This window comes from Protomyctophum parallelum (assembly GCF_964188405.1).
Source record: "Protomyctophum parallelum genome assembly, chromosome: 17".
NCBI lineage: Eukaryota > Metazoa > Chordata > Actinopteri > Myctophiformes > Myctophidae > Protomyctophum > Protomyctophum parallelum.
The window spans coordinates 43,719,214-43,791,302 of NC_139719.1; the positions used below are offsets into that span (position 1 = coordinate 43,719,214).

At 43.8% G+C, this 72,089-nt stretch overlaps 2 protein-coding genes across 2 annotated transcripts; both read right to left on the bottom strand.

Annotated features, from left to right (window-relative positions):
• Window positions 1-17,716: 17,716 nt before the first annotated feature.
• Window positions 17,717-38,715, bottom strand: lrrc59 (leucine rich repeat containing 59; the record flags this gene model as incomplete). The annotated part of the gene is made up of 8 exons (XM_083787651.1): window positions 38,677-38,715; window positions 34,782-34,979; window positions 31,459-31,518; window positions 27,271-27,429; window positions 26,090-26,194; window positions 24,886-24,958; window positions 21,028-21,222; window positions 17,717-18,129 (listed from the first exon to the last, which is right to left on the bottom strand). The coding sequence occupies exons 2-8, from the start codon at window positions 34,878-34,880 to the stop codon at window positions 17,717-17,719; spliced, it is 1,104 nt and encodes a 367-aa protein (XP_083643777.1). The 5' UTR covers window positions 34,881-34,979; window positions 38,677-38,715.
• A 2,764-nt stretch (window positions 38,716-41,479) lies between these two features.
• LOC310874788 (uncharacterized protein) lies at window positions 41,480-42,399 on the bottom strand (the record flags this gene model as incomplete). The annotated part of the gene is made up of 2 exons (XM_083787652.1): window positions 42,219-42,399; window positions 41,480-41,910 (listed from the first exon to the last, which is right to left on the bottom strand). Exons 1-2 carry the CDS (start codon window positions 42,394-42,396, stop codon window positions 41,480-41,482), a joined length of 609 nt encoding a protein of 202 aa, XP_083643778.1. The 5' UTR covers window positions 42,397-42,399.
• Window positions 42,400-72,089: the final 29,690 nt, after the last annotated feature.

Genomic DNA, 72,089 nt, shown 5'->3' on the forward strand with positions numbered 1-72,089 from the left:
AGCAAACGGCCTCACATAAATGTTCTAGATCCAACAACTGGAGCCCAAACAGAACAACAATGGGTCACCGAGTGTCCATTAACATAAATGCAACAAATAAACAGTCACCGTGTGACATTAAACATACAACCAGTAACAACAACATTAAATAAACAGCCACCGTGTGACATTAAACATACAACCAGTAACAACAACACTAAATAAACAGTCACCGTGTGACATTAAACATACAACCAGTAACAACAACATTAAATAAACAGTCACTGTGTGACATTAAACATACAACCAGTAACAACAACACTAAATAAACAGTCACCGTGTGACATTAAACATACAACCAGTAACAACAACATTAAATAAACAGTCACCGTGTGATATTAAACATACAACCAGTAACAACAACATTAAATAAACAGTCACCGTGTGACATTAAACATACAACCAGTAACAGGCTGAGTAGAGGAATCTCTGTCTGGATCCAGCCTCTCACTGCAACAAAGAACAACAAGCTCATTAGCTTCCTTATATACACAGCACCTGTGCTTCATTTAATTAATACCATTAGCTTCCTTATAAACACAGCACCTGTCCTTCATTTAATTAATACCATTAGCTTCCTTATATACACAGCACCTGTCCTTCATTTAATTAATACCATTAGCTTCCTTATATACACAGCACCTGTCCTTCATTTAATTAATACCATTAGCTTCCTTATATACACAGCACCTGTCCTTCATTTAATTAATACCATTAGCTTCCTTATATACACAGCACCTGTCCTTCATTTAATTAATACCATTAGCTTCCTTATATACACAGCACCTGTCCTTCATTTAATTAATACCATTAGCTTCCTTATATACACAGCACCTGTCCTTCATTTAATTAATACCATTAGCTTCCTTATATACACAGCACCAATGTTCCCTCTATTTTTTTTTCGGTCTGAGCAAACACTCAAACCTCCTGAGCAGACATCAGCAACTACTGAGCAAACATACGTCACCTTGACACCAACTATCCAAACGTTAGATAATGCGAAGTGAGCGCCCCTCACTTCACACAGGTGTGATTTATTCCCTTTTTTCCAAATGGATTTTGGTATAGGCCTACGAGTGAATCAATGAATAGTTACATAAGGTTACGCAAGTTACAACATTTGTATTTTATATCAAGGCTAGCAATATTAGGAATATTCAGTTAGTCTATATCAGTGGTTCTCAACCTTTTCAGGCTGTGACCCCCCAAAGTAATCGAACTGGGGACCCCCCACCCAGACATGCAACAGAATGGTTCCACAGATAAATGTGAAAATAGACGATCTACAAGCTCGTTGTGAACTTGTAGATCGTCTATTTTCACAATTGTTGCCTATTTCTTTATTATTTAATAATCTGGCCAATGTTTCACCAGTTTTTATAGCATGGTTTGCTGATTACTTTTGATGCAGTAGCCTAATGGTATTTTTCTTTTAGAGCCTTTGAGGTATTATGAAAGTATTAAAAGTCCTTAGATTGTCACTTCACTGTCATCTGGGGTCCCCCACCTCCAAATCATGTGGAGACCAACAGGTTGAGAACGACAGGTATATGAATACTCAATTGCGCTTTACATGGGGGGCATGAGAAAACGTAAAAGCTTTATTGGGACACTCACACACACACACACACACACACTATGACGAGTTTGTTGGTGTGTCTTTGAACTCCTACTTTCTCAGTCTCAGATTGTCAGCAGCCCCTTATGGCCCCTACTAGCTCTACATAGCAGAGGGATTGATTGATTGAAGAAAGATGTATTAACAGATTAGAGAACTACAGAGAGAGAAAGGTTCCATATGGGGCTAGACCCTAGAGATTAGCGTTAGCTTCCACATGTTTCATTCACAAGTACACCGGACTGGAGGCTTGTTGTGTACGGGCACGTTCGGAAATAGCGCACTGAGCCCACTGTGCAATGCAAACTAATAGGCGAGTGTGCTCCGGTCTGGTATTTCCGAACGTGCCCGTAGTGATAACCACGTTAGCTACTAGCTACCGCGAAGCTAACGCGTTAGTCCCCCTCTCGTTGTTGTTGCACACAGCCGTGCTTTTTATCACACTTCCATCCGTTTGACTTTTAAATCTAAACGCACCAACGCACGGGTCCAAGCAACGCGATCTTATCTGGTTCTTGGGTACCGTTTCATTAGCACTGAGCTGAGCACTGACTGCACTGCTGCCTGCTGTCACCGCAGTCAAACACAGGAGGAGAGGAGGAGGAGGGGCGGAGACCTGTCTATCGCCTCGCCTGTGTAGGACCTAATCTAAATAAAGTGTAAAGTAAATAAAAAAATAAAGTGTGGGCAAATATCGACTCGGGAATCGGGATAGGTATTATTACTGTAGTGTAGATGATACTCGGGGACACTTTTTGTTTTTAAAGAAAACTTTTTTTTTTTTTTACACCAGCGTCTGTGTCTGTGCGCGACAGATTTCAGTTGTGCGCGAGAGCATTTGGCCATATGCGCGCGCGCGCACGGGCGCACGTTAGGGGGGACATTGCACAGCACCTGTGCTTCATTTAATTAATACCATTAGCTTCCTTATATACACAGCACCTGTCCTTCATTTAATTAATACCATTAGCTTCCTTATATACACAGCACCTGTCCTTCATTTAATTAATACCATTAGCTTCCTTATATACACAGCACCTGTCCTTCATTTAATTAATACAATGTGCTGCAGTGCCTGCCTGTGAGCTGGCAGAGCCAGACCTGTCACCCTACTCACAGACAGCACCTATAGGCCACGCCCCCTGACACAGGGGGCGGGGAATTTGTATTATTTTCACCATGCTGCATTTGTGGTCTGGAGAGGGCAGTTGTTGTTTTTTCTTTTTTACAGACTTAAGTAAAAGGTCAGGGGCTCAAGCCCCCTTTGATGTCTATGTGTGCACGGTGTCTGATCTCCTTCCTGCCTTGTTGAATCCTGCTCTTCCTGAAGGTGAAGCTGTGAACTCATTTCATTCACTGTTTCTCAGAACAGTCTGCAGCCACTGCCAATGTTTTTTCTTTCTTTTAGCATTCTGGAGCCGTGCCTCCGCTCCATTACGCAGCTGTGTGTGTCCCTTATATGCGTATACGTGTCCGAGCACGGAAAGTTGCAACACGGTAACTTTGCTATTTCCCCGACCGTTTCAGACGCAAGAATTAAGGCTCGCCGGCAGTTGATTCTTCATTCCGGGTTTTGAGTCAAACCGCACGGAACATTGTTTTTATTTTTGGAACAGTTCTTATTTGACGCAATATAAAATAGAGGATGAGAATTCAGAATGGGGTAAAAAAAAAGAGAGAGAAAAAATACCCTTTTTATCATGATGACCATGCACGATGAAGTCACCCGCTTACGTCATTTGCCATTGACGAGGCAATTGACTTTGATGTACAGAAGAATTCCGTCATACAAAGTCCATAGACTTGGCCACACTCATGACATCATACAAAGTCCATAGACTTATGGTGCATTCACACGAGCAGATGAAACTATGCAAATTGTGTTGCGAGTTGATTTGGAGCAGCTACATGCATCGTAGCACCTTTGCAACGTTCATGTCACTGGTAAAAAAGAAATCAGGCCTGTCTGAAGTGAGTGGTACTGTACTGTACTGTACTGTACTGTACTGTACTGTACTGTACAAGCTCTCCTCCCTGGCCTGTGTGTCTGTGTGTTAGGCTGTGCAACAGTGACAATTGGTGGTCAACAAATGCTATAACGCTATTTTCGTGCTCCAGCCAACCAGGGCTGGCTGGCTTTTAATCATGATGATCATGCATGATGAAGTCACCCACTTAGATAATTTGCCATTGACTTTGATGTACAGAATAATTTCGGTCATACAAAGTCCATAGACTTAGCAAGTATCGCCAAGCAAATGACATCAAAAGGCCGGACACACAAAGCCAGGCATAGGAGGGGCTAGCGACCCTCTGAAAAAAAACATGTGTAGATTACATCATACTTTGGCGCTCTATTCAAGTGCAATCTTTGTCCAGTACAAATGAAACATTTATTTTATTGAGAAAGTTAAAGGGACACTTCACCCTTTTTGCAAAAAAATATATGTTAATGACGTTTAGAAGCTTTAGAACACTTTCCTGGGGGTATTTATGTGTGTAATATGTTGTTTTAGATATTTTAGATTGTAGCAGTGAGCCTGTTGTCTCTGATGTCATGGACACTGGGCTCACTTCCTTCCTGGACTACATGTTGTCTCAGTAAGACAGCTCTCCCCCTATCCACAAGGAGGAGCAGTGCACCAAAGAATTATGGGAATTGTAGTCCAGGACGGTAGTGAGACCAGTGTCCATGACATCAGAGACAACAGGCTCACTGCTACAATCTAAAATATCTAAAACCACATATTACACACATAAATACCCCCAGGAAAGTGATCTAAAGCTTTTAAACGTCATTAACATATATATTTATTTGCAAAAAGGGTGAAGTGTCCCTTTAAGAGGAGACACCCAGCTGAAGGACTGGAGAAAAGACGCAGAACATGACAACCTTGATTTGGGATGAAAACCTTACGCCCAAATACGGAGATGACTGGCGTCACAGTAGTGATATACTGTACATGAGTGACGTGATGTTCTGGCCACATGGGTTCTGCTTTAGTTGACTCAATGTTTTTATGCGTTTCCTTCGTTAAGGTGCGTTCAGACTGGGATGGTCAGTGCCGCCTGATTACATACAAAGTCAACGCAAAGACCAGAAGTTGCGCGAGCGCCGCGAACGGGCGCGCCGCGACCTGGCGCAGCACAAACGGGACGAACTTGTTTGCAGCGAGGACACTGTTGGTTGTCATGGCTACCAGTTCCCACCTGATGTCATGTGGGAGTTCGGTCTGATCCAGATCGTACTGGATAACTGCTAGCTTACATAACGTCTTAAGAGAAGGACTCAGGTCTAAGATGAACAGGTCATCTATGGGTGTGAGACCTCTATGTTTGGAGTATCCTCCAAAGAGGATGATGCGTTCTCCCATCATGCAACAGCACATACCAACCATTGGACCTGGGCCTTTCCCTTTGGGCTCAACCTTCTTCCAGGAGAAGGTCTCTGGGTTGAATTTCCATAGATCATTGAAGGTCTGATTCTGGTTTTCGCCACCAAATATGTACAGCTCTCCATTGTAGTTAAAGGCTGAATGATCAGAGCGTCTTTCTGGTAGAAGTTGTGCAGAAGGTGTGCTCATCCAGAGGTCGGTCTCTGTGTCAAACACTCCGATGGTGTTGTTGTACCGACCCCCCATATAGCCCCCAAATACAAACATCTTTGTCACAATGATGGTAGCAGAGTGACACCATGAAACAGGAGGTGGAGTTCCTCTGGTGTTAATTGAAGACCAGACCATTGTGCTGGTGTCCAACTTGTACATGTCATTAGTGTATCCAGTCAGCTTGTTGTATCCTCCATAGATAAACATGACCTCCCCCAACACACAGGCTGAGTGGCCGCACCTCGCCTCTGGAACAGCTCCAGAAACCCTGCTGGGTTTCAACCACATGTGGGCGTCCACATCAAATGCATAAAGCTCATTGTAGTACTCTCTCCAGCGGCCTCCCCAGATGTATACTGTATCTTTTATCAGCACAGCTGTGTGTCCGCTGCGCCTGGATGGAACCTCAAGGTGACCGTCTCCTCTTCCAGGACTCACTGGAGGTAACTTCTTCCAGCATAAAGATATTGTGTTGAAGACAAGGACATCAAACAACTGATCCTGGTTGTTACCTCCATCATAGCCTCCAAAGGAATACAGTTTGTTCCTCACTGCTACAGCAGCATGATAGCATCTCTTTGGTCCTCCTGTTTTGGAAATGGTCCAACACAACATCACCCTGTCTGTCTGTCTGTCTGTCTGTCTGTCTGTCTGTCTGTCTGTAAAACAGCTCAAAGCTCTATTGCTGATTACTGAGGTTAGAACCCGCTGTAGTGGTGAACTTAAACCAGGATGCTTCGACTTCTGGCTTCTCCCTGAAGCCGACCCTTGTTCTATATTCTCCGACTAGGCTTGTCACGATGACTAAGCCAGTTAGATCTATCCATATATGGTTCTACCACATCTATCTGATGTCAGCACTAGGTCGGCTCGGGCCAAATATAGGGATTGTCATACTGGACATATCATATATCACATAGCCCCAGTGTCCTAGTCGGATATCCCCATATATGGAGACTGTACAGTATATCCAACGAACACTCTCCCAGTCCGGCTAATATGAATGGAAGTGAGTCTTCGTTACAGCCTCCCCAGATTTCACGTTGAAATCTATACCATATCCAGAAGACAATGTTGGATTAATTTTCAATTTATTTTATTCTTTCTTATTTCTTATTTAGTTTTAGTTTTCGATCTGTTATTCCATAATCCTAACGACTCGTCGTCATCGCCCGGTATTTCTTATCTGATGTAACCTCGCTATGCTATCCCCAGCAGCTGAACCAGTGATCTGGTAATCGCTCCACTGGTTCACGGAAGTGTTTTCTCTATGTTGGAGAATAACACAATGCTCCTTTACACCTGACAGGGGGGAGTTTCCCTGGTTGGACGTAGCGCGTGGAAGGAACACGTTATTCCAACCAGTTCCTTTCCCCTCCATCAGGCGCCCCGGCTGGCCAGGGGGAGGCAGTTTAGAGACCAGGATTACTGCATGTTTTTTGTGAGGGTACCTACCCTAGAGCACACGGGGAGAACATGTATGGGTGTATGGGTATGGGCACTGATGACGCGGAGGAGGAAACACGCCGCCAGCACGCACAGCGTAAATGGCTCTGGGTTAAGAGCGTCTGCTAAATGAACTTAAGGGGTAGCTTAATGTAAATGGCTCTGGGTTAAGAGCGTCTGCTAAATGAATCTGATCTCAGGTCAGAATGGGTTAAGAGCGTCTGCTAAATGAATCTGATCTCAGGTCAGAATGGGTTAAGAGCGTCTGCTAAATGAATCTGATCTCAGGTCAGAATGGGTTAAGAGTGTCTGCTAAATGAATCTGATCTCAGGTCAGAATGGGTTAAGAGCGTCTGCTAAATGAATCTGATCTCAGGTCAGAATGGGTTAAGAGCGTCTGCTAAATGAATCTGATCTCAGGTCAGAATGGGTTAAGAGCGTCTGCTAAATGAATCTGATCTCAGGTCAGAATGGGTTAAGAGCGTCTGCTAAATGAATCTGATCTCAGGTCAGAATGGGTTAAGAGCGTCTGCTAAATGAATCTGATCTCAGGTCAGAATGGGTTAAGAGCGTCTGCTAAATGCCTAAATTATAAATTGTAACGGAATGGGATGGGCCATATGAAAATGTCGATATCCAATACAATGAATTGATATTAAGGCCGATATAACCCATATAAACCCATTAACCCGTTATCGCCTCAGTGACTCAGTCTGTATTCAAAATGTAATAATAATAATTTAAAGAATGTAGGGATGCACCGTTATTGAAATGTTGGCCCATATCCACAACATGAACAGCTTGAATGTATTAACTTATTTAAAAATGTTCCAACGATCTACAAGCTCAAAATTGTAACATGAAATTGCACGCAAATCTTACTGTATGTGGGGTTTTTTTAAGCGGGCATTTGTAACTAAAATGTTCACCTTTGGGGGTCCCTGGAACAACGGCCAAATATGTATAATTTTGGGGGTCCATGAAGTGAAAAAGTTTGATACAGAAACGTATGATTATTTAAAAAAAAGGGTCCTTCAATGAAAACAAACACTGTTTTAAATAAAACATGTTCCAATGTGACACAATAGTATCCAACAAACACCTAAAACATTCGGTGTATACACCGGTACATGGTTTTTAATAACCTTATACAAATAGAAATTAAATTGTCAATTACCGTACATTTCCAAATAATAGCCCGGGCTGCCCCACATCGGAGGCCTCGGGGCAATATGTGACTCTTTTTGACAGAGAGAGTCTAGTGTTAGGGCTGGGGGCAATATGTGACTCTTTATGATAGATAGAGTCAAGTGTTAGGGCTGGGGGCAATATGTGACTCTTTATGATAGATATAGTCTAGTGTTAGGGCTGGGGGCAATATGTGACTCTTTTTGATAGATAGAGTCAAGTGTTAGGCCTGGGGGCAATATGTGACTCTTTTTGACAGAGAGAGTCAAGTGTTAGGGCTGGGGGCAATATGTGACTCTTTTTGATAGAGAGAGTCAAGTGTTAGGCCTGGGGGCAATATGTGACTCTTTTTGACAGAGAGAGAGTCAAGTGTTAGGCCTGGGGGCAATATGTGACTCTTTTTGACAGAGAGAGTCAAGTGTTAGGGCTGGGGGCAATATGTGACTCTTTTTGATAGAGAGAGTCAAGTGTTAGGCCTGGGGGCAATATGTGACTCTTTTTGACAGAGAGAGAGTCAAGTGTTAGGCCTGGGGGCAATATGTGACTCTTTTTGATAGAGAGAGTCAAGTGTTAGGCCTGGGGGCAATATGTGACTCTTTTTGATAGAGAGAGAGAGTCTAGTGTTAGGCCTGGGGGCAATATGTGACTCTTTTTGATAGAGAGAGTCAAGTGTTAGGGCTGGGGGCAATATGTGACTCTTTTTGATAGAGAGAGTCAAGTGTTAGGCCTGGGGGCAATATGTGACTCTTTTTGACAGAGAGAGTCTAGTGTTAGGGCTGGGGGCAATATGTGACTCTTTTTGACAGATAGAGTCAAGTGTTAGGCCTGGGGGCAATATGTGACTCTTTTTGATAGAGAGAGTCAAGTGTTAGGGCTGGGGGCAATATGTGACTCTTTTTGATAGAGAGAGTCAAGTGTTAGGCCTGGGGGCAATATGTGACTCTTTTTGATAGAGAGAGTCAAGTGTTAGGCCTGGGGGCAATATGTGACTCTTTTTGATAGAGAGAGTCTAGTGTTAGGGCTGGGGGCAATATGTGACTCTTTTTGACAGAGAGAGTCAAGTGTTAGGGCTGGGGGTAATATGTGACTCTTTTTGACAGATAGAGTCAAGTGTTAGGGCTGGGGGCAATATGTGACTCTTTTTGACAGAGAGAGAGTCAATGTTTTCAAATGGGGGTCCCTGGCATATGTTTTGAGAACATCCCTGAGATGAAAATGTTTGAGAACCACTGGTCTTTTACGGACAAGTAAAAGGACAGGAACTCAAGCCCCCTTTGATGTCTTATGTGTGCACGTGATGCCTCTGATGTCTATGTGTGCACGTGATGTCTTTGATGTCTATGTGTGCACGTGATGTCTTTGATGTCTGTGTGCACGTGCCTGATGAGGTGTCCGGCACCTTGAGGCGCCTTTCAGGGGTTAATATGTCCTACAGAGGTCAGGGGTCACCACCATGTCCTACAGAGGTCAAGGGGTCACCAGCATGTCCTACAGAGGTCAGGGGTCACCAGCATGTCCTACAGAGGTCAAGGGGTCACCAGCATGTCCTACAGAGGTCAGGGGTCACCAACATGTCCTACAGAGGTCAGGGGTCAACAGCATGTCCTACAGAGGTCAGGGGTCACCAACATGTGACTGGTTAAAAAAAAGGGAAAAAAAAGAAAAATCACACTTGTGTGAAGTGAGAGGTGCTAATTATCATGGTGATCATGCATGATGAAGTCATCTTTTAGTGACAGTGAGCACACTGTTGGTTGTCATGGTTACCAGTTCCCACCTGATGTCGTGTGGGAGTTCGGTCTGATCCAGATCGTACTGGATAACTGCTAGCTTACATAACGTCTTAAGAGAAGGACTCAGGTCTAAGATGAACAGGTCATCTATGGGTGTGAGACCTCTAAGTTTGGAGTAACCTCCAAAGAGGATGATACGATCTCCCATCATGCAACAGCACATTCCAACCATTGGACCCGGGCCTTTCCCTTTGGGCTCAACCTTCTTCCAGGAGAAGGAGTCTGGGTTGAATTTCCATAGATTATTGAAGGTCTGATTCAGGTTTTCGCCACCAAATATGTACAGCTCTCCATTGTAGGTAAAGGCTGAATGTTTCCAGCGTCCTTCTGGAAGAGGCTGTGCAGAAGGTGTGCTCATCCAGAGGTCTGTCTCTGTGTCAAACACTCTGATGGTGTTGTGGCACCGACCCCCCCAACCCCCAAATACAAACATCTTTGTCCCAATGATGGTAGCAGAGTGACACGATGAAGCAGGAGGTGGAGTTCCTCTGGTGTTAATTAAGGACCAGACCATTGTGCTGGTGTTCAACTTGTACATGTCATTAGTCCATCTAGTCAGCTTGTTGTATCCTCCATGGATAAACATGACCTTCCCCAACACACAGGCTGAGTGGCCACTCCTCGCCTCTGGAACAGCTCCAGAAACCCTGCTGGGTTTCAACCACATGTGGGCGTCCACATCAAATGCATAAAGCTCATTGTAGTACTCCCCTCCCCAGTGGCCTCCCCAGATGTAGACTGTATCTTCTACCAGCACAGCTGTGTGTTCGTAGCGCATGGATGGAACCTCAAGGTGACCGTCTCCTCTTCCAGGACTCACTGGAGGTAACTTCTTCCAGCATAAAGACATTGTGTTGAAGACATGGACATCCACCTGTTCCACGTTGTTGTAGGTCAATCCTTCATAGTAGCCTCCAAAGGAATAAATCTGGTTCCTCACTGCTACAGCAGCATGATAGCATCGCTTTGGTCCTCCTGCTTTGGAAATGGTCCAACACAACATCTGTCTGTCTGTCTGTCTGTCTGTCTCTCTCTCTCTCTCGACGTGAACAGTCAGTATCAACACAAGTCATCATCTTATATATCCTGGTGTGAAATCACACGCAACACAAACTGTTACCATGCACGCCTAAACAACACCAATTTGCACAGCATTTCTCATCTGCACCCTTTTTTATTCTGGCAATAAAATGGTTTTAAGATCCAATAATAAGTTGTTTGTTTAGGGCAGTTATGATTGTGTTTGCCAACCAAGTCTATGGAATTTAATGTTTGTTATCTACAAGCAGCTTGGAGATCAGCTATTTTCGGGGCGTGACCCGACACCCTTTAGCTACTGAAGATGTTGCGTAGGGCATGGATCTCTACACAGAGGACAAATTCTTTCAACGCTAAATGTCGCGTTGAGGTTCAGGAGAGTTTGAAAAGAGGCAATTCTCCTGCTGCTGGCATGGAAAAGAGGGCATTTGTATTATTTTCACCGTGCTGCATTTGTGGTCTGGAGAGGACAGTTGTTTTTTTAAAGTAAAAGGGCAGGGGCTCAGGCCCCCTTTGATGTCTATGTGTGCACGTGCCTGGTGGGGAGGAGTGGGGAGTGTTCACCTGAGGCGCCTTTGAGGGGTTAATATGCAAAAGGAGGTTTTGTTTTCTTTGGAGATGGACAGGCGGTGCGTCGGCACCAGGGGTCACCAACATGTCCTACAGAGGTCAGGGGTCACCAGCATGTCCCAGAGGTCAGGGGTCACCAGCATATCCCAGAGGTCAGGGGTCACCAGTATGACCTACAGAGGTCAGGGGTCACCAGCATGTCCTACAGAGGTCAGGGGTCACCAGCATGTCCTACAGAGGTCAGGGGTCACCAGCATGTCCTACAGAGGTCAGGGGTCACCAGCATGTCCTACAAAGGTCAAGGGGTCACCAGCATGTCCTACAGAGGTCAAGGGGTCACCAGCATGTCCTACAGAGTTCAGGGGTCACCAGCATGTCCTACAGAGGTCAGGGGTCACCAGCATGTCCTACAGAGGTCAGGGGTCACCAGCATGTCCTACAGAGGTCAAGGGGTCACCAGCATGTCCTACAGAGGTCAGGGATGACCACCATGTCCTACAGAGGTCAAGAGGTCACCAGCATGTCCTACAGAGGTCAAGGGGTCACCAGTATGTCCTACAGAGGTCAGGGGTCACCAGCATGTCCTACAGAGGTCAAGGGGTCACCAGCATGTCCTACAGAGGTCAGGGGTCACCACCATGTACTACAGAGGTCAGGGGTCACCAGCATGTGACTGGGGTAAAAGAAAAAAAGAAAAAAAAAGAAAATCACACTTGTGTGAAGGTCACCCACTTACGTCATTTGCCATTGATTTAGCAATTGACGATGTAGTAGCATTTACGTTTTACAAAGTCCAGAGACTTAGCCACACACATGACATCATACAAAGTCCATAGACTTAGCCACACACATGACGTCACAGGCCGAACACATAATGCCAGGCAAAAAAAAGAAAAAGCAACCCAGGTAGGAGGTGTAAAGAACGTCATAGTTCAGCGCTCTATTTAAGGTCAATCTTTGCTCAGTCCAAATTAAACCCTATATTTTATTGAGCATAATTCAGATGCAGGACATTAATTACAACCTTGATTTGGGCTGCCCAAATATGGAGATGACAGGCGTCATAGTGGTGATGTCATACTGCACATGAGTGACGTCATAGACTGGTCACATGGGGTCTGGTTTAGTTGACTCAATGTTTTCTGTTTTTCCTTCTTTTAGTGACCTTGTTGGCAGTGAGCACACTGTTGGTTGTCATGGCTACCAGTTCCCACCTGATGTCGTGTGGGAGTTCGGTCTGATCCAGATCGTACTGGATAACTGCTAGCTTACATAACGTCTTAAGAGTAGGACTCAGGTCTAAGATGAACAGGTCATCTATGGGTGTGAGATCTCCAAGTTTGGAGTAACCTCCAAAGAGGATGATACGATCTCCCATCATGCAACAGCACATACCAACCATTTGACCTGGGCCTTTCCCTTTGGGCTCAACCTTCTTCCAGGAGAAGGTCTCTGGGTTGAATTTCCATAGATTATTGAAGGACTGATTCTGGTTCCAGCCACCAAATATGTACAGCTCTCCATTGTAGGTAAAGGCTGAATGAACACAGCGTCCTTCTGGAAGAGGCTGTGCAGAAGGTGTGCTCAGCCAGAGGTCGGTCTCTGTGTCAAACACTCTGATGTTGTTGTAGTCCTGACCCCCCATACAGCCCCCAAATACAAACATCTTTGTCCCAATGATGGTAGCAGAGTGACACCATGAAGCAGGAGGTGGAGTTCCTCTGGTGTTAATTAAAGACCAATCCATTGTGCTGGTGTCCAACTTGTACATGTCATTAGTGACTCCAGTCAGCTTGGTGTATCCTCCATAGATAAACATGTCCTTCCCCAACACACAGGCTGAGTGGTTGTACCTCTCCTCTGGAACAGCTCCAGAAACCCTCCTGGGTTTCAACCACATGTGGGCGTCCACATCAAATGCATAAAGCTCATTGTAGTGCTCCCCTAACCAGCCACCTCCCCAGATGTAGACTGTATCTTCTATCAGCACAGCTGTGTGGCCGCAGCGCCTGGATGGAACCTCAAGGTGACCGTCTCCTCTTCCAGGACTCACTGGAGGTAACTTCTTCCAGCATAAGGACATTGTGTTGAAGACAAGGACATCAAACAACTGATCCTGGTTGTTACCTCCATCATAGCCTCCAAAGGAATACAGTTTGTTCCTCACTGCTACAGCAGCATGATAGCATCTCTTTGGTCCTCCTGTTTTGGAAATGGTCCAACACAACATCACCCTGTGTGTGTGTGTGTCTGTCTGTCTGTCTGTCTGTCTGTCTGTCTATAAAACAGCTCAAAGCTCTATTTCTGATTACTGAGGATAGAACCCGCCGTAGTGGTGAACTTAAACCAGGATGCTTCGACTTCTGGCTTCTCCCTGAAGCCGACCCTTGTTCTATATTCTCCGACTAGGCTTGTCACGATGACTAAGCCAGTTAGATCTATCCATATATGGTTCTACCACATCTATCTGATGTCAGCACTAGGTCGGCTCGGGCCAAATATAGGGATTGTCATACTGGACATATCATATATCACATAGCCCCAGTGTCCTAGTCGGATATCCCCATATATGGAGACTGTACAGTATATCCAACGAACACTCTCCCAGTCCGGCTAATATGAATGGAAGTGAGTCTTCGTTACAGCCTCCCCAGATGTCACGTTGAAAACTATACCATATCCAGAAGACTTGAACAATGTTGGATTAATTTTCCAATTCTTTTATTCTTTCTTATTTCTTATTTGTTTTTAGTTTTCGATCCGTTATTCCATAATCCTAACGACTCGTCGTCATCGCCCGGTATTTCTTATCTGATGTAACCTCGCTATGCTATCCCCAGCAGCTTAACCAGTGATCTGGTAATCGCTCCACTGGTTCACGGAAGTGTTTTCTCTATGTTGGAGAATAGCACAATGCTCAAGGAGGATTTTCATGAAGCGGAACGATGATGATTGTGGCGCAGTGGTTCTTCCTCAAAGGTTAGTGAAAATGTACGTATAACGCAGTCGACGTGTTAATGGAGTCGACGTGAATGATCAATGAAAGAACACTTGAGGCCAACATCAGTAGGTTTATCTCCTTTACTTACTTCTTTTCACCTGCATAACGCTAGGAACGGCATGCGGTGACTTCCACACTGTAGGGCTGGGTGATATGGAGAGAAATACTTAGCCTGGTTAATAAACCAGACTAATATCGCACGGACCGCAGGATATTAGTCTGGGGAGGCTCAGCTTCACGGACCGCGGGATATTAGTCTGGGGAGGCTCAGCTTCACGGACCGCAGGATATTAGTCTGGGGAGGCTCAGCTTCACGGACCGCGGGATATTAGTCTGGGGAGGCTCAGCTTCACGGACCGCGGGATATTAGTCTGGGGAGGCTCAGCTTCACGGACCGCAGGATATTAGTCTGGGGAGGCTCAGCTTCACGGACCGCAGGATATTAGTCTGGGGAGGCTCAGCTTCACGGACCGCGGGATATTAGTCTGGGGAGGCTCAGCTTCACGGACCGCGGGATATTAGTCTGGGGAGGCTCAGCTTCACGGACCGCGGGATATTAGTCTGGGGAGGCTCAGCTTGGATTTCATTTCCAGGGAAACATTTTCTCTTTGACGCAATTGGTCAGAGCTACTGTCAGTCAAAGGTCTCAAGCGTTGAAAGTCACTGTACCAAAGCCCGCCAATATTGCATACCGTGTCCCAATTGGCCGCCCACATTCTCTGGTGTAGGAAATGGGCGTACAATTGAGCCTCTCCAGACCGAAATCCGCCGGCAGGCAATTTATTTTTGCCAACGGCTGATTCGGTCTGGTTTATTAACCAGGCTAAGAAATACTGTCCAGACCATACGAATGTATGCCTTTTCAGAGATATCTCATTCATATTAGGGATGCACCGAAAGGGAATTTCTTGGCCGAAACCGAATATAAGAAACAGTTGGCCGAAAAACGAATACCGAATTTCCGAATATGATTAATAATATTATACATCTTTTTTCCTACCATTGCTGTCATGGCCGTACCTTAAGGCTACCCGATTTATGGCAAAATGAATGGTTATGGCAAAACGTAACTTAAATAATAATCACAATTATGGGTCCATAAAACATTTATTCAGCTCTTTTGAATGCATTAATTGCATACACTATTCTGTGATATATTTTCTGCCTATTCGGGCCGAAACCGAATAAGCCGAAAATGCATTTTTAGCCATTTTCTGCCGAATATTTTCTTCGGACGAATATTCGGTGCATCACTAATTCATATATATATATATATATATATATATATATATATATATATATATATATTTAAAAAATAATCATGCTAGAAGGCTTTCTTACCTTTATTTGTAGTCGTTACGTCCCCACCAAAGAGGTCCAGGTGTTATTTTGTGCAAGAGCGCATTATTGGCTATTTCCCCTACCATAAGCCCTCAATGCATTGAATTGAATGGGGCATTGGGGGGGTGTCCTCTCTTCATAACAATAATAAACTTTACTACTTATTTCGATGAGAATAAGCAAATTGGCACAAAAAAAAAACAACATTAGGGGAATATATGGGGAAATAGCCAATAATGCACTTTTGCACAAAATAACACCTGGACCTCTTTGGTGGGGACGTAACAACCACATATAAAATAAAAGGTAAGAAAGCCTTCTAGCATGGAATTCTCATACGAGTAACTTGAAAAATAACCATAAAAACAGCATGAAACAATATCGTGATAGTAATCGTGTATCGTGATAACTACTTGGGGAAAAAAGGATTGTGATATTTATGACGTTTCCATATCGCCCACCCCCTAAAACCTTAGAGTATATATGAATAGAGAAGACACCCGAGTTCTCCTTCCATCCACTTGCATTAAGTTGCTCAAAAAGCGCATGAGGCGATTTCACTCCTCCTTCCGTGTATAGGAACAGAGTGCATTCTGGGATGGATTTGCCCCAAACACATGAACGCGCTGCCGTTGACTATCATTGTGCCGTTTGTGCTGCGTTCACGCATGAAACATTCGTTCACGTGTCATGGCCTCAAACACATGAACGTGCGCAATGATAGTCAACGGAGCAGCGCTGGCTCGAGCTGCAATGACAAATTCGGCCACTATGTCCATTTGGCCTCAGGGTTTCCTCTGGGTGCCTTCTCTATTCATATATACTCTAAGCCTAAAACACGTCTCTCCTCCCAACACATCCACAGAGAGGCACAAGTCGCGTTTCCAGTTCCACACGTTGTCGTTTTTTCCCACTAAAAAGAAGTTCATTCAAAGATGGTATTGTTTTGCAGGCGTTTTTTGCAGACCGACGTTTTCCACGTTGTTTCGTCTTCACTCCTCAGGAGTCAAAAGGAAAAGAAAAACGCAGCGAAAACAAATGAAAGATAAAACAGGCCAGTCGACTCACTGCTCCACTTTATATGAAATGTGGGTCGTCTCTCTCCTGAAGCGCTCAGAGAGGGGAGCAGATCTTCACTGAGGCACGTTTTGGGACATGTTTAAATAAATAGCCAAAACTACATATCGGGGGAGGGGGGGGGGATTGCAAAAAAGAAAAAAACAGTTGGCCCCTCCCCCCTTTCTTTCTAAATTCTAAACGTTTTCAGGACGGTGGGAGAACACTGAGGGCCGATTCATACTCCTATTTTAGAGCCGAATAAAAGTGGGTTCGGCTCTGCAGAGCCTACAATGTGACGTCATTTGAGGTTCGGGGGGGGGGGGGGGGGGTGTAAAAAACCTCCTTACCAATAAAAGTCTTCACCCATGTGTTTGTAAAGGCGTCTGCTAACAACATGCTAAGCTAACATGTGTTTGTAAAGGCGTCTGCTAACAACATGCTAAGCTAACATGTGTTTGTAAAGGCGTCTGCTAACAACATGCTAAGCTAACATGTGTTTGTAAAGGCGTCTGCTAACAACATGCTAAGCTAACATGTGTTTGTAAAGGCGTCTGCTAACAACATGCTAAGCTAACATGTGTTTGTAAAGGCGTCTGCTAACAGAAAAGATATGCCAAGGACCCGCAATAAAGAGAATTTCAACCATCTTTATTTTAACCCGTTCTGACCTGAGATCAGATTCTATAAAAATGTTCTTCTACATCCTGACAGTTTTCTGAAAAAGCTATGTTTCTATGTCAGTCGTTATTCGATTTTTCTAAAAAGGTCAGAATGGGTTAAAGATGTTTATACTGGTTTTATGTTCGTATGCTAAATACGAACATAGCATTACAACATAGCATTAGCATTGTGATGACGACGGCTATATGGAACGTTTGTGTTACCGGACACCTTTACGAACACATCGGTGAAGACACGCATCGGTAAAGAATTCCTTTCCAGATTGGACATCGATCTTTTCCAGACATCCCCCCCCCCCCCCCCCCCCCGACTAGCGTAAAAGTCTTTTTTTTTAGTTCTTGGCCGTCGCCGCCGTGGCCGCCGTCGTCGTGGTCGCGGCCCGCACGGCGCTCTCCATCAGCTCCTTGGCGCGGGACGACAGCTGCTCCGCCAGCCGCCTGACGAGCGCCTCCTGCTCGCGGCACCAGCGGAGGGCGCCGTCCGCAGCCGCGGCCAGCGTCGCCGCCGCGCCGCCGGCGGCCGCGGCCAGCGCCAGCGCGGCGCCGTCCGCGGCCTCGCTCAGCGCCACGCACGCGCCCTCCGTCCGCAGCTCCGTCAGCCGGCAGACCGCCACGGCGCCAGCCAGTCCCAGCAGCGGCAGGAGGAGGAGCTTCAGCAGCAGGCCAATGAGGGAGCGGCAGCGCCCTCTGGTGGTGCTGGGTTTGTTGGGGGCCGCGCCTCCCGCCGCGCCTCCCGCCTTTTTGTCTGGGGGGGGGGGGGGAGAGGATGATGATATGAAGACACATGTTCCGTCAACTGCCTCGTTTCACTGACAAAAAACTACAAATAAAAACTATATAAACTACGATGACTAAATATATGTGACCAGATTTGACCGAGGGGCTCCCATTGGATTTTTGAGGGGCGCGCTAGCCCCTCCTTTTTTTTATATATTTTTTTTATCCCACGATTTTGTAACCCATTTTTCACCCCTGTGTCAATCATCTAATGTGATCCTGGGCTCTACACACCCTCCACCAACCTAGTCCCCATATATGGGGGACAAGGGGAGAGCAACGGACTTGAACTCATGCTTCCTTCATGCCTGAGTGTCCAAGTTGCTCCTTTACACCTGACAGGGGGGAGTTTCCCTGGTTGGACGTAGCGTGTGGAAGGAACACGTTATTCCAACCCCTCCATCAGGCGCCCCGGCTGGCCAGGGGGAGGCAGTTTAGAGACCAGGAGCTAGCCCCTCCTATATACAGCTTTAATGTTTGTCTGTCAACGATGCTTGTTTAAGAAAACACCAGACAATAAAGAGAAATGTAATGTTTGTTTTGAGGACTAAAACCACCGTTAACATGTTGTAATTGATGTTGTGAGATGATAAGAGCGCCCCTCACTTCACACTGGTGTGATTTATTTCATGTCATGTGAAAGCAGGGAATCATAGCTTCAAAATTAACATATTGGTTGTTCAGTTTGACCCACCAGGTTTGGAGACATGGCTTATAGAGTAATGTCTTGCAGAGAAACAGTGAGTTGAGAAAACAGGCTTGAAAAGGTTCACTTCTGTGGACTCCAACATTACACCTAGCTACATGTTTATGCATTTATTTCATATTTACATGTATTCTGTGGTCTCTAACATTACACCTATAGCTACATGTTTATGCATTTATTTAATATTTACATGTCTTCTGTGGTCTCTAACATTACACCTAGCTACATGTTTATGCATTTATTTCATATTTACATGTCTTCTGTGGTCTCTAACATTACACCTAGCTACATGTTTATGCATTTATTTAATATTTACATGTCTTCTGTGGTCTCTAACATTACACCTAGCTACATGTTTATGCATTTATTTCATATTTACATGTCTTCTGTGGTCTCTAACATTACACCTAGCTACATGTTTAAGCATTTATTTCATATTTACATGTCTTCTGTGGTCTCTAACATTACACCTATAGCTACATGTTTATGCATTTATTTAATATTTACATGTCTTCTGTGGTCTCTAACATTACACCTAGCTACATGTTTATGCATTTATGTCATATTTACATGTCTTCTGTGGACTCTAACATTACACCTAGCTACATGTTTATGCATTTATTTCATTTTTACATGTCTTCTGTGGACTCTAACATTACACCTAGCTACATGTTTAAGCATTTATTTCATATTTACATGTCTTCTGTGGACTCTAACATTACACCTAGCTACATGTTTAAGCATTTATTTCATATTTGCATGTCTTCTGTGGACTCTAACATTACACCTAGCTACATGTTTAAGCATTTATTTCATATTTACATGTCTTCTGTGGTCTCTAACATTACACCTAGCTACACGTTTAAGCATTTATTTCATATTTACATTCAGCCCTGACATTTATTTCAGACATGCTCTATAATGTGACCTCATTTGGCTCTGTAGAGCCTACAATGTGACGTCATTTGGCTCTGTAGAGCCTACAATGTGACGTCATTTGGCTCTGTAGAGCCTACAATGTGACGTCATTTGGCTCTGTAGAGCCTACAATGTGACGTCATTTGGCTCTGTAGAGCCTACAATGTGACGTCATTTGGCTCTGTAGAGCCTACAATGTGACGTCATTTGGCTCTGTAGAGCCTACAATGTGACATCATTTGTCTCTGTAGAGCCTACAATGTGACGTCATTTGGCTCTGTAGAGCCTACAATGTGACGTCATTTGGCTCTGTAGAGCCTACAATGTGACGTCATTTGGCTCTGTAGAGCCTACAATGTGACGTCATTTGGCTCTGTAGAGCCTACAATGTGACGTCATTTGGCTCTGTAGAGCCTACAATGTGACGTCATTTGGCTCTGTAGAGCCTACAATGTGACGTCATTTGGCTCTGTAGAGCCTACAATGTGACGTCATTTGGCTCTGTAGAGCCTACAATGTGACGTCATTTGGCTCTGTAGAGCCTACAATGTGACCTCATTTGGCTCTGTAGAGCCTACAATGTGACGTCATTGGGCTCTGTAGAGCCTACAATGTGACGTCATTTGGCTCTGTAGAGCCTACAATGTGACCTCATTTGGCTCTGTAGAGCCTACAATGTGACGTCATTTGGCTCTGTAGAGCCTACAATGTGACGTCATTTGGCTCTGTAGAGCCTACAATGGGGGGGGGGGGGGGTACCGTCATAAAGTCGGCTCTTCGGCACTACAGCGCCGAAACAGCGGTAAAATAGGAGTATGAATCGGCCCCACGACTAAATATATCGACAATTTCGTCATGAAATAAAAACTAGACTAAAATGTTAGGAAGGGACTAGTGGACAAGAGATCCATTATAAGTCATTTTACACTTGGTTGCATGCTGAAAATAGCCGATCTACAAGCTCAGTTGTGAGCTTGTAGATCGGCTATTTTCAGCAAGTGTAAAAACACTCATTACGACGGCATCAAGACCCGCCAAAACACATTTCAGTCGACTAAATCACCTGTAGATTTAGCCGACTAAAATCGCATGACATTTAGTCGACTAAAACTAGACTAAACACTAGAACATTCCAGGTGACTAAAATGTGACTAAAACCAAAACTGAAAACTATTCAGGAGACTAAACGACTAAAACTAAAATAGAAACTTGCTGCCAAAAACAACAACAACAACACTGTACCTGCCGCCTGGCCGTTCCTGTTCTTCTTCTTCTCCTCCCTCCTCTTCCTCTGCGTCTCCTGCGCCACCTGCTGGGCCAGCTGCGCGTGGTACTCCTGCCTCCTCCTCTCCTTCTCCTCCGCCTTGTCCTTCTTACGCGCCTCCCTCTCCCTGGCGTCGCGCTCGCGCTGCTTGGCCTCGCGCTTCTTCTCCTGCTCTGTTGTTATGGGGAGAAAATAGATAAGAGATAAGAGAACTCTTGCTACGGGTGTCCGCTACGAGAATGGCGGACCTATCGGAGCGTAGATCTCGGACAGCTGAACGCGCCCATGTCAATTACTTGGCTGACGGACGTATCGTTCTCGAACTATCGCTCGTTGAAAACGAAACCAATTAACTAGCCAATTAAGAATGCTGGAAACGTATCCATACGCTTTATTAATCTCGAACGCCGTATGCGCGAATCTATACGTTTTATACGTTTTTTTATTGATTACTGTACATCAACTTCCTATGCGCCGGGACAACAAAGAAATTAACACTGATCGTCTCTGGGAAGGTCCGGTATGTGATCCGGGAGTTAAAAGCCCCCCCCTCCTTAAAAGAGGTCTGGTCTATGGCGACTGGCGAGCAAGCTCCCTCCTCCAATGCCTCCATTACGACGTACTGGAGTCTGCACGGCAACGGCATAAACCAACGCAGATGTCGGGATCTAAAATGGAGTTACCCATACTCTAGTGTGTGTGAATACACTCGATTCCCCCTCCCCTCCTGTTTCTACATGGTTTCTCCCGAGGCATCTCTCCATCGCATTACAGTTTCATTCCCCCCCCCACTCACTCACACAGATCCACTGGACACAGCCAGTCTGGCTGTGTGTGTCTCCATTCCAACGACAACTCGCCGGTCTGCCGCCTCGTCGTCTCATTCTCGGAAATATAAACCCGTATATAAACCAAGAATAATCTCCAACGGTCGATCGCCATTTCACGCACACGGACAGGTATACGCGAAACGAATGACGTATTCTCGAAGGACCGCCATAGGAGAAGCAGTATAGATATGATCAAATGTCTTTTTTTCGCCGTCGCGTCAGCCATGTTTGGACAAAGAAGCAGTATACTAGCAGATATCACACCGTGGAACCCCCCCCACACTGCGAGTTGCGATCGATCGCTTTGCAGTTTGCAATGCATCTCTCTCATTCTCGGAAAAAAGATTCTCGGCAGTTGATCACCATAATCGCCATTATCCATAGCGCCTTCGCCAGCAAATTGCAGTGATAAGGCGTCTGGGACGTAATCCACCCGTTTGTAATGGATAACGAATACACATAGTTCATCCTAAACTGCGGAAGCCATCGAGTTGTCTGTCATTTTGTCGAAATCACAGCCAGCCGGGATTATTGTCTCTCGCTTATCGCTCCTGTGGTTCATGTCCAGACATGTCAACCTCTCAAGTCACCGTTATGCTATCGTTCTGAAACGAAACGATCTGTGGAAGGTATCCTACACTGGTAGCCTACACTGATCCAAGTTGATTTTGTTTACTGAGACAATGATCACATATGTGCACATAATCATCATGAAGTTATCATAGCGAGTTATAAAGGTTTAAAGTCACAGAGATTGACAGGCAGATATAAACATAAATAAATTATTATCATATACATACTACACACTGAATGAAAGCCCTAAATGTCTAATTTTAGGAGGAAAACAAATAAAATACACATATCCCATATACAGTTTGTCAGTACTAGGCTATTGAATCCTGTTCAGGTATAAAATTCTCTTTTTCAGAGAGAACTTTAGAGAAAGCATGGACCTATAGAACTATTATTCACAAAATAAGGCATATAGCGACATGTACATACTATATACCGTATGAAACAGAAGACTCTCTGCTTTCATAAGAAAAAAACTAATACTGTAATAATAATAAAAATCACACCCATGTGAAGTGAGCAGTGCAATGTTGTGAAGTGAGCAGTGCAACATTGCACTGCTCACTTCAAAGGGGTGTGATTTTTATTATTATTACAGTAGAAGTATTTTTCTTATGAAAGCAGAGAGTCTTATGTTTCATACGGTATATAGTATGTACATGTCGCTATAGGCCTTATTTTGTGAATATTTAGTTGTCGGGTCCATGTCTTGTCTAAAATACGAGAGGATTTCAGAAAATGCATGGACCTGAACTGCTCAATATTCACAAAATAAGGCCTATAGCGACATATACATACTATATACCGTATGAAACATAAGACTCTCTGCTTTCATAAGAAAAATACTTCTACTGTAATAATAATAAAAATCACACCCATGTGAAGTGAGCAGTGCAATGTTGCACTGGCCTTGATGTCGTTGTAATGACATATTTTACACTTTGGTTGCATGCTGAAAATAGCAGATATACAATCTCACAAAGCGTCGCAGTGCGACGCGTTGTGAGATTGTATATCTGCTATTTTCAGCATGCAACCCAGCATAAAACTGGATCTCTTGTCCACTAGTCCTTTCCTAACATTTTTACTAAATTGTCAGTATATTTAGTCTTAGTTTTAGTCATCATAGATTCGTTTTTATTTAGTTTTAGCCAGTGGAAAAAGGTAGTCGACGAACATTTTTCGTCTTAGTTTTAGTCGACGAAAACAACACTGGGTGGGAGAGGTTGGACAGCAGACGGCTGGACTTTGAATTTCTCTAACTATAAACTTTCATGACAGCAGAACAGCCTAAGTACAAATATAATTTATGAAAAGCTACTACAGTGAAGTCTGTTCACAGAAGTTGTTGTAGGATATGTGGGGATTATCTGACGAGGTACCATTTGAGTGTGCAAAACCTTACATATACTAAATAATACTAAATTGTTTATAGGGTCAATATAAGTAAAATGATATAGCCTTTCTACAGGAGTATCTTTTTATATTTTTCCAAAAAGAATACAAACAGCCAATAGCATATTACAAAGTTATCCCCCTCACTGGTGACAATTCCGGCAGGAAAAACGGGCAAGCACCGGGTCGAGTCTTCCGGTATTCTTTTTATTTATATATATTTTTTTTTCTTGTGTGGCTTTTCTTGCCTTTATTTGGTTAGTATCGAGTGAGGACGAACAGGACTCGCATGGTCTGAAAAAAAAATCATTAACATGGTTGAATCACATCTTGATGATGTCATCAAGATGTGATTCTCCATGTTAATGATTTTTTTCAGACCTCCAGTTCCAGGAAACACAGAATGGGGGGGGGGGGGGGGGGGGGGGCTTGTTTTTATTATTTCCACAACAACAGCTCAAAGGTATATTAAAACCCATTCTGACCCGAGATCAGATTCTAAAAATGTCTTCTACATCCTGACCGTTTTCTGAAAAAAGCTATGTTTCTATGTCAGTCGATCATTCTATGTCATTTTTCAAAAAATAGCAGATCTACAAGCTCGTAGCGCACCACCGAGTGGCGCGCTATGAGCTTGTAGATCTGCTATTTTCCAATAGCTAAAAGCATAACGTAACGCTAACACCAAAAGGGGTTCCCGTGCCCAGAATGGGTTAATGACATAGTGGTACTATGCCCCTTTAATCAGACCAGTGTGTGTCCAGTGGAAACCTCGTATGAATCTGATCTCAGGTCAGAATGGGTTAATCAGACCAGTGTGTGTCCAGTGGAAACCTCGTATGAATCTGATCTCAGGTCAGAATGGGTTAATCAGACCAGTGTGTGTCCAGTGGAAACCTCGTATGAATCTGATCTCAGGTCAGAATGGGTTAATCAGACCAGTGTGTGTCCAGTGGAAACCTCGTATGAATCTGATCTCAGGTCAGAATGGGTTAATGGCTTTCAGGTAACCAGCTGGGGAGGAGAAGAGGAGCTCACCTTTCTCCTTCAGGAGACGTTTCTCCTTGGCCACATCCACCTCTTCCTGGAGGCCCTTCATATGCTGCAGGACCTGGAGACAGAACAGAGAATACAGTTATTACTGTACACATCCACCTCTTCCTGGAGGCCCTTCATATGCTGCAGGACCTGGAGATACAGTACAGAGAATACAGTTATTACTGTACACATCCACCTCTTCCTGGAGGCCCTTCATATGCTGCAGGACCTGGAGACATAACAGAGAATACAGTTATTACTGTACACATCGACCTCTTCCTGGAGGCCCTTCATATGCTGCAGGACCTGGAGATACAGTACAGAGAATACAGTTATTACTGTACACATCCACCTCTTCCTGGAGGCCCTTCATATGCTGCAGGACCTGGAGACATAACAGAGAATACAGTTATTACTGTACACATCCACCTCTTCCTGGAGGCCCTTCATATGCTGCAGGACCTGGAGATACAGTACAGAGAATACAGTTATTACTGTACACATCCACCTCTTCCTGGAGGCCCTTCATATGCTGCAGGACCTGGAGACATAACAGAGAATACAGTTATTACTGTACGATTTATACTGTCTGGAGGCCCTTCATATGCTGCAGGACCTGGAGACAGATGAGACACATGAGTACAGTTATTACTGTACGATTTATACTGTCTGGAGACCGAACAGAGAATACAGTTATTACTGTACGATTTATAATGTCTGGAGGCCCTTCATATGCTGCAGGACCTGGAGACACACAACATGAATACAGTTATTACAGTACGAAGAGAACACCCCACATGAATACAGTTATTACAGTACGAAGAGAACACCCCACATGAATACAGTTATTACAGTACGATTTATAATGTCTGGAGACAGAAGACAACACCCCCACATGAATACAGTTATTACAGTACGAAGAGAACACCCCACATGAATACAGTTATTACAGTACGATTTATAATGTCTAGGGACAGAAGACAACACCCCACATGAATACAGTTATTACAGTACGATTTATAATGTCTAGGGACAGAAGACAACACCCCCACATGAATAGGTTTTGTTGTAGGTCTGCTATTTTTGAAAAAATCGAAGAACGACTGACATTTTTTTAGAATCTGATCTCGGGTCAGAATGGGGTTAATCAGACCAGTGTGTGTCCAGTGGAAACCTCGTATGAATCTGATCTCAGGTCAGTTACCTTGACAGAACACTGTCTGCATTGCTTCTCGTCCAGACAGTCTCCTGCAGCCTTCTCCAGCTCCGCCTCCAGGGGGTTGTCCTTTAGGTCCAGCCACTTCAAGCTCTGCACGCACAAACACACACACACACACACACACACGCACACGCACACGCACACGCACACGCACACGCACACGCACACGCACACGCACGCACGCACGCACGCACGCACGCACGCACGCACGCACACACACGATAATATTTGAGTAATGATGACACCTAGAAAGGCTGTCCTTGACTAGCCAGACCATTATCACAGTGTGGCAAAACTGTCAAATGAAACCATTCCGACCAATGGCTGAGGAGGAGGTCGGTGTTTGAGAAGCCGAGGGAGCGGGTTGAGGATGCCTGATATTGCCCGGTGTGTGTGTGTGTGTGTGTGTGTGTGTGTGTGTGTGAGACTCTAGCTTAGAGGAAGCCTTTATGACCAACGTCATTAAATGCCAGCCACTCCTCCGTACCGTCATCACAGAGCTATAGGTTACAGGTGCAATCTACTGGTGGTTATCTTTGGTCAATCTACTGGTGGTTATCTTTGGTCAATCTACTGGTGGTTATCTTTGGTCAATCTACTGGTGGTTATCTTTGGTCAATCTACTGGTGGTTATCTTTGGTCAATCTACTGGTGTTTATCTTTGGTCAATCTACTGGTGGTTATCTTTGGTCAATCTACTGGTGGTTATCTTTGGTCAATCTACTGGTGGTTATCTTTGGTCAATCTACTGGTGTTTATCTTTGGTCAATCTACTGGTGGTTATCTTTGGTCAATCTACTGGTGGTTATCTTTGGTCAATCTACTGGTGGTTATCTTTGGTCAATCTACTGGTGGTTATCTTTGGTCAATCTACTGGTGGTTATCTTTGGTCAATCTACTGGTGGTTATCTTTGGTCAATCTACTGGTGGTTATCTTTGGTCAATCTACTGGTGGTTATCTTTGGTCAATCTACTGGTGGTTATCTTTGGCAGTCTAGGACACACGTACACATTAAATGCCTACATTGTAAATTGTAAATTGACATAAATACATGATAATTGCATGTGTGTGTGTGTGTGTGTGTGCGCGCGTGCGTGCGTGCGTGCGTGTGCGTGCGTGCACGTGCGTGCATGCGTGCGCGTGCGTGCGTGTGTGTGCGTCTCACCCTCAGCTGGGAGAAGCTGACCGGTAGGACGCTCAGCTTGTTGTCGTACAGGTCCAGGTGCTGCAGGTGGACCAGGTTCCCCAGGTCGTCCGGCAGACAGGCCAGCTGGTTCTTGCTTAGGTCCACTTTGATCAGGTGGGTGAGGAGGCAGAACTCTGGCTGCACACACAGAACCAACAGACATGATCGTTATTATTTGACCCATTTTGGGGCCGGGGAACCCCTTTTGGTGTTATGCTTTTAAGCTATTGAAAAATAGCAGATCTACAAGCTCATAGCGCGCCACCGAGTTTAAATGTTTTTTTAAACTTAACTTAAAAAAAAAACGTAACTTAAAATAAATCTTAAAAGTACGTAAATTTATTCTAATTGTTCGCTTTCCGCGTTCAGCGCGTCTTACTTGTGCCAACTAGTGCTCTACCGACTGAGCCACGCAGACACTAGTACTAACTAGTGCTCTACCGACTGAGCCACGCAGACACTAGTGCTAACTAGTGCTCTACCGACTGAGCCACGCAGACACTAGTGCTAATTAGTGCTCTACCGACTGAGCCACGCAGACACTAGCACTAACTAGTGCTCTACCGACTGAGCCACGCAGACACTAGCACTAACTAGTGCTCTACCGACTGAGCCACGCAGACACTAGTGCTAATTAGTGCTCTACCGACTGAGCCACGCAGACACTAGTACTAACTAGTGCTCTACCGACTGAGCCACGCAGACACTAGTACTAACTAGTGCTCTACCGACTGAGCCACGCAGACACTAGCACTAACTAGTGCTCTACCGACTGAGCCACGCAGACACTAGCACTAACTAGTGCTCTACCGACTGAGCCACGCAGACACTAGTGCTAATTAGTGCTCTACCGACTGAGCCACGCAGACACTAGTACTAACTAGTGCTCTACCGACTGAGCCACGCAGACACTAGCACTAACTAGTGCTCTACCGACTGAGCCACGCAGACACTAGTACTAACTAGTGCTCTACCGACTGAGCCACGCAGACACTAGCACTAACTAGTGCTCTACCGACTGAGCCACGCAGACACTAGTACTAACTAGTGCTCTACCGACTGAGCCACGCAGACACTAGCACTAACTAGTGCTCTACCGACTGAGCCACGCAGACACTAGTACTAACTAGTGCTCTACCGACTGAGCCACGCAGACACTAGTACTAACTAGTGCTCTACCGACTGAGCCACGCAGACACTAGTGCTAATTAGTGCTCTACCGACTGAGCCACGCAGACACTAGTGCTAACTAGTGCTCTACCGACTGAGCCACGCAGACACTAGTACTAACTAGTGCTCTACCGACTGAGCCACGCAGACACTAGTGCTAATTAGTGCTCTACCGACTGAGCCACGCAGACACTAGTACTAACTAGTGCTCTACCGACTGAGCCACGCAGACACTAGTGCTAACTAGTGCTCTACCGACTGAGCCACGCAGACACTAGTGCTAACTAGTGCTCTACCGACTGAGCCACGCAGACACTAGTGCTAATTAGTGCTCTACCGACTGAGCCACGCAGACACTAGTGCTAACTAGTGCTCTACCGACTGAGCCACGCAGACACTAGTACTAACTAGTGCTCTACCGACTGAGCCACGCAGACACTAGTGCTAACTAGTGCTCTACCGACTGAGCCACGCAGACACTAGTGCTAATTAGTGCTCTACCGACTGAGCCACGCAGACACTAGTACTAACTAGTGCTCTACCGACTGAGCCACGCAGACACTAGTACTAACTAGTGCTCTACCGACTGAGCCACGCAGACACTAGTGCTAATTAGTGCTCTACCGACTGAGCCACGCAGACACTAGTACTAACTAGTGCTCTACCGACTGAGCCACGCAGACACTAGTACTAACTAGTGCTCTACCGACTGAGCCACGCAGACACTAGTGCTAACTAGTGCTCTACCGACTGAGCCACGCAGACACTAGTGCTAACTAGTGCTCTACCGACTGAGCCACGCAGACACTAGTACTAACTAGTGCTCTACCGACTGAGCCACGCAGACACTAGTGCTAACTAGTGCTCTACCGACTGAGCCACGCAGACACTAGTGCTAACTAGTGCTCTACCGACTGAGCCACGCAGAAACTAGTGCTAATTAGTGCTCTACCGACTGAGCCACGCAGACACTAGTACTAACTAGTGCTCTACCGACTGAGCCACGCAGACACTAGCGCTAACTAGTGCTCTACCGACTGAGCCACGCAGACACTAGCACTAACTAGTGCTCTACCGACTGAGCCACGCAGACACTAGTGCTAACTAGTGCTCTACCGACTGAGCCACGCAGACACTAGTGCTAACTAGTGCTCTACCGACTGAGCCACGCAGACACTAGCACTAACTAGTGCTCTACCGACTGAGCCACGCAGACACTAGTACTAACTAGTGCTCTACCGACTGAGCCACGCAGACACTAGTGCTAACTAGTGCTCTACCGACTGAGCCACGCAGACACTAGCGCTAACTAGTGCTCTACCGACTGAGCCACGCAGACACTAGTGCTAACTAGTGCTCTACCGACTGAGCCACGCAGACACTAGTACTAACTAGTGCTCTACCGACTGAGCCACGCAGACACTAGTGCTAATTAGTGCTCTACCGACTGAGCCACGCAGACACTAGTGCTAACTAGTGCTCTACCGACTGAGCCACGCAGACACTAGCACTAACTAGTGCTCTACCGACTGAGCCACGCAGACACTAGTGCTAACTAGTGCTCTACCGACTGAGCCACGCAGACACTAGTACTAACTAGTGCTCTACCGACTGAGCCACGCAGACACTAGTGCTAATTAGTGCTCTACCGACTGAGCCACGCAGACACTAGTACTAACTAGTGCTCTACCGACTGAGCCACGCAGACACTAGTGCTAACTAGTGCTCTACCGACTGAGCCACGCAGACACTAGTGCTAACTAGTGCTCTACCGACTGAGCCACGCAGACACTAGTGCTAACTAGTGCTCTACCGACTGAGCCACGCAGACACTAGTGCTAACTAGTGCTCTACCGACTGAGCCACGCAGACACTAGTGCTAATTAGTGCTCTACCGACTGAGCCACGCAGACACTAGTGCTAACTAGTGCTCTACCGACTGAGCCACACAGACACTAGTGCTAACTAGTGCTCTACCGACTGAGCCACGCAGACACTAGTGCTAATTAGTGCTCTACCGACTGAGCCACACAGACACTAGTACTAACTAGTGCTCTACCGACTGAGCCACGCAGACACTAGTGCTAACTAGTGCTCTACCGACTGAGCCACGCAGACACTAGTGCTAATTAGTGCTCTACCGACTGAGCCACGCAGACACTAGTGCTAACTAGTGCTCTACCGACTGAGCCACGCAGACACTAGTGCTAATTAGTGCTCTACCGACTGAGCCACGCAGACACTAGTGCTAATTAGTGCTCTACCGACTGAGCCACGCAGACACTAGTGCTAACTAGTGCTCTACCGACTGAGCCACGCAGACACTAGTGCTAATTAGTGCTCTACCGACTGAGCCACGCAGACACTAGTGCTAATTAGTGCTCTACCGACTGAGCCACGCAGACACTAGTGCTAACTAGTGCTCTACCGACTGAGCCACGCAGACACTAGTGCTAACTAGTGCTCTACCGACTGAGCCACGCGGACACTAGTGCTAACGTTTGTTATCGTGTGGTAGACACTAGTGCTAACGTTTGTTATCGTGTGGTAGACACTAGTGCTGACGTTTGTTATCGTGTGGTAGACACTAGTGCTGACGTTTGTTATCGTGTGGTAGACACTAGTGCTAACGTTTGTTATCGTGTGGTAGACACTAGTGCTGACGTTTGTTATCGTGTGGTAGACACTAGTGCTGACGTTTGTTATCGTGTGGTAGACACTAGTGCTAACGTTTGTTATCGTGTGGTAGACACTAGTGCTAACGTTTGTTATCGTGTGGTAGACACTAGTGCTGACGTTTGTTATCGTGTGGTAGACACTAGTGCTAACGTTTGTTATCGTGTGGTAGACACTAGTGCTAACGTTTGTTATCGTGTGGTAGACACTAGTGCTAACGTGTGTTATCGTGTGGTAGACACTAGTGCTAACGTTTGTTATCGTGTGGTAGACACTAGTGCTAACGTGTGTTATCGTGTGGTAGAAGTTGTCGGTACTCACAGGAAGGGAGGTGATGTTGTTGCAGGACAAGTCCAGAACGGTTGCTTTGGGGAACGCAGCCTGGAAGGAGAGAAACACGAAGAAATACACGCTTTAGCAACTGTGTTGATGATTTTTGTCGACTAAAACTAAGCCAGTGGTTCTGACACTCATTAGTCCGCGGACCCCCATTTGAAAACATATGCCAGGGACCCCCGTAAGAGAAGAGATTTTTACGTCTCAAGCAGCACTAGAATCCCAGTTTGACAAATGCGTTTTTTTTGTGTCCATATCACTATGCCCAAAAAAATAGTTCCATGTGATAAGAGGGTCAAAGTTGAATGAAAGTTGCGCCAATACTTTAGAAATAGCTCAACAATACAACAGTTTTGTGGATTAATTTACTTTTAATGTGTGCCCTCCACAAAATGACCGGAACTACTTCATATTGACCAAAATCAGAGCAGAACTCCCACCATGGGACTCGAGCTATCAATTAATACAGTTGCAACCACTATATTAATAGTAGGGCTAATCGATTAATCGATGTTCAATCGATACGCACGGGAATAGATTTTTAAATTTTGAATCGAATAGTCATTAAAAAAAAACAGCCGCTTTTGGTCCGCGAGACGGCCCCATTTGGTCCGCGAGCCATGCTCGCGCCTCGCAGCACCGCAACGCCTCCTCCCCTCTCCCCCTCACTACTCGTGGTAACAACAAGGAAGTCAACACACACACACACACACACACACACACACAGCAGCCTGCCCTGCACTCATGCCGCCACAAAATAAATCTAAAGTGTGGTTGCATTTTAGAATATGCAAGGAGAACAAAGAACAAGTGGTGTACAGTGTCAACTATGTGACAAGAAGAAAAATCGGCGAAATTTCACGCATGGGACAGGGGAAAAATCCCCTGACCTCCTGGGCTCCAGGCGCGCTAATTTGAGCCGCGGTCATCCACACTTCTCTACCCCAAGAAAGAGCCTCGTCGGAAGGGTCTGAGAGCGGTGTAGACCGCGGCGCAAATTAGCGCGCCTGGAGCTCCAGGACTGGTGTTTTTTTTGGTGTTTTCACATCTGAGTTTCAATCGGAAGAGAAGCTTTGATTATAGGCTATATATTTATTTTTTTGAGAGGTAATGCCTGCGTCAGGCAGTTGACTTGTTACGGTCGGATGTTTTATTATTAAGCCTAATTATTTGTGCGTCACTGCTTTCATGAAGGCTGCAACAGTTGTTGCTTCAATGCTTGAAACCCTTTCGAAGCGTCGACGATCGAAACAAATTTAGATCGAAGCGTCGATCATCAAAAACGTAATCGAAGGTCAGCCCTAATTAATAGGCATTTCATACAGCTTAAAGGACCACTTCACCACTTTTCAATTTTTTTCTACTCAGTCTGTGTCTCATAGGAGGGCTGTGGGCAGTTCAGAAACCGTCTTCCAGTGACATCATCTATGGGGAATACAAGCTAATAGAAACTGCAGGCTTTCTAGACCTGAAAAGTTGCAATACGAAAATGGAAGCCACCATTCTCTTGTTTTAAAAGAAAAATCTGCCTAATGATGATGTCACTGGAAGACGGTTTCTGAACTGCCCACAGCCCTCCTATGAGACACTACAGACTGAGTAGAAAAAAATCGTGCCATTTTATCATGATTATTAGTGAGGACCTATTGTATGAAGATAGGTTGAAAAGTGGTCCTTTAACCCATTCTGACCGGGCACCCATTTTGGTGTTGGCATCATGTCGTGCTTTAGCTATTGAAAAATAGCAGATCTACAAGTTCGTATACGAGCTTGTAGGTCTGCTATTTTTGAAAAAAGAACGACTGACATTTTTAGAATCTGATCTCAGGTCAGAATGGGTTCGTCAGACCAGCGTGTGTCCAGTGGAAACCTTGTATGAATCTGATCTCAGGTCAGAATGGGTTAAATTAAATTGTGAACTATCCCTTTAAGTACAGTGCTTAGGTAAAAGTATTACAAAATAATAATGGTCAATAATGATGCCAGAAAAACATAAAGAGCTATCCCTGAATGACCATAAAGCAGGTCTGTAAAATGGTCCATTTGGTTCCATGTGTACACCGTCAGAGTCATGGGGGGTGCTTGCAAATAAATTGCAAATAAATGTGCCATAGTGTCGCAGTAAGTAACATATTCTGAAGAACACCTGGAGACTTGACATTCAATAATCGGGTCAGTCTTATGATCAAAAAAAGAACATTATAATGTAAAAATATTGTTTTTTACTTTGTCACAGACAAGTTTGTCTTTATAGTAAATGGTAAATGGTGCATTTATATATATAGCGCCTTTCTCCACCCATTCACACACCTTTACATAGATTGTGCATTACATTCACCCATTCACACACACATTCACACACCTTTACATAGATTGTGCATTACATTCACCCATTCACACACACCTTTACATAGATTGTGCATTACATTCACCCATTCATTCACACACATTCATACACCGATGGCGGCGGAATCCATGCAAGGCACCAACCTACACATCAGGAGCAATCAGGGGTTCAGCGTCTTGCTCAAGGACACTTCGACACTATAACTCTGGGGGAGCCCACAGGGTTCGGCTGGCCAGGGGGAGGCAGTTTAGAGACCAGAATTACTGCATGTTTTTTGTGAGGGTACCTACCCTAGGGGACACGGGGAGAACATGTGAGGGTACCTACCCTAGGGGACACGGGGAGAACATGTGAGGGTACCTACCCTAGGGGACACGGGGAGAACATGTGAGGGTACCTACCCTAGGGGACACGGGGAGAACATGTGAGGGTACCTACCCTAGGGGACACGGGGAGAACATGTGAGGGTACCTACCCTAGGGGACACGGGGAGAACATGTGAGGGTACCTACCCTAGGGGACACGGGGAGGAGAACATGTGAGGGTACCTACCCTAGGGGACACGGGGAGAACATGTGAGGGTACCTACCCTAGGGGACACGGGGAGAACATGTGAGGGTACCTACCCTAGGGGACACGGGGAGAACATGTGAGGGTACCTACCCTAGGGGACACGGGGAGAACATGTGAGGGTACCTACCCTAGGGGACACGGGGAGAACATGTGAGGGTACCTACCCTAGGGGACACGGGGAGAACATGTGAGGGTACCTACCCTAGGGGACACGGGGAGAACATGTGAGGGTACCTACCCTAGGGGACACGGGGAGAACATGTGAGGGTACCTACCCTAGGGGACACGGGGAGAACATGTGAGGGTACCTACCCTAGGGGACACGGGGAGAACATGAAAACTCCACACAGCTCACACGGGGACCTCGGTGATGTTGCTAGGGACTCACCAGCTCCTTGACGGGGACCTCTGTGAGGTTGCAGAGGCTCAGGTCCATCTCGTTGCCATTGATCTTGTCCTTCAGGTTCAGCACTTTGGTTTTACTCATCCTGTCTGTCTGTCTGTCTGTCTGTCTGTCTGCAGCCGTGGCCTGTCTGTCTGCTCTGCTCTGGAGCTGTCTCTCTGGAGCTGCGGCCTGTCTGTCTGTCTCTCTCTCTCTCTCTCTCTGTGTGTGGAACACAACAGTCACATGATTAGCAACATCCTATAACAACAACAACATACATAACAACAACAACAACATACATGACAACATCCTATAACAACATACATAACAACAACAACATACATACAGTCAAATATGTCCACAAGCAACTTGACCCGTTCAGAACGGGAACCCCAATTGGTGTTTAAAGCATTATGGTATGCTTTAGCTATTGAAAAATAGCTTGTAGATCTGCTATTGTTTTATAAAAAAAAAAATCAAGATTGACATTTGAGCAAGAATCCTGCAGCATTATAAGTAGTACCTCCCCCCCCGCCCCAGGCAAATGACTCACTGATTCATCCTCATCATAAATAATTACATTGTAAAGATATAGCTAGATTTTGATCACAGTGTCCCTGATGTCTCTGTCTGTACATGTTGTATGTATAGAAATATAATAAGACAGTAAACTGTGGACCAAGGTTATAATAGTTAACTAAAACTAACTAAAAAACGAAAACTAGAATTAAAAAAACATTTTAGTTAACTGAAACTAATAAAAACTAAAACTAAATTAAAAAACGATAACTAAACTGAAACTTTGTGTCCTCAAAACTAACTGAAATTATAGACAAAATACGCTTAGTTTTAGTTTTTATCAATATGTATATGCCTTTCGGATATTTATATTATAATCCTTTTAAATTCATTAGATTAATTTCCTCATTTCTCCAACAAGTTTTACCACAGTTTTCAGCACCGTACGGCAGCATGTAGCCACACTAACTCTAAACCAAAGTACGAAAAAAACTAAAACTAAACTAAAACTAAGCATTTTCACCAAAATAAAAACTAAATAAAAACTAGCAAACCCGCTCTAAAAACTAACTAAAACTAACTGAATTAGAAAAAAATATGTCAAAACTAACTAAAACTAAACTATAATGAAAAAAAACAAAACTATTAAAACTTTGCTGTGGACCAAATGACAGAGAGAGACCACATCACATCACATGATCAAATCATGACTATAGTTACAAGTAAGACGCGCAAACGCGTGAAGTGAACGCAGCTTGTGTGTGTGTGGTTGTGTGTGCGTGTGTGTGTGTGTGTGTGTGTGCGCGTGTGCGTGTGTGCTACAGCTGCGCCCTGTGTGTGTGTGTGCTACAGCTGCGCCCTCTGGTGGCGGGCGGGTGGTGTAACAGTGGGACAGACACACACACAGACATTCAGCCCTTGCTGTCATAGTAAGTGGCTCACTGCGTTCGCAACTAGATCAACACAACATGCCGTTCTTAGATTGAGGGGGTCCAAAAAAAAAGCACCTTTCTGTTCACTGAACATAAATCAGTTGTTCTTAAACCTTTTCATGTCAAGGACCCCCAAATTGACACGATAATTATCCCGCAGAACCCCATTAAAAATATATATACCAGGCAGTGTTGTTTTTGGCAGCAAATTTCTATTTTAGTTTTAGTCATAGTCTCTTGAATAGTTTTCACTCCGTTTTAGTCACATTTTTAGTCACCTGGAATGTTCTAGTGTTTAGTCTAGTTTTAGTCGACTAAATGTCATACGATTTTAGTCGACTAAATCTACAGGTGATTTAGTCGACTAAAATGTGTTTTGACAGGCCTTGATGTCGTTGTAATGACATATTTTACACTTTGGTTGCATGCTGAAAATAGCAGATCTACAATCTCTAAATCTCAGATTGTATATCTGCTATTTTCAGCATGCAACCCAGCATAAAACTGTATCTCTAAAACTGTATCCCCCCCCCCCCCATTTAATGGCATTTCTATCTCTGGGACCCCCAATAGTTATTGTAAAATCAGTGTTAATTTAACTCTGAGAGTGTACAAATGGAACCAAATGGACCAGTTAGAGAATGTGCTTTTTTTTTTGACCCCCTCAATCTAAGAACAGCAATTTGTGTTGATCTATAGCATAGTCATGATTTGATTTGAATTGATTTGATGTGGTCTGTCATTTGGACCGGTTAGGATCCATTTGGTTCCATTTGTACACTCTCTGAGTTACAGACCCATAAGGGTCCATTTGGTTCCATTTGTACACTCTCAGAGTTACAGACCCATAAGGGTCCATTTGGTTATTTGGTACACTCTGAGAGTTACAGACCCATAAGGGTCCATTTGGTTCCATTTGTACACTCTCAGAGTTACAGACCCATAAGGGTCCATTTGGTTCCATTGGTACACTCTGAGAGTTACAGACCCGTTAGGGTCCATTTGGTTCCATGTGTTACACTCTCAGAGTTACAGACCCATAAGGGTCCATTTGGTTCCATTGGTACACTCTGAGAGTTACAGACCCATAAGGGTCCATTTGGTTCCATGTGTACACTCTCTGAGTCACAGACCCGTAAGGGTCCATTTGGTTCCATTTGTACACTCTCAGAGTTACAGACCCATAAGGGTCCATTTGGTTCCATGTGTACACTCTCTGAGTTACAGACCCGTTAGGGTCCATTTGGTTCCATGTGTACACTCTCTGAGTTACAGACCCATAAGGGTCCATTTGGTTCCATTTGTACACTCTCAGAGTTACAGACCCATAAGGGTCCATTTGGTTCCATTTGTACACTCTCAGAGTCACAGACCCATAAGGGTCCATTTGGTTCCATTTGTACACTCTCAGAGTTACAGACCCATAAGGGTCCATTTGGTTCCATGTGTTACACTCTCAGAGTTACAGACCCATAAGGGTCCATTTGGTTCCATGTGTACACTCTCTGAGTTACAGACCCATAAGGGTCCATTTGGTTCCATGTGTTACACTCTGAGAGTTACAGACCCATAAGGGTCCATTTGGTTCCATTTGTACACTCTCAGAGTTACAGACCCATAAGGGTCCATTTGGTTCCATTTGTACACTCTCAGAGTCACAGACCCATAAGGGTGCATTTGGTTCCATGTGTTACACTCTCAGAGTTACAGACCCATAAGGGTCCATTTGGTTCCATTTGTACACTCTCAGAGTTACAGACCCGTTAGGGTCCATTTGGTTCCATTTGTACACTCTCTGAGTCACAGACCCATAAGGGTGCATTTGGTTCCATGTGTTACACTCTCAGAGTCACAGACCCATAAGGGTCCATTTGGTTCCATGTGTTACACTCTCAGAGTTACAGACCCATAAGGGTCCATTTGGTTCCATGTGTACACTCTCTGAGTTACAGACCCATAAGGGTCCATTTGGTTCCATTTGTACACTCTCAGAGTTACAGACCCATAAGGGTCCATTTGGTTCCATTGGTACACTCTCAGAGTTACAGACCCATAAGGGTCCATTTGGTTCCATTTGTACACTCTCAGAGTTACAGACCCATATTAAATATCATTTAACTTTGGGAACCACTGAACATTAAATACATCAGTGCTGTGTGTGTGTGTGTGTGTGTGTGTGTGTGTGTGTGTGTGTGTGTGTGTGTGTGAGTGTGTGTGTGTGTGTGTGTAGAGACACATCAGAACGACATGTATAGATAACATTCTAAATGCTTACATCAGAGGAGGTTAAAATAAGCAACATGATTGCTACATGTATGACAGTTAACATCAACACTAGTACACTTATCATATCATAATTAATTATTATCCCACAGGATGGAACAGAAATGACAATGTAAAAGTAACGTTCATTAATTCTCACATCATGTTTTTTAGATTTAACTCACCTCTCTCTCTCTCCCAGTCCCAGCGCAGACACTTGGAGATCTAATAAATGATGACGAGAAGAAAGGAGAGCTCACAGACCTCTTATTGGTGGTGTTTAAACTAACTGATTGATCTGGTGTTGAATAATTTAAGTTTGATCGGAGTAGCGTTTTGTTTGTAAGTCAGTGCTGCTCACTGACTGAATGGAGATCCACGTCACGGCTTGAAACCAAACAGGCAGTGACGTCAGAAGCAGCAGGCGGAGGAGGAGGAGGAGGAGGAGGGGGACGTGAATGAAAAGAGGGGAGAAACAGCGACCCCTACAGCGCCGGATGACTCTCTCTGCCTGCGTCACATTGGACTGGAGCGTCCAGTTTTGATTGATTGAAGTATTTTATTTAATGCATTATTAACCAGTTCTGACCTGAGATCAGATTGTAAAAATGTCTATTACATCCTGACAGTGTCATTATTAACCCATTCTGACCTGAGATCAGATTGTAAAAATGTTCTTCTACATCCTGACAGTTTTCAGAAAAAGCTATGTTTCTATGTCAGTCGTTCTTCGATTTTTAAAAAATAGCAGATCTACAAGCTCGTAGCGCGCCACTCGGTGGCGCGCTATGAGCTTGTAGATCTGCTGTTTTTAAGCATAACATAATGCTAAAAATACATAACACCAAAAGGGGTTCCTGCCTAAAAATGGGTTAACAGTAAGCAGAATAGGTACATTTCAAAGCACAAACTCAAGGCTACAAAAACTGTTAACTGTGAGTGGACGACGCCATAATAAAGTATTACACTTGTTTACAATAGGGTCCATCATTTTCAATTCACCAGAACATTTATAGAGAGACATATAGGCCTACACTTTCAGGTAAAAAAGGGAAAATAAAATATAGGCTACAGTGAGGGGGAAAAGGGGGGGGGGGGGGGGGGGCTTCCTTTGGTTTGTTGATTGATTTATGTATTTATTGATTGCAAAATAACAGTTTGCAGAATGGGTACAGTTTCTAACAGTAGAATAGTTCAAGGAAAGTATAGGCTACAGGTCAAAATGCTAAATCTGGGGGAAAGGGAAACATTTTGAATATTTTTAAAATAATTTAACAAAACAAATCTGGTACCTAGCAGGCACGACATAATTTCAAATACAAATTTAAAAGAAACTGGGGGGGGGGGGGGGGGGGGGGGGTACAAGCCCATAGCGCCACTCGGTGTGTGTCCAGTGGAAACCTCGTATGAATCTGATCTTAGGTCAGAATGGGTTATACAGCATTAGGAAACAAGGCCAAATAAGCAGTACATTTGACAAACCAGCCTAAAAAACCCTCAACTATCCGGCCAGTGCACAGTCTTCCTATAGTGCAGAAGATGACCAGGCTACTGCCCACCCATCATATATGATAGAATGGTTAAACACCGCCACCTGGTGTACAGCCTGGTGTACAGCATCCTTTACATTGACAGCCCCATTATATTCAAACTGAAAATTCCAATAATTAAACAATGTTAAACTTGCAGACCTTTATTGCCACCACTGCAGACGTGTTATTATGAGCTACTTCATGTCGTGTTGGAGAGTTTGGAAGCGCTCCTTTTCAATAACATAATATCCTGCTGCCTGCATTATGTGCAATCTCAAAACAGGTGTCAGCATATGGCTGATAGGATCTCAGATTTCTTGGAAATCAATGATAGTCTAGCTGTTACAGACTCCACTTTGTGGGAAACCTTCAAAGCTGTCAGAGGCCACATTATTTCATTTGAATCATTTATAAGAAAGAAAAGGCGAAAACTATGTTTCTATGTCAGTCACTCTTCGATTTTTCATACTCCAACACGTCAAAGTATCACCTGAACGGAATGTGTCACAAAGCAGCTCATAACATGGATTTTTATTAAACAAAAATGTTGCAGATAGAAAGATGATAATTCAAAGCTTGTTGAACAGTTGGGAAAGACGATAAACCAGCCTTGTACAGTTAAGGATGTTTAACCCATTCTGGGCGGGAACCCATTTGTGTTAGCACTATGTTACTGTATGCTTTAGCTATTGAGAAATAACATCTGCCATTTATGAAAAATCGAAGAGCGACTGACAGAAACATAGTTTTCGCCTTTTCTTTCTTATAAATGATTCAAATGAAATAATGTGGCCTCTGACAGCTTTGAAGGTTTCCCACAAAGTGGAGTCTGTAACAGCTAGATTATCATTGATTTCCAAGAAATCTGAGATCCTTTCAGCCATATGCTGACAAAAAGATGTATCGGAGAGTAATGAGTGAAAACGCCAGTTAAATTGAGGTCAAGAACTAGGGAGACTGGAGAGTGGACAGAAATTAAAATGTAGTGGTATTTTGACAAAATTACATTTGGTATCAATTTAGAGTCTAACAGAAAGAAATAAAGTCTAGAAAATGATTTATGTACCGAGGAGAGAAAAAAAACAAATAGGAGTATTCTCGTTCTTCAGGATGCCCCAGTCTCCAAACATCTACTAGGTTCATAGATGTCATCAAGTTATTTACAACCAATGAAGAGGTGGAGGAGTGGCTAGTCTGGGACGATTTGTCCAAAATAACTGAAGGTTTTAAGATGGGATTTACTCAACCTCGAATATTCAGACGTTACAGCTTGAACCCACATTTAGTAAATTATCACACTAAAAATGGGGAAAGAAGGAGGACACAATGATACGTTTAAACACTTTTAATTTAAGTCGATAGACATGATAAATCGCTGAACATCCTGAGGAAGTCATGATGAAGTCAGATGTTGCCGGCCGCTCGATTTCATTCACTTCTCAAGGTCTTCTCGTCGTCATGTCGTAGCCATAGTCAGGTTGCCAGCACCCATGTCGTGAGCCATCTCAGCCTCGGCCATAGTCAGGTTGCCAGCACCCATGTCGTGAGCCATCTCAGCCATAGTCAGGTTGCCAGCACCCATGTCGTGAGCCATCTCAGCCTCGGCCATAGTCAGGTTGCCAGCACCCATGTCGTGAGCCATCTCAGCCATAGTCAGGTTGCCAGCACCCATGTCGTGAGCCATCTCAGCCTCGGCCATAGTCAGGTTGCCAGCACCCATGTCGTGAGCCATCTCAGCCTCGGCCATAGTCAGGTTGCCAGCACCCATGTCATTAGCCATCTCAGCCTCGGCCATAGTCAGGTTGCCAGCACCCATGTCGTGAGCCATAGTCAGGTTGCCAGCACCCATGTCGTTAGCCATAGTGTGGTTGGCAGCCGTGTCGGATCCTGTTGGCACAAGTCATGGAGTTATTAATACAGCTAATGACTTCAAAAAGAAAATGGACAAATTAAGTTAGCGCCATCAAATATTTGCCCCCTTTGAGGGCACCGGTCCGGGAGATAATTTAGATGTTTCAAAATGTATTTAAAAACCTTTAAGCCTCGGACACACCAACGTTTTTGACCCATCTACACTCGTTTACCTCCCGTTTACTCAAACTAGTTTTAGCTAATGTATCCATTCTATGACTTTAAAAGCAGCGGTTGTCCGGTCAAAACGGTAGCAGCCAAGCACAGCTCTGTGAGCTCCGTACCATGGTCCGGGCAGATCAGGCAGCACTCTCCGTCGGGGATGATGGGGTCGACGCTGCAGTCGGACGTGTCGGCGCAAATCACCTCGTCGCACGTAGCGGTTCCGCTGTCGCACACGCAGGCCTGGCAGGGCTCTGGTTTCCATACATCCCCGTCGTTGTACTGCTGTCCGTCTAACATACAGCTGCCGAATGTGCCTGGAAGGTGGAAGAGAGTGTGTGTGTGAGAGAGAGAGAGAGAGAGAGAGAGAGAGAGAGAGAGAGAGAGAGAGAGAGAGAGAGAGAGAGCGAGCGAGAGCGAGAGCGAGAGCGAGACAGAGACAGAGACAGAGACAGAGACACAGAGAGAGACAGAGACAGAGACAGTATCGGTGAGTTGAGATCATAATACAAACAAAACTTCAATCAGTTTCACATTGACAAACGTCAATTATTGGGCTTCAGCTTTGATTGACTGAATATTTAGACATAAATGTTAACAGCACCAGGTAGCCTACAGTCAGACATTTGGCACAAAATATAGTCCTAGCCTACTAGACCCCATAAAATGTACATCTGGCCACAAAAGATCACAGGATCTATTGCATGTGAAGGTGACAAACTGACATATTGAGCCTATGCCACACAGTATGGCATCCCCTTAGTATCCCCTTCACATTCTGCTTGTAGGCCTATATTAAACAACGTTAAACTCAAACATTGCAGCTCTAGGCCAAGCTTGAATTATCCTCTTTCAATCTGCCGAGCTTTTGTTTCATAAGAATGCACCATAGACATGTTATGAGATACTTTCTGTCAAGAAATTCTGTGCAGGTGATTTTTTCTAAGAGGTGGAGTTTGGAAGCACTCGTCGTAAGTCACTGAACGGCCCTGCGTACCACCTGTTCCAAATTTGCACATAATGCAGGAGGCAGCAATGCGCCCCATTAAAAGATATGAGCGCTTCCAAACTCCAACACATAAAAATAATCACCTGCACAGAATTTCTTGACAGAAAGTAACTCATAACATGTCTATGGTGGATTTTTATGAGACAAAAGCTTGGCAGATTGAAAGAGGATAATTCAAGCTTGGCCTAGAGCTGCAATGTTGGTGAGTTTGTAGTTTAATACAAGCAGATCGCAAACGCAAATTGGATGCATGGGGAGTCAATGGAGGGTATTACAACTCTAGATTCGTCCCATTATAAAAAAAATCTAGAGTTGCAAATTGCGGCTAACCTAAAACATGAACCTTGGTTGAAAGATATTCAGTAAAGTATTGAAAAATAGCAGATCTACAAGCTCATAGCTTGTAGTTCTGCTATTTTTGAAAGAATCAAAGAACGACCGACATAGAAACATAGCTTTTTCAGAAAACTGTCAGGATGTAGAAAACATTTTTAGAATCTGATCTCAGGTCAAAATGCACACTGGAAACAAACCAAAAAGCTCTTACCTGGGGCAAACCCAAGACCGAGAAGAACACCAAAAACAAGATTAAAAGTGCCTAACATCATGGCTGCCACTGTCTGAGGAAGAAGTGAGTGTCTGACTGGTCCTCAGCAGAGGTTTTGAGGCTTTCTGCTGGGCCCACACAGCTGTTCATGATCAGCATTAATGAGTGGAAGAGTTGCTCACCTCACATGACTGTCATTGGATCTAGGACAAATAAAGAGGATAGAGCACGGAGGTGTGGCCCGGTCTCCTGCGGGAGGTTTGCACATGCTCAGTGTAAACAGGAACTGCGATGATGATGGAGTGTTCCAGCAGAGGTGCTACATAGAAAGCTCATACCTTGTGATGTAAATAATGAGATCCAGAACAGTTGAGAGAATTAAACAGCAGCCACCCTTCCCTTTTCAAATGTCTTGTATTATCCACAGCACTTGAATGAACAGTATCCATGTTCCTTTGTCATTTCACAAAAATAAAAGTTTGACAAAGAACATGGAAAGGAAAATATACAAAAACATTTAGTAAATGTACGTGTCCTTTATCTTTCAGTCTGTTATACACAACATTTTTTTCCACAGTTATGACATTTATATACTTTTTAAAATAAAAAACAAAATCAACTTTGTAGGTACTATTCTCTTTTTTGATATCCTTTTTATTATTTCAGTTCAGGGTCAGCAATTCTCATGCACCTCTGGCACCTCTGCTGGAACACTCCATCATCACAGTTCCCGTTTACACTGAGCATGTGCAAACCATTGGATGGGGAAGTTGCGCGTGACATCATCATCATACCCGGAAGTTATGCAGGAACCCCTACTGAGTGAAGTTATGCAGGAACCCCTACTGAGTGAAGTTATGCAGGAACCCCTACTGAGTGAAGTTATGCAGGAACCCCTACTGAGTGAAGTTATGCAGGAACCCCTACTGAGTGAAGTTATGCAGGAACCCCTACTGAGTGAAGTTATGAAGGAACCCCTACTGAGTGAAGTTATGAAGGAACCCCTACTGAGTGAAGTTATGAAGGAACCCCTACTGAGTGAAGTTATGCAGGAACCCCTACTGAGTGAAGTTATGAAGGAACCCCTACTGAGTGAAGTTATGAAGGAACCCCTACTGAGTGAAGTTATGAAGGAACCCCTACTGAGTGAAGTTATGAAGGAACCCCTACTGAGTGAAGTTATGAAGGAACCCCTACTGAGTGAAGTTATGAAGGAACCCCTACTGAGTGAAGTTATGAAGGAACCCCTACTGAGTGAAGTTATGCAGGAACCCCTACTGAGTGAAGTTATGAAGGAACCCCTACTGAGTGAAGTTATGAAGGAACCCCTACTGAGTGAAGTTATGCAGGAACCCCTACTGAGTGAAGTTATGCAGGAACCCCTACTGAGTGAAGTTATGCAGGAACCCCTACTGAGTGAAGTTATGAAGGAACCCCTACTGAGTGAAGTTATGCAGGAACCCCTACTGAGTGAAGTTATGCAGGAACCCCTACTGAGTGGCAAAATGACTACTTTCTGGCCTTGACAGCCCATTTACATCCACACAGAAAAGTCTGATTGCATTAAACAACATTTTAAACTCACTTTGCCACTCACTTTATGCATGAGCATAGCATAGTTCCACTTGGAATGGATTCAGAATCATGAAAACCCCCTAGTTTGACATGTCACATGCTACTTAAAGCAAACTTAGAAAATATTTGCCTTATATTGGATGACTTTCCCCTCAGACAATTCCAGGCAACCTTCTGTCATTCAGGATATATATATTGAAGTTACAAAATCAGCTGAGTTTTGAGGTCAAATTAAATAATTAATGGACTAATGGCCTGCATCACATTTCTGCATTTTTGAGAAAACAGCCCCATCGACAAGGGGGGGGGGGGGATACATAAAGTATAGCGCTAACAATTTCACTAAGTATTGAGGGTCTAAGTGGTTAACAGTTTGTTTTAATATTTGTATTAAGCTTTTTCAAAATAGCACAGACAGATACACAATTAAAAAAAGACAAAGAAAGAAAAGAACAGGGCATGATTTCATTTTAAATGAGTCATTACATTACACTGCTAGAATGTGTAGAGTGGAGGACATACAACTAAATGCTGAGGTTCAATGTGACATTTGAACAAGGTGATCTAGAAATGGCTTATAACATCAAACTTATTTGAGTTGTCCATCATGTCGTAGCGAATTTTCTCCATATACGTGTATTCACTTAGTAAGAGACCACACCTTCGCTCAAGATGAACAGTTTATTGAAACAGAATGAGATGAATGCATGGAGTGGAGTGAGGAACCCAAGGTAGGGCGAGACTCAGGGTGGGGGCGTAGTCTCTGGAGCTGACGGTCATCTTTGCTCTATACTCGGAATGAGCGGCTGATCGTCTCTGCTCCGTCACTGCCCCCCCCTGGATTCCTAGAGAATCGAGGCGGAAGGAGGAGGTTGGGGTGGAGGAGGATGGCGATTTTGAAGAGTAGTGAAAATAGCCGATGTACAAGTGCAGTACTCACAACCCATGTTTGGTCTGTCGTGGAGCAGAACAAACAACTTGGTTGAGAGATCGCAGGTGTATTTATGCTGTGGTGATTGCACCGGGGATTGGCTGGGTGATAATGAAAGGCAGGTGAGTTGATGAGGAGGGAGGAGTTGTTGATAATGAGGGAGGAGTGGTTAAGGTCAAGCGGAAGGAGGTCTCTTCTCCCGAAACTACGTTGTATAAATACAACTTCACTAATTGTTCATAAAACTCTGAAAAAGTGTAATTTATACGCTTCGTCTGAATAATCATTTCTCCAGATTTTGACTTGATTTTATGTATAGCTCTACTTGCTTGTAAACCTCTAAGGTATCGGGCCAATCATTTATGAGGCTTATCCCCCAGTTCAAAATGATTCTGGCTAATCTTATATAGTTGTTCAGTTATTCGAGTGGAAAGAAATATTGTATTCGTATTTTGACGTCAGAATATTTTGTAAAATAGACACATCAGCAGAGTCTCTGTAATTGATTTCCAACTGTGATAGTTCTATTTCAATTTCTGAGAGGCGTTTGCCTTTTCTTTCTTATAAATGATTCAAATGAAATAATGTGGCCTCTCATGATAGCTTTGAAGGTTTCCCACAAAGTGGAGTCTGTAACAGCTAGATTATCATTGATTTCCAAGATATGAGATCCTATCAGCCATATGCTGACAAAAAGATGTATCGGAGAGTAATGAGTGAAAACGCCAGTTAAATTGTTTTTTTTAAATTGAGGTCAAGAACTAGGGAGACTGGAGAGTGGACAGAAATTAAAATGTAGTGGTATTTTGAAGAAATTACATTTGGTATCAATTTAGAGTCTAACAGAAATAAATCAAGTCTAGAAAATGATTTATGTACAGAGGGGAAAAAAAATAGGAGTATTCTCGTTCTTCAGGATGCCCCAGTCTCCAAACATCTACTAGGTTCATAGATGTCATCAAGTTATTTAGAACCAATGAAGAGGTGGAGGAGTGGCTAGTCTGGGACGATTTGTCCAAAATAACTGAAGGTTTTAAGATGGGATTTACTCAACCTCGAATATTCAGACGTTACAGCTTGAACCCACATTTAGTAAATTATCACACTAAAAATGGGGAAAGAAGGAGGACACAATGATACGTTTAAACACTTTTAATTGAAGTCGATAGACATGATAATCGCTGAACATCCTGAGGAAGTCGGGTTGAAGTAACTGCATTATCCTCTAAGTCCATGTCCACGTCCTCCAAGTACGGAAAGAACAGTCTCCTCCTCGGCAGCCTCGGAACAGCCTCCACACACACAGAACAGCCTCCTCCTCGGCAGCCTCGGCCTTGGCTTACGTCAACGCCGAGGCCGCCGAGGTCGTCAAGCCTTGGCTGCCTTGGCCTTGGCTGTCGTCAAGGCCGCGTTGGCTGTCGCCAAGGCGGCCTCGTCCTGGCCGTCCGCCAAGGTGTCCGCCAAGGCGTCTGCCAAGGAGAACACAGGATCTGTTGCACCCATGTCGTTAGCCATAGTCAGGTTGGCAGCACCCATGTCGTTAGCCATAGTCAGGTTGGCAGCACCCATGTCGTTAGCCATAGTCTGGTTGGCAGCACCCATGTCATTAGCCAGTCAGGTTGGCAGCACCCATGTCGTTAGCCATAGTCAGGTTGGCAGCACCCATGTCATTAGCCATAGTCTGGTTGGCAGCCGTGACTGGAATCGTGTAGGATCCTGTTGGCACAAGTCATGGAGTTATTAATACAGCTAATGACTTCAAAAAGAAAATGGACAAATTAAGTTAGCGCCATCAAATATTTGCCCCCTTTGAGGGCACCGGTCCGGGAGATAATTTACCATTCATTTTTCCGTAGATATTTTTAAAAAGTATTTAAAAACCTTTAAGCCTTGGACACACCAACTCGGCTGGTGACAACTCTTGACAAACAAAGGGCAGGGTACAACAATTACTTATTCCACAAGCTTTTCCAAAACCCAACACTTTAGAAAAATAATCACCTGCACATAATTTGTGTCTACGGTGGATTTTTAGGAAACAAACACTTTGGATAATTCAAGCTTTCCCTACAAATGCAATGTTGGTGAGTTTAACACAAGCAGATCTGAAATGCAATTTGGATCAATGGGATGTCAATTGAGGGTATTGCAACTCTAGATTAATCCCATTATTTAAACACAAAAAAATGAAGTGTTGCAATGCAGCTACTGCACAAGCAACAGGATTCACATCTGAGGTACAAGAGGAAAGTGCATAGATTAGAGTAGCAGCTTTAAGGCTCTGTTCATTTAGTGTGTAGCACAACAACTACCAAGGCCCCCGAAATGTACAAATAGACCCATAAACCGAAATTAACATAATGGGTCCATTTGTACAATCAAGAAGAGTTACACCCATGAAGGGTCCATTTGGAACCCCCTCAAAGAACCACCAGGGTACCTGGAGTGAGAAAACATGCACAATATCAGCACCCTGAGGCCTCATTCACACGTATCAAAAACCCATCAAATGTTTGGTCATTCTTTTAGGCCACCACAATGCTTTTCCAATGGGAGTCACATGGTTTGACCAGCATTGAGGTGGCCTAAAAAACAAACAAAATGACCAAACATTTGATTGATCCGTGTTTGATAGGTGTGAATGAGGCCTTACTCTGACCAGAACGGAACAGAGACTATAAGTGGCAACTTTGGCCAGACATGTGAAGGAAGAGAAGCAATTTTATTATGGCTGCTTTGCATATAAAGCCCATTGAGAAATGCTAAAATGACAAAGTCAACAGACTGGAAAAGCTTTATAGTAATTTCAACCAATAAGGTTATTGTTTTAGGTTGTTAGTATAGAGAAAGTAAATGAGTGTCCTTTAATTTCTCATTTGCTGCTTCATTTAATTTTAGCGATTTTTGACAGGGGCTAAATATGTTCCTTTACAAAATGTTAGTGATTTATTTTACTATAGTCCTACTAGACCCCATAAAATGTACATCGCAAAAGGATCACAGGATCTATTGCATGTGAAGGTGACAAACTGACATATTGAGCCTATGCCACACAGTATGGCATCCCCTTAGTATCCCCTTGACATTCTGCTTGTATATTAAACAACGTTAAACTCAAACATTGCAGCTCTAGGCCAAGCCTGAATTATCCTCTTTCAATCTGCCGAGCTTTTGTGTCATAAAAATGCACCGTAGACATGTTATGAGATACTTTGTCAAGAAATTCTGTGCAGGTGATTTTTTCTAAGAGCTGGAGTTTGGAAGCACTCGTTGTAAGTCACTGAACGGCCCTGCGAATTTGCACATAATGCAGGAGGCAGCAGTGCGCCCCATTAAAAGATATGAGCGCTTCCAAACTCCAACACATAAAAATAATCACCTGCACAGAATTTCTTGACAGAAAGTAACTCATAACATGTCTATGGTGGATTTTTATGAGACAAAAGCTCAGCAGATTGAAAGAGGATAATTCAAGCTTGGCCTAGAGCTGCAATGTTGGTGAGGTTGTAGTTTAATACAAGCAGATCGCAAACGCAAATTGGATGCATGGAGAGTCAATGGAGGGTATTGCAACTCTAGATTCATCCCATTATAAAACAAATCTAGAGTTGCAAATTGCGGTCAACCTAAAACATGAACCTTGGTTGAAAGATATTCAGTAAAGTATTGAAAAATAGCAGATCTACAAGCTCATAGCTTGTAGGTCTGTAGATCTGCTATTATTGAAAAATCAAAGGACTGACATAGAAACATAGCTTTTTCAGAAAACTGTCAGGATGTAGAAGACATTTTTAGAATCTGATCTCAGGTCAAAATGTACACTGGAAACAAACCAAAAAGCTCTTACCTGGGGCAAACCCAAGACCGAGAAGAACACCAAAAACAAGATTAAAAGTGCCTAACATCATGGCTGCCACTGTCTGAGGAAGAAGTGAGTGTCTGACTGGTCCTCAGCAGAGGTTTTGAGGCTTTCTGCTGGGCCCACACAGCTGTTCATGATCAGCATTAATGAGTGGAAGAGTTGCTCACCTCACATGACTGTCATTGGATCTAGGACAAATAAAGAGGATAGAGCACGGAGGTGTGGCCCGGTCTCCTGCGGGAGGTTTGCACATGCTCAGTGTAAACAGGAACTGCGATGATGGAGTGTTCCAGCAGAGGTGCTACATAGAAAGCTCATAACTTGTGATGTAAATAATGAGATCCAGAACAGTTGAGAGAATTAAACAGCAGCCACCCTTCCCTTTTCAAATGTTTTGTATCATCCACAGCACTTGAATGAACAGTATCCATGTTCCTTTGTCATTTCACAAAAATAAAAGTTTGACAAAGAACATGGAAAGGAAAATATACAAAAACATTTAGTAAATGTACGTGTCCTTTATCTTTCAGTCTGTTATACACAACATTTTTTTCCACAGTTATGACATTTATATACTTTTTAAAATAAAAACAAAATCAACTTTGTAGGTACTATTCTCTTTTTTGATATCCTTTTTTATTATTTCAGTTCAGGGTCAGCAATTCTCATGCACCTCTGGCACCTCTGCTGGAACACTCCATCATCACAGTTCCCGTTTACACTGAGCATGTGCAAACCATTGGATGGGGAAGTTGCGCGTGACATCATCGTACCAAGGAAGCTCTTAGAAGGAAGTGAAGTGGTCACGTGACTGGGCTGCGACATGACACTTCATGGACACTTTCATGGGAGCCAAACTCACACCGGTAGTGCAATGAATACATGGCAGTGAATGGAGCCGGCTGGACCAGCTCATAACAAACATTATTAATGAACGATTGCGAGCTTTGTCATATAATTGGTTCAGGAATATGAAAGAAGACATAAGTGATATCACACGTTTTTTCCGAGTGGTTGTTTTTCGACTTAATAACTATTTATTTTTATTATAGAAGAGCACATAGTAAGTTTTCTGCCTGGGCTGCATATGCATCGCGAGACTGTCAACGGCCAAAACATCTCACCAAAACAAACAACGCATGCTAGTCAACGAGTGACGTTCCACCCTCACTTTCTTGATCATAACAGTCCGTGTGTGGAACCGACCGGAGGCGGAGTAAAGCAATCTGAACTCTGAAGTCAACAAAGGGGTAAGGGGGTATTGTATTGAAATTAGATCATTTACGCATGAATGATAATAAATATAGCTTTGTGTGTTCCTAACCTTCCGAATACATTTGCAACTGCAAGATAGAAGCCATTAGTAAATTGGCATCATCATCAAGTGAGAACCTAGAAAGAAGTTATAATACTCTTAAGATATTCAGTAGTTAATTACATTAGTTACATTTAATGTGCCCTGACCCATTTAAACAGTGCTTGATTTAGCTGAACATTTATACTGTCAAATTAGAGCTCTTCCTATAGAGCCCACATACCGTACATACTATAGAAACATACGTGTGGTTGACACAGACAGGAGACAGCATAGATTAAATGGTACACCGCTATGAATGTGCCCTACAGTTTTGACCAGCTGTCTGCAGTCATGCTGTCTTAACCGTTTGTCTCTCCCCCTCCTTTTTCCATCTATAGCCTACAAGAAAATAAGTCAGTGCTGGACAGACATCTAAGGAATGCTTCTATTTAACACTGAATCCAAGATATGAGGTACATGCCTATAAACATTAAGCCCAATTTATCAACTTCACATTACTGTCAGAACACAGGATGTTTGGTGCAAGATCCATGTTTATTATATTACACATAACATATTCATATGGTGCAGTATGTACATGTGGTTAAACATAAGGTGTATAGCAGCACTCACTGTACATGGTAGGCTGTTCAGGTGCAAAATAAATAAATATCAGCTCATTGTAGTGTGCAAAGAGTAACAACGCATTGTCAGGTTCAACCAAGTTGAAATGCCAAAACAAAGATTAACAAACAAAGGAAAAATGCAGGCTTTTTTTTACCTCTGCACTAGGGCTGGTCAATAAACTGAATATATCAAAATAATATTGCTTAACCATTTAAGCCCTGTATTACGTTATGTAATGGCATCATGCAAAAAAGGGAAAATAGACTACAAGGACAATGCATTGACTTTTTTTTTTTTTAAAGGTATAGGAAAAAAAGAAAAAAATACATCATTTAACAGATGTCGCTCTAAGGGCAGACTTGCTGTCATATTGCTGGATTTCACCAGTCTGGCTCGTTTTCTGCTTTACGAGCATATGCAGCTTTAAAGTGGCCAGTCTTTTAATAATCTTTCTTGTCACATTGTGACACGGAGGGAGCCAGGTGGTGGTGGTGTCCATCCACCTCATGACGACATCTAAGGGCTTCTCCATTGTGAGGAGTGCCAGGTTTGCATCCATGAGGTGGTGGAGCCTCTCGTGCAGGTGATGCACATCTGAGGATGGGTGGACCAGTTTGCCTTTGCTCTTCACTGTAGTGAGTACTGCCTCTGACTCCACGGGGTGGAGGCTGTGGTAGCCGTGCTCGCTTAGAGCACTGCTTGAGAGGCAGTACTCACTACAGGCTTCACACCTAGTCTTTCGTAGTGCTGTGAACACGGCCCACCCTGAGAGGTAATACAGAACCTGCCCTTGTATCAAGGGCAGGGGTTGTTGCTCAACTGAGGCCTGAGCTGGCAAGTCTGGAATGTTGACTGGCTCTTCTGTTTTGGCCAAGGTGTCCATGTAGTCAACCATAGTGTATTCCGTTGAGGGGCCCTTAATGCCGTCATACTGTGAGAGGGCAATAGCCTTCAATCTCCCACGGCAGGTTTTGGCACTGGGGTGGATGACGTTGTCAGCCCTCAACTGTGAATGCAAATTTTCATTTGCATCGGTAGAGATGCGCCCAGTATAGAATCGGTCGAGGGCTGATCCTTGTCCTGTCATCTGTACCATCCAGACCCTGTTTGATGGCAGAAATGACGGGGGAATAGATGGCAGGTGCTGCTCCAGTTCCTCTGGGAAGAGAGCAGCACCTGCCATCACCAGCATGGTGGTGGTTGCCATTCTCACCCCAGTCTGAGATGGCTTCCAGGCTGTGAATAAAACAGATTAATTTAGTATTGTAAGTCCCATAACTGCTGCCATTAATTCTGCTTTTGGTTGTTTGTTTCAGGCACTTACGCTGCGTCCCCTTTCTTTTGTTGTGAAACAAGATTGCATTGTATGTTCCCATGAACTCCTGGAGCCTCTCCAACTTCCACTTTGCCCCGGCAGTGGCGTTAGGTGGATAAAGTGCTGCATAAATCAAACACATGTCATTAGTGTCAGACAGAAGGAGCAATTAAGCACTGCCTGGGCTCAGTTGATTTCTCAAACAGGTGTTCTTCAGTGAAACGGGTAGGTATACTGTATATTTATAAATCCCCAAAGTTCAAGATAAGAAGGTGTGTGTGTGTGTGTGTGTGTGTGTGTGTGTGTGTGTGTGTGTGTGTGTGCGGACCATAAAGGGGACCTCTCGATGTCATCAGGTCGAACCAGTCATTCACCATATCGATAAACCAGGCTGTGGTCAAGGCCTCATTGGGGAGTTTATCACAGTGCACCAGCATACGGATGGCACTTGCAGTGCTGTGTGAATAGACCTTACATGCAGGTAGGACCTGAAGAGAACATAAATGTTAAGTATGGACATTACTGCACATACCCTGTCTGTCTGTATCTAGATCTACCTGGTCATTGTATGTCAGAGAAAGAGAAGACACTTGTAGTATTTGATACACTCAAGGCCAGATTTACCAAGCCTTTTGTACCTCATTTTAGATATTGTCTGCACTTAAACATGAATCATTGAATGTAAGGCCTTTGTTCATGAATATGACCGTCAGTGTTTACAGTATACCAAAGTAACCAAAGCGTAAATGTGTGTTGTTAGTGCAACATACTTTCATTTTCTCAAAGCTGTTGCCTGTCGATATGGCTCTTTGTGTCAGACCAGGCACCAGTTTCTCTGCAGTGTCAGCCTGCACAGAGATCACCTTCTCAACTGCACATATGGACACCTGGAAAACATTTCAAGCAGAAGTAGGTAGATTTAGTAAAATTACACTTTTCAATAATTCAGTAAGTATATCTCATTTTGGGTGAACATTTATGAATGATGTTGCATGTCAAAATTATCATTAATTTGCCATTTGCTTTTTGGTATTTGGTAATTGATCAGAGTAGTCTCTGGAGCTGACGGTCATCTTTGCTCTATACTCGGAATGAGCGGCTGGTCGTCTCTGCTCCGTCACTGCCCCCCCCTGGATTCCTAGAGAATCGAGGCGGAAGGAGGAGGTTGGGGTGGAGGAGGATGGCGATTTTGAAGAGTAGTGAAAATAGCCGATCTACAAGTGCAGTACTCACAACCCATGTTTGGTCTGTCGTGGAGCAGAACAAACAACTTGGTTGAGAGATCGCAGGTGTATTTATGCTGTGGTGATTGCACCGGGGATTGGCTGGGTGATAATGAAAGGCAGGTGAGTTGATGAGGAGGGAGGAGTTGTTGATAATGAGGGAGGAGTGGTTAAGGTCAAGCGGAAGGTCTCTTCTCCCGAAACTACGTTGTATAAATACAACTTCCCTAATTGTTCATAAGTGTCATTTATACGCTTCGTCTGAATAATCATTTCTCCAGATTTTGACTTGATTTTATGTATAGCTCTACTTGCTTGTAAACCTCTAAGGTATCGGGCCAATCATTTATGAGGCTTATCCCCCAGTTCAAAATTATTCTGTCTAATCTTATATAGTTGTTCAGTTATTCGAGTGGAAAGAATATTGTATTCGTATTTTGACGTCAGACTATTTTGTAAAATAGACACATCAGCAGAGTCTCTGTAATTGATTTCCAACTGTGATAGTTCTATTTCAATTTCTGAGAGGCGTTTGACTTTTCTTTCTTATAAATGATTCAAATGAAATAATGTGGCCTCTCATGATAGCTTTGAAGGTTTCCCACAAAGTGGAGTCTGTAACAGCTAGATTATCATTGATTTCCAAGAAATGAGATCCTATCAGCCATATGCTGACAAAAAGGTGTATCGGAGAGTAATGAGTGAAAACGCCAGTTATATTGAGGTCAAGAACTAGGGAGACTGGACAGAAATTAAAATGTAGTGGTATTTTGACGAAATTACATTTGGTATCAATTTAGAGTCTAACAGAAAGAAATCAAGTCTAGAAAAAGATTTATGTACAGAGGAAATGTTTTTTTAGGAGATTTCTCGTTCTTCAGGATGCCCCGGTATCCAAATATCTACTAGGTTCATAGATGTCATCAAGTTATTTAGAACCAATGCAGAGGTGGAGGAGGGGCTAGTCTGGGACGATTTGTCCAAAATAACTGAAGGTTTTAAGATGGGATTTACTCAACCTCGAATATTCAGACGTTACAGCTTGAACCCACATTTAGTAAATTATCACACTAAAAAAATGGGGAAAGAAGGAGGACACAATGATACGTTTAAACACTTTTAATTGAAGTCGATAGACATGATAATCGCTGAACATCCTGAGGAAGTCGGGTTGAAGTAACTGCATTATCCTCTAAGTCCATGTCCACGTCCTCCAAGTACGGAAAGAACAGCCTCCTCCTCGGCAGCCTCGGAACAGCCTCCACACACACAGAACAGCCTCCTCCTCGGCAGCCTCGGCCTTGGCTTACGTCAACGCCGAGGCCGCCGAGGCCTTGACGTAAGCCAAGGCCGAGGCTGTCGTCAAGCCTTGGCTGCCTTGGCCTTGGCTGTCGTCAAGGCCGCGTTGGCTGTCGCCAAGGCGGCCTCGTCCTGGCCGTCCGCCAAGGTGTCCGCCAAGGCATTGGCGTCCGCCGAGGCGGACGCCAAGTCCTTGGCGGCCTTGTAGTCCGCCAAGGAGAACACAGGATCTGTTGCACCCATGTCATTAGCCATAGTCTGGTTGGCAGCACCCATGTCATTAGCCATAGTCTGGTTGGCAGCACCCATGTCGTTAGCCATAGTCAGGTTGACAGCACCCATGTCATTAGCCATAGTCTGGTTGGCAGCACCCATGTCATTAGCCATAGTCTGGTTGGCAGCACTCATGTCATTAGCCATAGTCTGGTTGGCAGACACACCCATGTCATTAGCCATAGTCTGGTTGGCAGACACACCCATGTCATTAGCCATAGTCTGGTTGGCAGCACCCATGTCATTAGCCATAGTCTGGTTGGCAGCACCCATGTCATTAGCCATAGTCTGGTTGGCAGACACACCCATGTCATTAGCCATAGTGACAGCCTTCTCAGCCTCGGCCGTGACTGGAATCGTGTAGGATCCTGTTGGCACAAGTCATGGAGTTATTAATACAGCTAATGACTTCAAAAAGAAAATAGACAAATTAAGTTAGCGCCATCAAATATTTGCCCCCTTTGAGGGCACCGGTCCGGGAGATAATTTACCATTCATTTTTCCGTAGATATTTTTAAAAAGTATTTAAAAACCTTTAAGCCTCGAACACACCAACTCGGCTGGTGACAACTCTTGACAAACAAAGGGCATGGTACAAAATTACTTATTCGACAAGCTTTTCCAAAACCCAACACTTTAGAAAAATAATCACCTGCACATCATTTCTGTCTACGGTGGATTTTTAGGAAACAAACCCTTTGGATAATTCAAGCTTTCCCTACAGCTGCAATGTTGGTGAGTTTAACATTGTTTAACACAAGCAGATCAGAAATGCAATTTGGATCAATGGGATGTCAATTGAGGGTATTGCAACTCTAGATTAATCCCATTATTTAAACACAAAAAATGAAGTGTTGCAATGCAGCTACTGCACAAGCAACAGGATTCACATCTGAGGTACAAGAGGAAAGTGCATAGATTAGAGTAGCAGCTTTAAGGCTCTGTTCATTTAGTGTGTAGCACAACAACTACTGTACCAAGGACCCCAACATGTACAAATAGACCCATAAACCGAAATTAACATAAAGGGTCCATTTGTACAATCAAGAAGTGTTACACCCATGAAGGGTCCATTTGGAACCCCCTCAAAGAACCACCAGGGTACCTGGAGTGAGAAATCATGCACAATATCAGCACCCTGAGGCCTCATTCACACGTATCAAAAACCGATCAAATGTTTGGTCATTCTTTTAGGCCACCACAATGCTTTTCCAATGGGAGTCACATGGTTTGACCAGCATTGAGGTGGCCTAAAATACAAACAAAATGACCAAACATCTGGGTCCACAGAACAGTCTGAGGTAGAGTCAAGTCTGCCATGTTTTGATGACATTTAAGTCGACCTGAGTGTTTTTAAATTTTGGTGAAACGAGCCGGACGCAATCGGCAAGCAGGGTGATCTTGCTTTTGGCAGGACGAAAGGTTTTGCCAGGACGAAAGCAAGTGCGAGATCACTTTGCTTTGCCAATTGCGTCCGACTCGTTTCACCAAAATTAAAAAAAACACTCTGGGTAATGGGAGAGGACAAGTGTATCTTGTTCACAAAAAAGTTTGGTTACTTGAAATGAATTAATCTCTGTGCAGGGAGGGAATTAGTCAAATGCACGTCAACCGACCTGGCTCTCCCCTACTGAACTTGCAAAGCGTGCAAAAACACAAAAGGGTCTGACCCCGCTCTCCCCTACCATGGTCCGGGCAGATCTGGCAGCACGCTCCGTCGGGGATGATGGGGTCGGCGCAGTCGGACAGGTCCTCGCAGATCACCATGTCGCACGTAGCGTTTCCGCTGTCGCACACGCAGATCTGGCAGGGCACGGGTTTCCATACATCCCCGTCGTTGTACTGCTGTCCGTCTAACATACAGCTGCCGAATGTGCCTGGAAGGTGGAAGAGAGAGAGAGAGAGAATCAGTGAGATGATAATACAAAAACAAAACTTCAATCAGTTTCACATTGAAAAAAACGTCAATTATTGGGCTTCAACTTTGATTGACTGAATATTTAGACATAAATGTAAACAGCACCAGACATTTGGCACAAAATATAATAATATAGTCCTACTAGACCCCATAAAATGTACATCTGGCCACAAAGGATCACAGGATCTATTGCATGTGAAGGTGACAAACTGACATATTGAGCCTATGCCACACAGTATGGCATCCCCTTAGTATCCCCTTGACATTCTGCTTGTATATTAAACAACGTTAAACTCACCAACATTGGAGCTCTAGGCCAAGCTTGAATTATCCTCTTTCAATCTGCCAAGCTTTTGTGTCATAAAAATGCACCGTAGACATGTTACATGTTACATGTTACTTTCTGTCAAGAAATTCTGTGCAGGTGATTTTTTCTAAGAGCTGGAGTTTGGAAGCACTCGTCGTAAGTCACTGAACGGCCCTGCGTACCACCTGTTCCGAATTTGCACATATGCAGGAGGCAGCAGTGCGCCCCATTAAAAGATATGAGCGCTTCCAAACTCCAACACATAAAAATAATCACCTGCACAGAATGTCTTGACAGAAAGTAACATGTCTATGGTGGATTTTTATGAGACAAAAGCTCAGATTGAAAGAGGATAATTCAAGCTTGGCCTAGAGCTGCAATGTTGGTGAGGTTGTAGTTTAATACAAGCAGATCGCAAACGCAAATTGGATGCATGGGGAGTCAATGGAGGGTATTACAACTCTAGATTCATCGCATTATAAAACAAATCTAGAGTTGCAAATTGCGGCCAACCTAAAACATGAACCTTGGTTGAAAGATATTCAGTAAAGTATTGAAAAATAGCAGATCTACAAGCTCATAGCTTGTAGGTCTGTAGGTCTGCTATTTTTGAAAGATCGAAGAACGACCGACATAGAAACATAGCTTTTTCAGAAAACTGTCAGGATGTAGAAAACATTTTTAGAATCTGATCTCAGGTCAAAATGCACACTGGAAACAAACCAAAAAGCTCTTACCTGGGGCAAACCCAAGACCGAGAAGAACACCAAAAACAAGATTAAAAGTGCCTAACATCATGGCTGCCACTGTCTGAGGAAGAAGTGAGTGTCTGACTGGTCCTCAGCAGAGGTTTTGAGGCTTTCTGCTGGGCCCACACAGCTGTTCATGATCAGCATTAATGAGTGGAAGAGTTGCTCACCTCACATGACTGTCATTGGATCTAGGACAAATAAAGAGGATAGAGCACGGAGGTGTGGCCCGGTCTCCTGCGGGAGGTTTGCACATGCTCAGTGTAAACAGGAACTGCGATGATGGAGTGTTCCAGCAGAGGTGCTACATAGAAAGCTCATAACTTGTGATGTAAATAATGAGATCCAGAACAGTTGAGAGAATTAAACAGCAGCCACCCTTCCCTTTTCAAATGTTTTGTATCATCCACAGCACTTGAATGAACAGTATCCATGTTCCTTTGTCATTTCACACAAATAAAAGTTTGACAAAGAACATGGAAAGGAAAATATACAAAAACATTTAGTAAATGTACGTGTCCTTTATCTTTCAGTCTGTTATACACAACATTTTTTTCCACAGTTATGAAATTTATATACTTTTTAAAATAAAAAACAAAATCAACTTTGTAGGTACTATTCTCTTTTTTTATATCCTTTTTATTATTTCAGTTCAGGGTCAGCAATTATCATGCACCTCTGGCACCTCTGCTGGAACACTCCATCATCACAGTTCCCGTTTACACTGAGCATGTGCAAACCATTGGATGGGGATGTTGCGCGTGACATCATCGTACCTGGAAGTTATGCGGGAACGCCCACTCAGTGGCAAAAAACTACTTTCTGGCCTTGACAGCCCATCAAAATGATTCTGGCTAATCTTATATAGTTGTTCAGTTATTCGAGTGGAAAGAATATTGTATTCGTATTTTGACGTCAGAATATTTTGTAAAATAGACACATCAGCAGAGTCTCTGTAATTGATTTCCAACTGTGATAGTTCTATTTCAATTTCTGAGAGGCGTTTTCGCCTTTTCTTTCTTATAAATGATTCAAATGAAATAATGTGGCCTCTCATGATAGCTTTGAAGGCTTCCCTACTGTAACAGCTAGATTATCATTGATTTCCAAGATATGAGATCCTATCAGCCATATGCTGACAAAAAGATGTATCGGAGAGTAATGCGTGAAAACGCCAGGTAAATTGATGTCAAGAACAGCCTCCTCCTCCTCGGCAGCCTCGACGCCAAGGCCTTGACTGCCGCCGAGGCGGCAGTCAAGGCCTTGACGTCTGCCAAGGCCGCCTTGGCAGCCGCCAAGGCCTCCTATGCCTTGGACGCCAAGGCGGCCTTGGCGGCCTTGGGCTTGGCGGCCTTGGGCTTGGCGGCCTTGGGCTTGGCGGCCTTGGGCTTGGCGGCCTTGGGCTTGGCGGCAGTCATGGCCTTGGCGTCGAGGACGCCAAGGCGAGGACGCCTTGGCGTCGAGGACGCCAAGGCGGCCCTGGCCTTGGCGGCCTTGGCCTTGGCGTCCGCCAAGGCCAAGGCCAAGGCTGCCAAGGCCAGGGCCGCCTTGGCAGCCTTGGCCTTGGCGGACGCCAAGGCCAAGGCGGGATTGGGGGACTTGGACTTCTGGTTGGCAGCACCCATGTCATTAGCCATAGTCTGGTTGGCAGCACCCATGTCGTTAGCCATAGTCAGGTTGGCAGCACCCATGTCGTTAGCCATAGTCAGGTTGGCAGCACCCATGTCGTTAGCCATAGTCTGGTTGGCAGCACCCATGTCGTTAGCCATAGTCAGGTTGGCAGCACCCATGTCGTTAGCCATAGTCAGGTTGGCAGACACACCCATGTCATTAGCCATAGTCAGGTTGGCAGCACCCATGTCGTTAGCCATAGTCAGGTTGGCAGCACCCATGTCGTTAGCCATAGTCAGGTTGGCAGCACCCATGTCGTTAGCCATAGTCAGGTTGGCAGCACCCATGTCGTTAGCCATAGTCAGGTTGGCAGACACACCCATGTCATTAGCCATAGTCAGGTTGGCAGCACCCATGTCATTAGCCATAGTCAGGTTGGAAGCACCCATGTCGTTAGCCATAGTCAGGTTGGCAGCACCCATGTCGTTAGCCATAGTCAGGTTGGCAGCACCCATGTCGTTAGCCATAGTCAGGTTGGCAGCACCCATGTCATTAGCCATAGTCAGGTTGGCAGCACCCATGTCGTTAGCCATAGTCTGGTTGGCAGACACACCCATGTCGTTAGCCATAGTCTGGTTGGCAGACACACCCATGTCGTTAGCCATAGTCTGGTTGGCAGCCGTGACTGGAATCGTGTAGAATCCTGTTGGCACAAGTCATGGAGTTATTAATACAGCTAATGACTTCAAAAAGAAAATAGACAAATTAAGTTAGCGCCATAAAAATATTTGCCCCCTTTGAGGGCACCGGTCCGGGAGATAATTTACCATTCATTTTTAAAAAGTATTTAAAAACCTTTAAGCCTTTAAGACACACCAACTCGGCTGGTGACAACTCTTGACAAACAAAGGGCAGGGTACAACAATTACTTATTCGACAAGCTTTTCCAAAACCCAACACTTTAGAAAAATAATCACCTGCACATCATTTGTGTCTATGGTGGATTTTTAGGAAACAAACACTTTGGATAATTCAAGCTTTCCCTACAGCTGCAATGTTGGTGAGTTTAACACAAGCAGATCGGAAATGCAATTTGGATCAATGGGATGTCAATTGAGGGTATTGCAACTCTAGATTCATCCCATTATTTAAACACAAAAAAATCAAGTGTTGCAATGCAGCTACTGCACAAGCAACAGGATTCACATCTGAGGTACAAGAGGAAAGTGCATAGATTAGAGTAGCAGCTTTAAGGCTCTGTTCATTTAGTGTGTAGCACAACAACTACCAAGGACCCCGAAATGTACAAATAGACCCATAAACCGAAATTAACATAATGGGTCCATTTGTACAATCAAGAAGAGTTACACCCATGAAGGGTCCATTTGGAACCCCCTCAAAGAACCACCAGGGTACCTGGAGTGAGAAAACATGCACAATATCAGCACCCTGAGGCCTCATTCACACGTATCAAAAACCGATCAAATGTTTGGTCATTCTTTTAGGCCACCACAATGCTTTTCCAATGGGAGTCACATGGTTTGACCAGCATTGAGGTGGCCTAAAAAACAAACAAAATGACCAAACATTTGATTGATCCGTGTTTGATACGTGTGAATGAGGCCTGACTCTGACCAGAACGGAACAGAGACTATAATTGGCAACTTTGGCCAGACATGTGAAGGAAGAGAAGCAATTTCATTATGGCTGCTTTGCATATAAAGCCCATTCAGAAATGCTAAAATGACAAAGTCAGACTGGAAAAGCTTTATAGTCATTTCAACAAATAAGGTTATTGTTTTAGGTTGTTAGTATAGAGAAAGTAAATGAGTGTCCTTTAATTTCTCATTTGCTGCTTCATTTAATTTTAGCGATTTTTGACAGGGGCTAAATATGTTCCTTTACAAAATGTTAGTGATTTATTTTACTATAGTCCTACTAGACCCCATAAAGTTTACATCTGGCCACAAAAGATCACAGGATCTATTGCATGTGAAGGTGACAAACTGACATATTGAGCCTATGCCACACAGTATGGCATCCCCTTAGTATCCCCTTGACATTCTGCTTGTATATTAAACAACGTTAAACTCAAACATTGCAGCTCTAGGCCAAGCCTGAATTATCCTCTTTCAATCTGCCGAGCTTTTGTGTCATAAAAATGCACCGTAGACATGTTATGAGATACTTTGTCAAGAAATTCTGTGCAGGTGATTTTTTCTAAGAGCTGGAGTTTGGAAGCACTCGTTGTAAGTCACTAAAAGGCCCTGCGTACCACCTGTTCCGAATTTGCACATAATGCAGGAGGCAGCAGTGCGCCCCATTAAAAGATATGAGCGCTTCCAAACTCCAACACATAAAAATAATCACCTGCACAGAATTTCTTGACAGAAAGTAACTCATAACATGTCTATGGTGGATTTTTATGAGACAAAAGCTCAGCAGATTGAAAGAGGATAATTCAAGCTTGGCCTAGAGCTGCAATGTTGGTGAGGTTGTAGTTTAATACAAGCAGATCGCAAACGCAAATTGGATGCATGGGGAGTCAATGGAGGGTATTACAACTCTAGATTCATCCCATTATAAAACAAATCTAGAGTTGCAAATTGCGGCCAACCTAAAACATGAACCTTGGTTGAAAGATATTCAGTAAAGTATTGAAAAATAGCAGATCTACAAGCTCATAGCTTGTAGGTCTGTAGGTCTGCTATTTTTGAAAAATCAAACGACCGACATAGAAACATAGCTTTTTCAGAAAACTGTCAGGATGTAGAAAACATTTTTAGAATCTGATCTCAGGTCAAAATGCACACTGGAAACAAACCAAAAAGCTCTTACCTGGGGCAAACCCAAGACCGAGAAGAACACCAAAAACAAGATTAAAAGTGCCTAACATCATGGCTGCCACTGTCTGAGGAAGAAGGAAGGAAGAAGTCTGACTGGTCCTCAGCAGAGGTTTTGAAGAAGTGAGTGTCTGACTGGTCCTCAGCAGAGGTTTTGAAGAAGTGAGTGTCTGCCTGGTCCTCAGCAGAGGTTTTGAGGCTTTCTGCTGGTCCCACACAGCTGTTCATGATCAGCATTAATGAGTGGAAGAGTTGCTCACCTCACATGACTGTCATTGGATCTAGGACAAATAAAGAGGATAGAGCACGGAGGTGTGGCCCGGTCTCCTGCGGGAGGTTTGCACATGCTCAGTGTAAACAGGAACTGCGATGATGGAGTGTTCCAGCAGAGGTGCTACATAGAAAGCTCATAACTTGTGATGTAAATAATGAGATCCAGAACAGTTGAGAGAATTAAACAGCAGCCACCCTTCCCTTTTCAAATGTCTTGTATCATCCACAGCACTTGAATGAACAGTATCCATGTTCCTTTGTCATTTCACAAAAATAAAAGTTTGACAAAGAACATGGAAAGGAAAACATACAAAAACATTTAGTAAATGTACGAGTCCTTTATCTTTCAGTCTGTTATACACAACATTTTTTTCCACAGTTATGACATTTATATACTTTTTAAAATAAAAAACAAAATCAACTTTGTAGGTACTATTCTCTTTTTTGATATCCTTTTTTATTATTTCAGTTCAGGGTCAGCAATTCTCATGCACCTCTGGCACCTCTGCTGGAACACTCCATCATCACAGTTCCCGTTTACACTGAGCATGTGCAAACCATTGGATGGGGAAGTTGCGCGTGACATCATCGTACCTGGAAGTTATGCGGGAACGCCCACTCAGTGGCAGAAAACTACTTTCTGGCCTTGACAGCCCATATATCCAAAAAGTCCTGTCTGATTGCATTAAACAATGTTAAATTCACCAACATTTGTATGCTGTATGAAAAGATCTTTCTATCTGCAAAGTTTTTGTTTCATAAAAATCCACCATAGAAACGTTATGAGCTACTTTCTGTCAAGAAATGCCCTGCATTTGATTATTTTTCATCCATTGTTATCGGCTTCGTCCATGACCAACGTTTGATACTGTGTGTTTGTTTTGGGGGGGTTTTTTGTCACTTTCGTTACAACTATAGAGGGTATGCACATCACATCATCATCATACCCGGAAGTTATGCAGGAACCCCTACTGAGTGAAGTTATGAAGGAACCCCTACTGAGTGGCAAAATGACTACTTTCTGGCCTTGACAGCCCATTTACATCCACACAGAAAAGTCTGATTGCATTAAACAACATTTTAAACTCACTTTGCCACTCACTTTATGCATGAGCATAGCATAGTTCCACTTGGAATGGATTCAGAATCATGAAAACCCCCTAGTTTGACATGTCACATGCTACTTAAAGCAAACTTAGAAAATATTTGCCTTATATTGGATGACTTTCCCCTCAGACAATTCCAGGCAACCTTCTGTCATTCAGGATATATATATTGAAGTTACAAAATCAGCTGAGTTTTGAGGTCAACTTAAATAATTAATGGACTAATGGCCTGCATCACATTTCTGCTACTCAGCATATGAAGATTAGCATTTTTGAGAAAACAGCCCCATCGACAAGGAGGGGGGGGGGGGGGGATACATAAAGTAGGCTATAGCGCTAACAATTTCACTAAGTATTGAGGGTCTAAGTGGTTAACAGTTTGTTTTAATATTTGTATTAAGCTTTTTCAAAATAGGACAGACAGATACACAATTAAAAAAAGACAAAGAAAGAAAAGAACAGGGCATGATTTCATTTTAAATGAGTCATTACATTACACTGCTAGAATGTGTAGAGTGGAGGACATACAACTAAATGCTGAGGTTCAATGTGACATTTGAACAAGGTGATCTAGAAATGGCTTTTAACATCAAACTTATTTGAGTTGTCCATCATTTGTCGTAGCGAATTTTCTCCATATACGTGTATTCACTTAGTAAGAGACCACACCTTCGCTCAAGATGAACAGTTTATTGAAACAGAATGAGATGAATGCATGGAGTGGAGTGAGGAACCCAAGGTAGGGCGAGACTCAGGGTGGGGGCGTAGTCTCTGGAGCTGACGGTCATCTTTGCTCTATACTCGGAATGAGCGGCTGGTCGTCTCTGCTCCGTCACTGCCCCCCCCCCCTGGATTCCTAGAGAATCGAGGCGGAAGGAGGAGGTTGGGGTGGAGGAGGATGGCGATTTTGAAGAGTAGTGAAAATAGCCGATCTACAAGTGCAGTACTCACAACCCATGTTTGGTCTGTCGTGGAGCAGAACAAACAACTTGGTTGAGAGATCGCAGGTGTATTTATGCTGTGGTGATTGCACCGGGGATTGGCTGGGTGATAATGAAAGGCAGGTGAGTTGATGAGGAGGGAGGAGTTGTTGATAATGAGGGAGGAGTGGTTAAGGTCAAGCGGAAGGAGGTCTCTTCTCCCGAAACTACGTTGTATAAATACAACTTCCCTAATTGTTCATAAAACTCTGAAAAAGTGTCATTTATACGCTTCGTCTCAATCATTTCTCCAGATTTTGACTTGATTTTATGTATAGCTCTACTTGCTTGTAAACCTCTAAGGTATCGGGCCAATCATTTATGAGGCTTATCCCCCAGTTCAAAATGATTCTGGCTAATCTTATATAGTTGTTCAGTTATTAGAGTGGAAAGAAATATTGTATTCGTATTTTGACGTCAGAATATTTTGTAAAATAGACACATCAGCAGAGTCTCTGTAATTGATTTCCAACGGTGATAGTTCTATTTCAATTTCTGAGAGGCGTTTTCACCTTTTCTTTCTTATAAATGATTCAAATGAAATAATGTGGCCTCTCATGATAGCTTTGAAGGTTTCCCACAAAGTGGAGTCTGTAACAGCTAGATTATCATTGATTTCCAAGATATTTGAGATCCTATCAGCCATATGCTGACAAAATGATGTATCGGAGAGTAATGAGTGAAAACGCCAGGTAAATTGAGGTCAAGAACTAGGGAGACTGGAGAGTGGACAGAAATTAAAATGTAGTGGTATTTTGAAGAAATTACATTTGGTATCAATTTAGAGTCTAACAGAAATAAATCAAGTCTAGAAAATGATTTATGTACCGAGGAGAAAATAAATAGGAGTATTCTCGTTCTTCAGGATGCCCCAGTCTCCAAACATCTACTAGGTTCATAGATGTCATCAAGTTATTTAGAACCAATGCAGAGGTGGAGGAGTGGCTAGTCTGGGACGATTTGTCCAAAATAACTTTAGGTTTTAAGATGGGATTTACTCAACCTCGAATATTCAGACGTTACAGCTTGAACCCACATTTAGTAAATTATCACACTAAACAATGGGGAAAGAAGGAGGACACAATGATACGTTTAAACACTTTTAATTGAAGTCGATAGACATGATAATCGCTGAGCATCCTGAGGAAGTCGGGTTGAAGTAACTGCATTATCCTCTAAATCCATGTCCACATCCAAGTCCTCCAGGTCCATGTCCATGTGCACGTCCTCCAAGTCCGGAAAGAACAGCCTCCTCCTCGGCAGCCTCGGAACAGCCTCCACACACACACACAGTACAGCCTCCTCCTCGGCAGCCTCGGCCTTACGCCAAGGCCACCTTGAGGTACTCCAAGGTGGCCGTCAAGGCCTTGACTGAAAAGGCCGAGGAGTCCTTGGCGTCATCCGAGGCCTCCTTGACGCCAGTCAAGGCCTTGGTGTCAGTCAAGGCCTTGGTGTCCGCCAAGGCCGCCTTGGGGTACATCAAGGCGACCTCGGTGTCAGTCAACAACAAGGCCTCGTGGTCAGACAAGACCATGCCGTACATCAAGGCGGACTCAGTGGACGCCAAGGCCGCCAAGGCACCCTCCTTCTCGGCAGCCACACCCATGTCGTTAGCCAGAGTCTGGTTGGCAGCCACACCCATGTCGTTAGCCATAGTCTGGTTGGCAGCCACACCCATGTCGTTAGCCATAGTCTGGTTGGCAGACACACCCATGTCGTTAGCCATAGTCTGGTTGGCAGACACACCCATGTCGTTAGCCATAGTCTGGTTGGCAGACACACCCATGTCGTTAGCCATAGTCTGGTTGGCAGACACACCCATGTCGTTAGCCATAGTCTGGTTGGCAGACACACCCATGTCGTTAGCCATAGTCTGGTTGGCAGACACACCCATGTCGTTAGCCATAGTCTGGTTGGCAGACACACCCATGTCGTTAGCCATAGTCTGGTTGGCAGACACACCCATGTCGTTAGCCATAGTCTGGTTGGCAGACACACCCATGTCGTTAGCCATAGTCTGGTTGGCAGACACACTCATGTCGTTAGCCATAGTCTGGTTGGCAGACACACCCATGTCGTTAGCCATAGTCTGGTTGGCAGACACACTCATGTCGTTAGCCATAGTCTGGTTGGCAGCACCCATGTCATTAGCCATAGTCTGGTTGGCAGACACACCCATGTCGTTAGCCATAGTCTGGTTGGCAGACACCCATGTCGTTAGCCATAGTCTGGTTGGCAGCCGTGACTGGAATCGTGTAGAATCCTGTTGGCACAAGTCATGGAGTTATTAATACAGCTAATGACTTCAAAAAGAAAATAGAAAAATTAAGTTAGCGCCATAAACATATTTGCCCCCTTTGAGGGCACCGGTCCGGGAGATAATTTACCATTCATTTTTAAAAAGTATTTAAAAACCTTTAAGCCTTTAAGACACACCAACTCGGCTGGTGACAACTCTTGACAAACAAAGGGCAGGGTACAACAATTACTTATTCGACAAGCTTTTCCAAAACCCAACACTTTAGAAAAATAATCACCTGCACATCATTTGTGTCTATGGTGGATTTTTAGGAAACAAACACTTTGGATAATTCAAGCTTTCCCTACAGCTGCAATGTTGGTGAGTTTAACACAAGCAGATCGGAAATGCAATTTGGATCAATGGGATGTCAATTGAGGGTATTGCAACGCTAGATTCATCCCATTATTTAAACACAAAAAAATCAAGTGTTGCAATGCAGCTACTGCACAAGCAACAGGATTCACATCTGAGGTACAAGAGGAAAGTGCATAGATTAGAGTAGCAGCTTTAAGTCTCTGTTCATTTAGTGTGTAGCACAACAACTACCAAGGCCCCCGAAATGTACAAATAGACCCATAAACCGAAATTAACATAATGGGTCCATTTGTACAATCAAGAAGTTACACCCATGAAGGGTCCATTTGGAACCCCCTCAAAGAACCACCAGGGTACCTGGAGTGAGAAAACATGCACAATATCAGCACCCTGAGGCCTCATTCACACGTATCAATAACCCATCAAATGTTTGGTCATTCTTTTAGGCCACCACAATGCTTTTCCAATGGGAGTCACATGGTTTGACCAGCATTGAGGTGGCCTAAAAAACAAACAAAATGACCAAACATTTGATTGATCGGTGTTTGATATGTGTGAATGAGGCCTGACTGACCAGAACGGAACAGAGACTATAATTGGCAACTTTGGCCAGACATGTGAAGGAAGAGAAGCAATTTCATTATGGCTGCTTTGCATATAAAGCCCATTGAGAAATGCTAAAATGACAAAGTCAACAGACTGGAAAAGCTTTAGTCATTTCAACCAATAAGGTTCTTGTTTTAGGTTGTTAGTATAGAGAAAGTAAATGAGTGTCCTTTAATTTCTCATTTGCTGCTTTATTTAATTTTAGCGATTTTTGACAGGGGCTAAATATGTTCCTTTACAAAATGTTAGTGATTTATTTTACTATAGTCCTACTAGACCCCATAAAACGTACATCTGGCCACAAAAGATCACAGGATCTATTGCATGTGAAGGTGACAAACTGACATATTGAGCCTATGCCACACAGTATGGCATCCCCTTAGTATCCCCTTCACATTCTGCTTGTATATTAAACAACGTTAAACTCGCCAACATTGCAGCTCTAGGCCAAGCTTGAATTATCCTCTTTCAATCTGCCGAGCTTTTGTGTCATAAAAATGCACCATAGACATGTTATGAGATACTTTCTGTCAAGAAATTCTGTGCAGGTGATTTTGTCTAAGGGCTGGAGTTTGGAAGCACTCGTCGTAAGTCACTGAACGGCCCTGCGTACCACCTGTTCCGAATTTGCACAATGCAGGAGGCTGCAGTGCGCCCCATTAAAAGATATGAGCGCTTCGCAAACTCCAACACAAAAATAATCACCTGCACAGAATTTGACAGAAAGTAACTCATAACATGTCTATGGTGGATTTTTATGAGACCAAAGCTCAGCAGATTGAAAGAGGATAATTCAAGCTTGCCCTTCAGCTGCAATGTTGGTGAGTTTGTAGTTTAATACAAGCAGATCGCAAACGCAAATTGGATGCATGGAGAGTCAATGGAGGGTATTGCAACTCTAGATTCATCGCATTATAAAACAAATCTAGAGTTGCAAATTGCGGCCAACCTAAAACATGAACCTTGGTTGAAAGATATTCAGTAAAGTATTGAAAAATAGCAGATCTACAAGCTCATAGCTTGTAGGTCTGCTATCTTTGAAAAATCGAAGAACGACCGACATAGAAACATAGCTTTTTCAGAAAACTGTCAGGATGTAGAAGACATTTTTAGAATCTGATCTCAGGTCAAAATGCACACTGGAAACAAACCAAAAAGCTCTTACCTGGGGCAAACCCAAGACCGAGAAGAACACCAAAAACAAGATTAAAAGTGCCTAACATCATGGCTGCCACTGTCTGAGGAAGAAGTGAGTGTCTGACTGGTCCTCAGCAGAGGTTTTGAAGAAGTGAGTGTCTGCCTGGTCCTCAGCAGAGGTTTTGAGGCTTTCTGCTGGTCCCACACAGCTGTTCATGATCAGCATTAATGAGTGGAAGAGTTGCTCACCTCACATGACTGTCATTGGATCTAGGACAAATAAAGAGGATAGAGCACGGAGGTGTGGCCCGGTCTCCTGCGGGAGGTTTGCACATGCTCAGTGTAAACAGGAACTGCGATGATGGAGTGTTCCAGCAGAGGTGCTACATAGAAAGCTCATAACTTGTGATGTAAATAATGAGATCCAGAACAGTTGAGAGAATTAAACAGCAGCCACCCTTCCCTTTTCAAATGTCTTGTATCATCCACAGCACTTGAATGAACAGTATCCATGTTCCTTTGTCATTTCACAAAAATAAAAGTTTGACAAAGAACATGGAAAGGAAAACATACAAAAACATTTAGTAAATGTACGTGTCCTTTATCTTTCAGTCTGTTATACACAACATTTTTTCCACAGTTATGACATTTATATACTTTTTAAAATAAAAACAAAATCAACTTTGTAGGTACTATTCTCTTTTTTGATATCCTTTTTATTATTTCAGTTCAGGGTCAGCAATTCTCATGCACCTCTGGCACCTCTGCTGGTACACTCCATCATCACAGTTCCCGTTTACACTGAGCATGTGCAAACCATTGGATGGGGAAGTTGCGCGTGACATCATCGTACCTGGAAGTTATGCGGGAACGCCCACTCAGTGGCAAAAAACTACTTTCTGGCCTTGACAGCCCATATATCCAAAAAGTCCTGTCTGATTGCATTAAACAATGACGTTGTATAAATACAACTTCCCTAATTGTTCATAAAACTCTGAAAAAGCGTCATTTATACGCTTCGTCTCAATAATCATTTCTCCAGATTTTGACTTGATGTTATGTATAGCTCTAGTTCCTTGTAAACCATAAGGTATCAGGCCAATCATTTATGAGGCTTATCCCCCAGTTCAAAATGATTCTGTCTAATCTTATATAGTTGTTCAGTTATTCGAGTGGAAAGAAATATTGTATTCGTATTTTGACGTCAGAATATTTTGTAAAATAGACACAGCAGCAGAGTCTCTGTAATTGATTTCCAACGGTGATAGTTCTATTTAAATTTCTGAGAGGCGTTTTCGCCTTTTCTTTCTTATAAATTATTCAAATTAAATAATGTGGCCTCTCATGATAGCTTTGAAGGTTTCCCACAAAGTGGAGTCTGTAACAGCTAGATTATCATTGATTTCCAAGAAATCTGAGATCCTATCAGCCATATGCTGACAAAAAGGTGTATCGGAGAGTAATGAGTGAAAACGCCAGTTAAATTGAGGTCAAGAACTAGGGAGACTGGAGAGTGGACAGAAATTAAAATGTAGTGGTATTTTGACGAAATTACATTTGGTATCAATTTAGAGTCTAACAGAAAGAAATCAAGTCTAGAAAATGATTTATGTACCGAGGGGAGAAAAAAAAAAAAATAGGAGTATTCTCGTTCTTCAGGATGCCCCAGTCTCCAAATATCTACTAGGTTCATAGATGTCATCAAGTTATTTAGAACCAATGAAGAGGTGGAGGAGTGGCTAGTCTGGGACGATTTGTCCAAAATAACTGAAGGTTTTAAGATGGGATTTACTCAACCTCGAATATTCAGACGTTACAGCTTGAACCCACATTTAGTAAATTATCACACTAAAAAAAAAATGGGGAAAGAAGGAGGACACAATGATAC